At 30.7% G+C, this 72089-nt stretch overlaps 5 protein-coding genes across 5 annotated transcripts in view; 3 read left to right on the top strand and 2 right to left on the bottom strand.

The window, feature by feature from the left end:
- Window positions 1-3691, bottom strand: part of LOC136970596 (cytosolic Fe-S cluster assembly factor nubp1-like) — a 7484-nt gene extending 3793 nt beyond the window's left edge. The window contains exons 1-3 of the mRNA XM_067265042.1: window positions 3643-3691; window positions 3260-3364; window positions 1121-1254 (exon numbers count right to left, since the gene is read on the bottom strand). Of these exons, the coding sequence (XP_067121143.1) occupies window positions 1121-1254; window positions 3260-3364; window positions 3643-3673 (270 nt within the window). The 5' untranslated portion in view covers window positions 3674-3691. The remainder of the gene's footprint in view (window positions 1-1120; window positions 1255-3259; window positions 3365-3642) is intronic.
- Window positions 3692-3874: 183 nt separating this feature from the next.
- On the top strand, window positions 3875-5890 carry MED9 (mediator complex subunit 9). Its single transcript, XM_067265047.1, has 2 exons — window positions 3875-3955; window positions 5513-5890. The coding sequence occupies exons 1-2, from the start codon at window positions 3897-3899 to the stop codon at window positions 5757-5759; spliced, it is 306 nt and encodes a 101-aa protein (XP_067121148.1). The 5' UTR covers window positions 3875-3896; the 3' UTR covers window positions 5760-5890.
- LOC136970598 (FAST kinase domain-containing protein 5, mitochondrial-like) lies at window positions 5814-7691 on the top strand. Its single transcript, XM_067265046.1, has one exon. The coding sequence runs from the start codon at window positions 5814-5816 to the stop codon at window positions 7653-7655; it is 1842 nt and encodes a 613-aa protein (XP_067121147.1). The 3' UTR covers window positions 7656-7691.
- Window positions 7692-21773: 14082 nt separating this feature from the next.
- Window positions 21774-39725, bottom strand: Sirt7 (sirtuin 7). The gene is made up of 9 exons (XM_067265048.1): window positions 39570-39725; window positions 28481-28618; window positions 27003-27107; window positions 26860-26930; window positions 25105-25276; window positions 24753-24989; window positions 24529-24649; window positions 23207-23273; window positions 21774-23127 (listed from the first exon to the last, which is right to left on the bottom strand). Exons 1-9 carry the CDS (start codon window positions 39657-39659, stop codon window positions 22671-22673), a joined length of 1458 nt encoding a protein of 485 aa, XP_067121149.1. The 5' UTR covers window positions 39660-39725; the 3' UTR covers window positions 21774-22670.
- A 233-nt stretch (window positions 39726-39958) lies between these two features.
- Window positions 39959-61623, top strand: LOC136970601 (histone-arginine methyltransferase METTL23-like). Its single transcript, XM_067265049.1, has 6 exons — window positions 39959-40255; window positions 40342-40446; window positions 44980-45226; window positions 53675-53759; window positions 53833-54002; window positions 61150-61623. The coding sequence occupies exons 1-5, from the start codon at window positions 40175-40177 to the stop codon at window positions 53999-54001; spliced, it is 687 nt and encodes a 228-aa protein (XP_067121150.1). The 5' UTR covers window positions 39959-40174; the 3' UTR covers window position 54002; window positions 61150-61623.
- The last annotated feature ends 10466 nt before the right edge of the window (window positions 61624-72089 follow it).

Below are 72089 nucleotides of genomic sequence, written 5' to 3'. Positions count from 1 at the left end.
TAATCACAGACTGTTATCAAAACATAAAAGCATTCATAGGAAAACTCAAACTTTATGAAAGTCAGTTAAAATCAAAAAATACAGTATTAGACAATGACCCCCAGTACAGGATACAACACAATTTAGTCAACTAACAATGCTTGCACTTGCAGAGTGCAGCATGTCTAGATGGATGGATTTTACCTCATGGTGAATAGCATTTGTCAATTTCAACAATGTGAAGACCTGATTGAAACACTTGGAAATTTAAACATCCCCGCAATCAGAAATCACATTGAAAGTCATTTTCATTTCCATTTGCATATCTATTGAATCATTAGAATAAAATGCAAACTGCATTTCATTCTGATGATTCTTCCATTTTTTATGAATGTTTAAAGTTTTTAGACTTTTGCCCACACTTTATATTACTTTCCTGTTAGAATTATTACATTAAGGAAATTAAATAAATGGAATTAATACAAGTCATAAATAATTAAATTATTACTGAATGTGTTAATACAGCATTCCTGTTATGACTAGAACATTGCACAACTTTGTCATATTGCACTAGAACTATGGTGAAGCCAGAAAGAAAGAAGCAATTCATGCATCTATTAGACATAGAAGAGGCAAGCAACCTTTGTACCTGACGGACGTGGATAAGTAAACTTTGCAGTTGCTGCCACAAAAGAGGCTATCCTTATACCTGCTGGCCACAGGAGACACAATCCTCGAAGCAATCCAAGAACAAAGCAATTGATGGCAATTGCTTTCTTCTTCTCTTTTGTTCATTTTTTGCACCTATTTTCTGTTAGGTGCACACAATGCTGTTTTTATTTTTGACTCCTAGGCTAAATTCTGTTAGGCACAGCTTAGTAACATTAGAGAGCATTGTATTCTTTAATACCTCTGTATATTGAAAAAAATCACAAACCTTATTTTTTACATTTAAATGGACCTTCATTACATTTTGGACTCCTCGCAATTAAAAGAAAATGGCAAAGTTTAATCAAAATCAATCAAACAGATTTTCAGAACAAACACAATTCTATAAGCCACATAAAAAGAGGCTTCACTAACACTCTGCCTCAATTATTTTCAAATGTTAATTTTTGAATTAATGTATTTATATATTTACATTTTTTGTTTCATCTTCAGCTAATAAAGATGCAAGTATTGCTGCAGTAGTACTTTTTCCAACACCACCTTTTCCAGACATAACTAATATAATGTGTTTGACAGCACTAAGATGCTTTGTAATGAGTTCAATATCTGAAAGAAGAACAATTTTGTTATAATGTATACTGTAAATAATACTTGGAATTTTTCTTGGTCTATTTCTACATAGCCTATCTGTATATAAAGATATAATTCAATAAATCTATTTAAGCTATACACCAAATTATGGTTAAAACTGCCATTCATACAACATTTTATCAAATTATTTTTATAATACTCATTTTAATTAAAACCCTCTTTATGGATCTTTTCCAAACCAATAATGGGTATGGAAAAGTTATCCTTAAAGCCTTTTTTCTACACCCATTGTGAGTTTGACCAGGACTACAAAGGAGTCAGCTGGATGCTGAGGGATGGACCAACTACCTGTGAAACATTACTGAATTTGCCCTCCTGAATTTAATTCAGGTCCTCAGAACCAATTGCTTTGGCCATCCAGCCATCATTTATCTAGGTCTAGAAAATATAGTTACTAGTATTTAAATTAAAGTATATTAGTTCAAATAATTATGTTTAAAAAATATATAAGAAATAAAACTAATGCATAACATATTTATGTATCAAAAATTTAGTAAAATATGATAAAATGTAACTGTTTAAAATGCAAATAAGAAGTAGAATGTAAAATGTGTCATATATTTTTTCCTGTTAAAAACACTAACTTTTACATTAAAGTTTTTTATTAGTAATTTGGTATCAGCATTGAAAAATGCTTCAAAATCATATAAACAAATTATAATATGAGAATAAAAATATAATAAATTAATGTTGGCATATCTGAAATATCAATATTAAATATCAAAGTGTCATAGTATTAAATATTTCCAATTATTTAATCATCCTAAAAAGTATAACACGTTCTATTTGCATTTATCATTAGTTGGTTATAAATGCTTATGTGAACCTCCCGGATATACTTTTAGAAACCGATGTAGCCAGTTACTTTCTGTTTCTTAATACATAACATTTACTAAATTCTTGACAATTTTTAAATATTTCAAATGATATAGCTGCACACATATATATTTATTAATTAAATTCAAAATTGTTTATATCGTTTATCATTAAAATTTTCATGAAAATTTTAATGAAATAATGAATGAAAATGAGATTTTAATGAATGATCTTCTTTTAATGAAAATGAAAATTTTAATGAAAAATTTAATGTCATCATTAAAATTTTAATGAAATTTTAATGATGACACACATAAATAGACTTTTCATTAAAATTTTAATGAAAAGTCTATTTATGTGTGTCATAAGTATAAAGTATTAGTTAATGTTACCTATGGTAGCCAACATGGCGGCTCGTCTCTGAAACAGTGAGGACACATGTTCTAACTTAACCTAACCTATTTTAATAAATTACCATAATTATTGCCAACAAAATTATTAGAATAGGTTAAGTTAGGTTAGAACGTGCGTCCCCACTGTTTCAGAGATGAGATGCCATGTTCGCTACCATAGGTAACATTAACCAAAGTGTATAAAGTATTTTATATTAAAATAAATAACTTTTTTCTTAATGTTCTTGGTAAGACATGAACTCTGAATGAGGGGTTTTCCACCCCCAAAATTGGTTACCTCCCATATGAACAAAAATGTCAAAGGAATCGTACCTGTACATACATGTGACCCTTCATGAGATATTTGCAAGAAAAGATCAGTATTTACCATGTACCAGTACTATTCTGCATGCTCCACATCAGTTAAGGAAGCAATAGCAAGCCTTGACCAACACACTATACATAGTCATGTGCTTTGATGTGAGTGATAGCGAGCACCTGTGTCCACGTGGGGGCGAGCCCCACACCCCTCTAAAACTATATAACCTATAACATCAAGTGAGCTAAATATTCAAATGGGATAGTCTTAGTGAAGCGATGTGACTCCGGATTGCACATGACCCGGCCGATTTCGGGAGTCATATTTCAACAAGGATCAGGTGTAGAGGAATGCTTTCTTTGACATTTTTGCTTCTATGGGTATGGTCCCAACTGTCTCATTCAGATGTGTAATTGCACCACGTTCTTTGTACCAGGATCTGGTCCTTGTAATTTCCCCGAAGCGCAGATTTTTTGATTTGGGCATCCTTGACATCCAGATGCTTTTCCGGCTTCTTGACTCGACACTCCTGGGCATGCTGAAAATATTTATCTTAATTATTTTAGATTAAAAAAATAAAAAAATCTCTATAATTCTATTTTATTTTCCGTAAATTTAACATTAATTACTTTAATTTAACTTAACATTCGTACTCATTCATGATGCAACAACTACGTTACGTTCATTTAATAATTAATAACATTAAGAAACAAACTTTTGAGAATTATAAAATAACGAATACATTTTTCTGTTTACATTTAAACCATTTTAATTATAATGTATAGAATTATCTAAGATTTACGTAAACGTGCGTACACTCAGGAGCATCAGAAGGTTTATCTTCCATGTTTGTGTGCAACACGTGTTTATCACGTGACTATTTATTTATTAAAAGATTAAATTCACTTATAAAAATAAAAATAATAATAAATTATTATAGCGAAATAAATAAAATTTCACATTTAAAACGTAAAATTTATATATATATATATATTTTAGAAAATTATATTTTTTACTGTTAAATTGAGCTGGCAACACTTAAGAAGCTTGCATGTGTTCAAAGGAAGGAGATGAGTCAAGAGGAATTTAATGTTGATTTTTTACCTCTAATCTATGATATTATAAGAAGGTATATTATTATTAAATGTAATCTATTTAAACAGCAAAATGAAATTAATAAAAACGCTTTTAGTGTTGAATGAGAGATGAAATAGCTTTTAGAATTGATTTTCATGTTGATCCTTTGTCCTTTAATTGATAAATTGATCTTTATTTATTGATAACTATCACTTTTGTTTAGTTTTTTAAGCAGAAACTGAGTGAAGATAAACTTGATCAGTAAGAGAAACTAGAAAAAGCTACTGTCAAGCAAGAAAAAGCCCAAAAATGCTTCCCAGCAGTGTTTTTTCGCCTACTTTTCTGCCTTGAAAAAAGTGTTTCTTAGCTAATGTCATGTTATGTAAAGATCACGAAGTTTTCAAAAAAATGAAATAGTAAACTGTTAAAGTGTATTTATCAATCATCTACTCGATAAGAATGAACTGGTCACTGGTTACTCTGCTGAATTAATCAATGCACCTTTAACAGTGGGTGAAGTTTGAACAAAGGCTGCATTCGGCACACTCAACAGTTGTAACTGATCAAATTGGTAGCTGTTACATAGTAACCTGGATCTGCTGAATGATGTGTGATGTATGCGTTGGAACAAAAAGCAGCCATCATTGGTTAGTTTCAGGTAGCAATAGGTAGTGTAAATGAAAGACGCTACTAAATGTGACATCAAAATACCAAAGATGTTCCAAAACAGTGCTACCGTAAAGGGCGTTTGGGAGAAAAGTACTCGGCAGCTCCAGAACTGTTGAGTCTGTTGAACACAGCCATTGTTAACTTTTTGATTCAAGTAACAGGCTGTCTTTGGGCTTTGAAAACATTGGCATTCTTTAAACTTTACCCATTAGTTAATTTGGCATCTGATCAATTGCTGAAATTATTTTTAACATTTTAAATTTGTAATTGAAAAATTTATTATGTCAGAAAGTGATTTTAAACAAATTATTAAACTTTGTAAATTTAGAATTGTTTTCTATTGAAAATATAGGAATACTGATCGTCATCAAATACTGATCTGGGTAATTTCTGTGAAATTCAAAACTAGTTGGCAGAAAATTAATGAATGTGTGAGGTTAATTACATTAGATTTTATAATATTGAACCAATTCTTAACTCAAAAAAATTTCAATTTTAATGTTTCTAAAAATTACTTTGTTATGATTTTCTCTTCAGAATTTTTCATTAGTTGGAATGATAAAATTTATGTATAATTTAATTGAGTTGTTTACAAAATTTTTGACAAGACTATGTCTCGTCTAAAATCACGTTGTTGTCAATGTCAAAATAAACCAGACTTGGTAGATAGTCAGGGGACTGAGAACCAGGTCAAAATAAAATACAAAATGCTGAGACTGTTTCTACAAACAGGCGCAAGTGCGAGATTTGCGTATGCATTGCTCGCACTCTCTGAGACATATATTGTGTATGCATTGCTCGCACTCTCTGAGACATAGTCTTGTCCCAAGAATGGCTTTGCCATTGTACACTCTCTGAGACATAGTCTTGTCCCAAGAATGGCTTTGCCATTGTACTTGTTAATTGTTAAATTAATTAATTAAAATTATTTTCATTTTAGCATTGAACGTGATACACATGAATCCATTCAGAAACCTAGAGAGAATTTTGACAGCGGGCAAAAAATACAAGAATTGAAAAATAAACTTCAGCAGTGTCGAGAACATATACAAAAATTACCGGGTATCGATTATACGAAAGAAGAACAGTTACGTCGTCTGGATGCTTTACACAAACAACTTATTATGAAACGAGAATTACTTGCAAAGTATAAGAATATGTGTAATTTTGATATTCCGAAGATATGATCGTCGTAAAATATAATTTATAAATCAAAACTTTACTATTAAAGGAAGTATATAATGGAAATTGTCAGAAAATGTATCCTTCTAAAGTTATTTCCTAGATTCAATAAGATAAAGCATTTAACACCTATAAATATTTTGTGTTATTCTTATAAAAATATAAATACATCAAACTTAAACAGATATAATGTAAATACTATGAAGTGTGCTGTCTTTAATACTGATAAAAATGTAAAATTCCGTAAATTTGATAGCAAATACTTTGATTTTCTTCATCAAAATGATTTGTATAAAGATACAACAGTTCGTAATATAAATCCAGTACGATCTGATACCGAATTATTAAATACAATTAGTTTAAAAAATAAATTAAAATTAAGTGATGATGAAGTAAAGGAATCTCTGGTTGAACTTATATATAAAAGAGAGAATAAAAATAAAATTTTACCATATTTTGATGAAGAGTGTGTTTCACGTGTGGTAAAATGGAAAGTTGCTACATCTCTATATTTTCTTGACATCTGGATGTTAATTGATGAACAGTTTACTCTCCGTGGCAAGTTTTTTAATGTCTTGAAAAATCTGTGGTGTACACAAATACATTTTTGTACAAAGGAAAATTTAGTACAAATGATTTATTATTTAGGAAGATCAAAGACTCTTCCTCCCACATCATTAATTAAGCAACTCGAAAGTGCTCTGATTAAGAATTCTGCAAGTATTAATTTTGAAGAATGGGGAATTGTATGCACTGCATTTTTCAAGATGAAAATAAAGATAAAATCCGAACAGTTGCTGCATAAAATTATCAATTTTATAAAAAACAATATTTGGATTATGGATCGATTTGATTTAATTTCAATGCTAAAAGTAATTCGTCAGAGTTGTCACTATGATGAAGATTTCTTCAATTTGCTTAAAGATTATGTTAAAAAAGAATGTTGGAATTTTACTCTTGCAGAATGTGTACATATTCTTGCAGCATTTGCAAATGTCAGATGGTATGACAATGAAACTTTTAAATATTTAGAAGCCCACGTTATGAAGTATTTAAAAGAGGATTCGACCGATATAAGATTGAAAGATATAAGTAAATTTTTGTGGGCTGTATCGCATGTCAGTCACACATGCCAGTCTGATAATTTTTTCTTCATTATAATCAAAACGATCAATAAGTTTAACAAAATTACTTATAAAAATTATCATCAGTTGGTTGATTGTGTTCATTCTTTGATTATACTTAATTATTATGACAACAATATTATTAGTAAAGTGCTAAGTAATTTTTTAGTAACCAATGATAGGGATAAGCCAATGTATCAATTACATTTTATAGATTATTCAATCAAAATAGAAAATCCTCAACTAGAATGTATTTGGCTTCCAGAAATTTATGATAAAGTCTGTAACCTGCCATTAAAAACTATATATAAAGATATTAATGAACGGTGTGGCTATGAAGATTTATTACAAATTCTTCAAAGTTATTGTAATGGGACAAAACCATTTCAAAGTTTGTTTATCTTGCCACACATTCTTTTATCGAGCATCTGTCTAGAAGTCAAAATTGTTGATAATTACATTAGATTGCTTGAATGTAAAATACCTCTAAAAGAAAATCTGGTAGCAAAAAATAATAAGGAAAATGATAGAATTGAAGCTCGGATACGTATATGTTTTGAATTATTAGACGAATCAGTCACTCTGAGGTCTAGAAATGATGTAATCGGCTTGATGAAGACCAAAATACGTCAGTTAAACAAATTGGATTACAGAGTTATAACTATCACACCAGAAGCAATTGTAAGAATGAAATCCATGTCTAAAGATGATTTAAAATCTTATTTAGACCACATAATTTTGGAAGTGTCAAAAGATTCAGTACTTCATGTAACTTGAAATTATTTTCATAAATAAATTACAATTTTATATTAATCTCAGGTTTTAAAAGTTTATAATTTTGAAATTATATATATTCTGAATTATTGTAAACAAAATGAATTTAGCTAAATGTGCATTTTTTTTAGGAGAAACAAGCTCACATATATGCAAATGACCCATATATGGTCCAAAAGTTAATTGGTTTTTAATTGTTATACTGTTAAAAACCAATTTAAAACAGCATGTTGTTAGACTTAAAAATCTCTGTTAACTTATTTTTGGTCACCTTATATACAAATAAATTAGTGGTTATTAGCATATTAATACTTTATCAAAGCATGTTGCCAAAATATACCATCAATATTTTTCATTCATTTTTTGCTTTCATTTGCAGAACAAACTGTACTTGCTGTCACTTGTTACATTTGATCCTACAAATAATGAAAAATAATTCAATGAATGTGTGTACTATGTGTTCTATTTCCAAAATAAGTTAACAATTTCATGAATTATTTTTGATTGTTAACTCTCTAGTTGGATATAATTATTTGATAAAGAGCTAAAAATATTAAGTAAGCAATGAAACTTATATCAAATTATTAATTATAATATATAATGGTATATATGTGTTTTTTTCATTCCTCTGTTTCTTTTTAACTATACCCCTCATTGGTTGAACCAATGGAGTTTAAAATCAAATTTTATATTTTTTATGGAGAAAGAAGCTTAACAAAACAATAACATTATTTATTGTTTTGTTAAGTAACAACAAAAGAAAAACAATACAAATTCCACAAAACAGCTCTATATGTTGATGTACAAGATTTTTACAATGCCAAGCTGGGCTGATTATGGAAGTGCCCTTCACCTTTCCATTACAATTTGACACTCTTAAATTTCATGCAACACAAAATCAGTAATTATGATGAGAAAACAATATGCACATGTAAAGAATAGTTAGCCACTAACTGAGTCAAGGCACATAGTATCTTGTCTTTATTCCTATTTGGCAGCAGGGTTGGAAGGTGATGAGTGCATTGGAGTAAGAAAAGGAAACTGACGGTAGTACTGGTGCTGAATGTCAAGGTTGAGCCACACTATAGCCACCTTTCCTGGCTTAGGGTCTTTCAAAAGTTGCTCCTTTGTATTTCCAATTAATTTACAGAAATTATTGGTATCTTCTAACTAGGAGAAAATTACAAACTGGCCAGGACATCTGGCAAAGCCTTCTTCATCATTTCTGCATATGTAATAACAGCACATTTGAATGCTGAAATGTAATGTCATCATTGAAGAATTTTAAATATTAAAAAAGAGTTTAAATTAAACACTACCAGCAAAGTTAATTTCAACTAATGTGACCATGGAGTGGTATAGTTGAAAACATATTGTTCTGTAGCCCACACAGTACATGACATTTGATTGTTTTGGTTTATGAATGTAAGACTCCATCAATTCTAAGATTTACCTCTATTTTGGACAAACAAAAATAGGTAAAGTGCACCTTAGATTTCAGCCACCAGTTGCCTGGGTACATGGAGTTTTCCAGTTCATCTGTCTAACGTCTGAATAGGGACCAGTTTCTTTAAGTCCTGTTGGGAGTTACTCCCCTTGGCAGATCGCCCATTGCATTGTACTGTACCATCTATCCATCAATCCAATCCATCATTTTTTTTATTAGAATGAGTACCCCACTCCTATCGGAGTATAACTAAGAACACAAAAACCAAAATACATGATACAAAGTAAACATAAAATTAGTATTTGGCTTTTAGTGAAAACTAAAATGTAAAACTAGAAATTATAAATTATAAATGGCCTTTTCTTTCATATTTTTTGAACATAATTGTAAAAGCATCAAACAATGGTTTCTGAACAAGCTTATTGAGTGGACATAGCCACCTGAGACCAAGCATAAAGATTTCTAATTTCAGAATAAGTCTATCTTGATCATAAATTGGACAATTATAGATCATATGGTTGATGGTGTCTAGATTTTCTGTAGAGCAAAAGCAAAAGGCAGTTTCTGTTTGCTTATACCTAGCCAGGTAGCTTCTAAAATTACAATGCTTGGTAAGTAGTTGAGCAGTAGCGAATGTTAATTCTCTAAGTGGAGTTTGATGGAATATGGTAGCCGTTGGTGGTTTCCAAGAATTTGTAGTAGTGGGACTGCACATATATATATATGCAATTATTATCATATGTATTAGAATTATATAACTTATGATAAATAAATTAATAAAAATTTAAGAATGACAATAATAAAACAGGAGCTTTTATACCATGGGCTGCAGCCCTTATGGACAAAGCACCACTGGTGATAGGTATGGTATATATATATTTATAAAGCCACCTTGGTGCCTACAGAATGTAGAGAGAAAATAAAAAGTAAATATTATTTCATTGAGATAACTCACTGGCTATTTGTGTTAAAGACAGTGAAAGTGTTGGTTATATCATGGAGGTTTACGTGCTAATTTTAAGTTATACTTCTGAATAACGAGCTCCTCAAACAACTTTTCCTTTGTCTAAAATCACTAAGATAGGGTGTCGAAAAACTAAGATAGGGTGACCAAATCTGGTCACCCTATCTTAGTTTTTCGACCCCTCCAGATTTTGAATCTGAAAAATCTGGGGTTTTCCAACCCCTCCAGATTCAAAATCTGGAGGGGTTGGAAAACCCCAGGAATTTTTCAGGTGGTGGTCTGTCTGGATATGTCGGGCCACATCCCTTACCACCCGACTTCATTGTGGGCCTGGCTGAACCCATAATGGGCTTGCTTAAGAAAGGCCCTCTTAGGTTCACAGGACGGAAAGTGTTTGAAAAAAGTGTGGTACTGTACGTACAGTACATATGCATGACTGATACCTAAACATTTTAATTTTGAATGAGCTTAGCTTCAAATCATTCTCCTCCAATAGGGTCTATAGCTATTTACTTTTGTCACTTTTGTCTGCGTTTTAAAATCTGGCTCCTTTTTGGCATTTCCTCAAAAGTTTGGTTACTTGGTTACGTCTAAAAAATTACCTGGCAACATGAAGACATTGGACACGTCCTCTGACAGAAAAACTGGCAACAACAATATTGTAGTAAGCACAAGTAAACGAAAAAGCACGGACAGAGGGTCAAAACGGACGGTCCCCGGAAGTCGGGGACAGATGGTCACTCTAAGAACATCTTTCGAAAATGAAATACTTGTGTCCTTGAAGACGTTTATCTCCATCACAAGGTCTTTTGGTGGACATTTCATCTGTCATAAGTGTCTAGTGGTTTTGGTAAAATCATCAAAGACACACATACGTACTGTACGTACATGTAGTACATCAATTTTAGTTCTCCAAAATATTTTCTTTACGTTCAATCCATTTTTTAAGTGATATTATTGGACATATCTATTTGAATTTGTATCTGAAAAAACCAATAAATTTCCAGCAATTATTCCTTATTTACTTATTGAAATCATTTCAGAGAACTTTGATGGTTAAGACAAATGATCCAACAATTGTCATCCTAATGAGCTGCAAACTCGTCGGTATTTTCAGTACTACAAAGTGAATTTTGAGAACTAAAAATAATTACTATATATACATTTAAAATAACTATAACAAAGAAAAAGTCGTTGGTATCAGACACCATCTTGTTTTAAGTGTTGCTGTTGCACGATTGTTCATGCTGTTTTGATTTTGTGAAATGGCAGCGGGAATCAAATTTACTATGCAAAAATCGTCTTTTTTTGCATTCCTCTTTTAATTCAAATGTCTATTTAAACTGAGCATTGTTGTTTATTATTATATTATTATTTGATAAATAAAGCAATATGCCAGTGAGTTTTACGCTTTCAACTACTGTAGCAGAGGTGTGGATCAAGTGAAGGTTCTGTTTCTATTCTAGTTTTCTGTGGGTTATCTGCACGAAGTTATGGTAATTAAATTCAGTTCTGTTTCCCGTTGAAATGTTGAACAAAAATATTGAATAATACGTTAAAAAATAAAACTACTGTAAATCAAATGCAACTGAAACTATTAGAATTAGAAAAAAAAAACAATGGTGTGATGTTTAGAAAGAATCATAGCCGTTATCAAGTTTTTATCTCGTCAATGTCTGGCTTTTCGGGGCTCGTCAAAAACATGATATGAGCATGATAATGGTAATTTTCTAAAAGCAATCAAAATGATAGCATCCTTTGATTTAGTCATGCGGGAACACATTCACAGAACTCAATCCTCGAAATCTGATTCAAGTCGTATGACTCACTATTTAGGAGATAAAATTCAGAATGAAATCATTGATTTACTCGGCACAACTATAAAAATTATATACTGGAGAAAGTCAGAGAATCAAAATATTTCTCCATCATATTAGATTGCACGCCAGATGTAAGTCACACAGAAGAAATTACAGTTGTACTCAGGCATGTTCTTTTAAACAACGACACTAAAAATGTTGCGATGTGAGAAAATTTCGTTGATTTCTGTCCGATCACCAGTTCCACAGGTGAACATCTATTAAATTTTGTTTTGGATTTAATATTTGTATTGGATTTAAATTATATTTGGATTAATTAAATCTCAACATTCAAAACTCGTTCAATGTTACGATAATGGTTGTAATATGCGTGGAAAACACAATGGATTGCAAAAAAAATTTTGGAAATCAATAATCGCGCATTTTACGTTCCATGCTCGGCTCATAGTCTCAATTTAGTAGTCAATCATGCAGCAAATATTACGCACGAAACTGAATTTTTTAAAATATAATTCAAGAAATTACGTTTTCTTTTCATTGTCTACAAAAAGGTGGTCGATAATTAGCAAACATTTACCAGATTTCATATTAAAAGCTTTAAGTGCCACGCGATGGTCTAGCAGAATCGATGCAGTCAAACCATTACGGTATCACCTCAAAAAATATTTGATGCTTTCCTGGAAATATCTGATAATTCGTCGGAATGGGATTGTACTATATGCAATGGCGTCGACGAACAGTTCACATACGGTAAGTAACCCCACAATTTCTTGTTTATTGCATAGTTTATATGGATTATTTTGAAAAAATTATGCGTGAATTGGAAATGTTGAGTCAAATTAGTCTAGAATCGATTAATTTTATGGAAGAAAAAATTTCAAACAGCCGTTATTCGTAAACTGCACACGTGCTGGGCTGTGATTGGCTCATGTATTTGAGTGACACGTACTGTACAACACGAATGTATATAACACGGAACCTATCTACCGAGTTATAGAAAAGTCTACTGTAATTTTAATGGCCGCCGCCATCTTGTAATAGAAAGTTTGCAACGAATCAAAGGATATTTTATTTTTATATCGATGTTTCTTGTATACATTTAATTAGCGAAACATTGCGTAGCGCAAAAAATGAAATATTCTTAATCGTAACGTTCGACAGATAAGAATTTGTTATAATTTTAATTGCCGTTTCCGTTTTAAAATGAAAAGACCGCTATAAATTGAAAGTTAGTTTTTACGTTATTTTTTTATTTCTTGTAGAAATTTCTGTAGCGTAACGTAAGAAACGAAACATTTTTAACTCTAACGTTCGACATATAAGAATATGTTTTATTTTTCATTGCCGCCGCCATTTTAAAATGAATAGCTCGTTAGAAATTGAAAGTTGATTTTTTTATTTTGATATTTTTTAGCGTAACATTGCCTCACGTAAGGAACAAAATATTTTTAATCGTAACGTTCGACAGATTAGAATTTGTTATACTTTTAATAGCTGCCGCCATTTCATAATGGAAGTTTTGTAGAATATTTTTATTATAAAATAATATTATAAATAAAGTTGAAATAGATATTTCTATTGTTTGCTTTCTGTTTAATATATTTTTATAAATTGATTTATTAATTTTTATATGGTAATAAATAAAATTGTTACATGTGCAAGAGAAAGTTTTTGAATAAATTAAGTTGTTATCTCCTGCAAGTACTTTAAAGAGTTTACTTTATATAGAGGGGGTGCACGTGACGTCATATGACTCCACTCACATATACAGGCTCCATATTGGTTGCTGATTTCACGTTACCCTGCTTGATCACTTTGTTACGTCAACGTGGAAGAAAGGAATTTTACTGGCTTTGCAGCCGATTTAAAAGTTAATGATTTGATAAAATATAAAGGGAAAACTTCTTTTATTGAGTTGGATCCATAAGAAATGAAACAAACGGATATTTCATCCAACGATTTAACCACGTGGCCAACTATAGAACATGGAGACAAGTAAATTATTTGGAAACTCCTTTACATAAAAACTCCTGATTAGCCAATTCCAAAATATATTAGTCTGGAATTGCTATTTACGTTATGATGGTCTTGATAGATATTTGTGTTTATACTGTATGGGTGTATGTGGGCTGAGTTTTTATGCCCGAAATGCATTCTACTAAAAATTTGATTGTGGTTAATTGAAGGCTAATTTTTATAAAAATTTAGTCTATTTTGTTCCAGTCAGTCCCTGATGTGATAAGCCCTCCAATTTATTAGGTTAATTCATTTAATCTTAATAACAGGTTGTTAGAGACTTGCGCAACACAAAACCATAGGGACAAAAATAAATTTAATGGTAATTATAAATACAATTTAACTTAAAATGTGACTAAATATAAAATTACATTCATCTTTATATTAACGCAGTTATGTTATGAGTAATGGAAAGTCTCGCATGAAGATACGTACCTTTCCTACAAGCAAATTTAGATCATTACGAATAAAATATCACGATGAACAAATCCGCTTCAACTAATTATGAGCATCGAGTGATTTGTATGCCTTCATCTGATCCAGTGTGACAGGTTGTTAAAACCAAATAATTTACTTGTCTCCATGTTCTATAGTTGGCCACGTGGTTAAATCGTTGGATGAAATATCCGTTTGTTTCATTTCTTATGGATCCAACTCAATAAAAGAAGTTTTCCCTTTATATTTTATCAAATCATTATCTTTTAAATCGGCTGCAAAGCCATTAAAATTCCTTTCTTCCACGTTGATGTAATAAAGTGATCAAGCGGGGTAACGTGAAATCATCAACCAATATGGCGGACGATTGTTTTGTTGGGCGGAGCGATGACGTTATATCACGTGACTGCACCCCCTCTATAGCATGTAAAAAGCTTTTTCCTAATTGTTCCGACATTGCAGAATAAGCTTTAAAAAATAAAAATCATTAAAACGAAAATAAATGAAAAATATGCATTGAATTAAAAATAATCAGGTATTTTTTACCAAATCTACTTGACGTCCGCAAAACGTAACAATATCGGCAACAATACATTTTTCCATTGTTTCACTTTCTTTGTTGTAAGTGGGCGATTTTTGACTGAGAAAGAAACTTTTGCGATTTTTTTCTTTAATTCGTGACAATAATTGCTTCAGATATAAATGTAAGTAATATTTTGGAATATTACACAACATATCGTACAAATATTATGACAACAATAGAATGTTTTATAAAAATAGAAATATTATTCATCGAAACGTTCCACAGATTAGAATTTTTTATAATTCCATTGGCCTCCGCCAGTTTAAAATTCAATGTTCGCTAGCAAATAATAGTTATTTTTTTCGGTATTTTCATGCTTCTTGTAAAAATATTTGTAGCGTAACGTAAAGAACGAAATATTCTTAACCATTTCTTGCCATTTTTAGATGAAAAGTTCGCTAAATATTGAAAGTTATTTTTTCGTTATTTTTTTTTCTTGTTTAAATTTCTGTAGCGTAACGTAAAAAACAAAATATTTTTAATCGTAACGTTTGACAGATTAAAATTTGAAATATTTGCAATGGCCGCAGTTATCTTGAAATGAAAAGTTCGCTAGAAATTAAAAATCATTTTTACGCTATTTCGATATTCGTTGAATTAAAAATAATCAGGTATTTTTACTAAATCGGCTACGATTTAGATTTACTAAGATCGTCACGCGAAACGCGACACAATCGGCAAGAATACATTTTTTCATTGTTTCACTTTCTTTGTTGTAAGTGGGCGATTTTCGAATGAGAAAGAAACTTTTGCAATTTTTCGCTTCATTTCTTGAGAATAATTGCTTCGGATATAAATGTGAGTAATATTTTGGCAGATTACACAATATACAGTAAAAATATTTTGATAAAAATAGAATTTCCGATGTAGAAATTTATTATTAAGTAATCATAAGGTTCTTCCAGTTGAGTAAGAGCACAGAATTAGAATAAAAATATTCATTTATATATGAATTTTAATATTTTAACTCACAAAGCTCATTCGCTTGCTTTGAACATTCAAAATTAGATTCATTTGCTCGGTTGTAATTCGGTTCGATATTTTAAACGAAATTAATGCTCTGAGCAAAATGATGCAAAATCCCACAATAAATACTCAAATCTGCATAAATTTTTTAAATAAGCTGGTTGATAAGTTCAAAGAATATCGCACGGATGAACACTTTGAAAGAGTGTTAGAAGAAGCTACCAATGTGGCTCACGACTCAACGTAGAAACATTTCCCACCAATAAAAGCAAAGCGTCCAAGAAGAAAACCAACACAAACTCAATATGAACATAGTGATGGTTTTCTAGACCCCAAAATCAAATACAACGTAGGTTTTTTTTTTTTTTTAGAATCCTAGATCAGACATTAACCTCTTTAAAGAGTAGATTCGAAGAGTTAAAAACATTTACCGACGTATTTGGCATTTCCAGCGATAACTTATTTAATTACTCCAATGATGAATTAATAAAACATTGTAAAAATTTAAATCTGAAGCTTAAAGACGATTAAGTAGTGAAACAGACATTGACGGTATCGACATGTTTAATGAAATCAATGCTTTAAAGTTGCATTTTCCAGAAAACCAGTCTAATGATCCACAAACCCTATTACAATATCTTTTTACTAATGACTTAATTTCAACACTAAGAATATTACATTGCCGGTTTCAGCTGCATTTGGTGAAAGGTCCTTTTCAAAGTTAAAAATTATTAAAAAAAACTATTTAAGATCAACAATGCACCAGCAAAGACTAAGTAATTTAGCTATAGTTTCAATTGAACATGAAATGTTAGACAGCTTGGATACAAGAAAATTGATAGCAGATTTCGCAAACATAAAGGCAAGAAGAGTTTAATTTTGGTAGATAAGTGTAAAACCATATAAATATTTAAGTAAACAAAAATAACCGAGTAATAAAAATAAATAGTTTTTCTTTGTAAAGTATTTCGTTTTTTTCACACCCTTATGAGACAGCACTAAAGAGCCTTTGCCTAGGTAGTCGTAGTTAAACAGGGATGGCATAATCGGTATTGCACACGGGCGTTCAAACAGTTAGCGGCGCTTCTGGGCACTCATTAAGTTTTGCGTCGGTTTTTATTTTCGAAAGGTGAGAATATTATAGCAAAGGTAGAATGGGCAGAAAATGTCCGGTGTTGCTGGGCAGTATGGCTCGAACAGGTCTACAGTAGGCCGCGAGTTCAATCTTATCTAAGAAAGATACAGTATAATCAAGAAGACTCAAGCAGCTAAAGGAGTAACAAAAATTACATCCGAGAAATAAAGAACATTGAAGAGCTCATAATGGAGCCTGAAACGGATCAGACGACAGAAGAACGCCAAGAACTCTTAAATGAAGAATACCAAGAAACTCGGCGAGATATATTTTCTTCTGAAAAAAAGGATTAATGCCGATATCTGCTATTAAAGATCTTTTGAAGAAGTAAGAAGATATCAGAACGACGGTCTTAGAACGGCATCCAAACCAGGTTGAGGATCCAATAGGCTTAGAAGTCTCTACAATTACAATGTTATTAATTACTTCTGAAAAATCCTTAAGAAGAGAGAAAAGCAATGGACATTAGAGAGATTCTTTAACCACACAAACGAAAAAAACATGACTAATAAAAATACAAGATTGTGCATATATGTATTTTTATTATTACATATAAATAAACGGAGTAAGAAAGTATATATTTTTTATTTTTTGGGGTCTCCAGAACGAATTAATCAAATTCCCATAAAAACCTATGGTAAATCGATAATCGGTTAACGAACAATTCGGATAGCGAACAAAGTCTTGGAACGGATTATGTTCGTTAACCGATCACCACTGTACCCTTAGCATAATACTGAGTATTATACAAGTGGAGATTATTAAAACCATGAGCTTATAAATAATTTTTATCCTTAAATATTTTTATAAGTTAATATTAATTAGTAACTTAAATTGAGGCCGGATGGTCTAGCGGTCAAGGTGGCAGCCTACCGCTCTGGAGGACCCGGGTTCGAATCCCGACGGGTCGAATAATCCCCAGGAATTTTTCGGGGGGTGGTCCGTCCGAATATGTTGGGCCCCGTCCCTCACCACCCGGTCGCCCCATTGTGGGCCTGGCCGAACCCATAATGGGCTTGCAAAAAGAGACCCTCTTAGTGCCCACAGGGCGGAAAGAGTTTAAAGAAAAAGAAAGTAACTTAAATTTATTAAAGCGACATTAAAATGCATTACACGAGATCTTAACTTTAACGTTTACTAAACGTATATTTAAAACTAAAACGCAGGAAATGGCCAGTCAAATACATATACAGTAGATCAGAAGCGAGCCGTATCATTATTATTCGGTAAACAATACAAAGGCCCTTTACGATTTAGGGTGCGTTCGTTAATAGCGGTCGCTCTGCGTCTCCGCTACTACGGGAGTGCGCTGCTGTTTGTAGGCATTTAGAAACGACGGTGAAAAGAAAGATAGCGGCGCACAGTGGAGCCGATTCCCAAAATGCTGGCCAAAAGTCGAAAAATAGAGTTTAATTGCCGGTAATTTCTAGTAGTGGGTTATGTTGGGTAAGAGTCCGAAGGTCGAATTCTAGACTTTATCGCCTTCTATCCCTTATACCTGATATTGTAGTTCAGTTGAAAGTGGACCCTCAATCGAGCTAGACGCGTCGTGCAGTAAGCAAAGATTTCTACGCTATATTCAAGAGGGCGCCAAATCTCTAAAAATCAATCGATTTTAAATTTAAAAAATGTAATCTGCAGCTGCAAGTAAGTAGAATATCATTATGCAACACAAAATTAATAATAATAGTTTATGTGATAACAGTAAACAAATGATTTGTACGAAAATGAACGGAAGATTACAACGGTAAATTTTAAACACGTAGAGAAAAGTTCATAAATTCTGTAGAGTTCTGCGACTGGACAGATCGCATGTTGTGGATGGAACTATTATTGAATGAAAACAATTAAAACTAGCTGCAACTAGCTGCTATTGTCATTGGTGCGAGTTATTGCAATGTAAAACATAGCTTTCTGAATTTTGTACTTTAACGACGCGGAATGTTTTACTTCTTTTCTTAAACTTGTCTGCGGTCAGACGATCAAAAAACAAATGCTAGACTTGTTGTATGGAAAAATCCAAGGCCGTCATCTCGTTTTTGTAGACCAATTAGGATTTAATTTTTTCACGAGAGTCCTGAAGCCACTTGTGATGAAATGGAGTATATTAAACAGCAAGAGAACAATCTTGTCCCTTTCGAAAAAATCATAGATGGAAAAGAAATAAGAGTTTCTTTTCGACTTGCTTTCACCATGATAGACGGTAAAGTTTGTAATGCTATCACGCATAATATGTCTACTCAACGATGCTATTTATGCAAAGCAACTTCAAAAGACTAACAATATCGATGCAATTCTAGAAAAGGAAGTCTCTGAAGATCAATTACAGTTTGGATTATCAACTTTGCATGCATGGATACGATGTTTTAAATGTTGTTTGCATGTAGCATATAAGCTTAAAATCAAAAAGTGGCAAGCGTGATAAAGAAAAGGAACAAATAAGAATTCGAAAAACGAATATACAGAAGGGTTTCAGCGATTTCAAAGTTGAATTATCTGATTGTGAATCAAATTATTCTTCGGATGACGATGCATAAACTTTTAATAAACCGATTGTATGTTTTATCCTATTATACAATATAGGCCTATATACGTATTTTGTACTTTTTCTATAAAAGTGGTTCATGTTAAATCCGCCATTTTGTTTCTTTTTCAAATTTTGAGTTCGGATTCGTAATCAGCGACTCCGAAAACCCCGGAGTACTGATTTTCAGCCAAATTTATAACGCTTTTGACTTTTGGCCAGCTTTTTGGGATTTGGCCCCACTGTGCGGCGCCCGCACTATCGATAGTATCGAGATGGAGGAATCTATAATTCTACAATATGAGCTTTTACAGGCAAAAGAAGGGTCCCAATTGTAAAATTTAACCATAAAAAGGATTATTTGTTGAAAGAGCATTCAAAATAGCGACGAAAAAAATTAGAATGCCGGCTACCATTCGAAAAGACACATCACCGCGTGCACTAACTTGCGCTTTCACAACTTATAAATTTTCATTCATAAAACCACATAATGGACCCCGAAACGAAACTATCTGAGCCATGGTGGACGCCATGTTGCTTTCCATCGTAAACTACTGCTACAAGCGGCCGTTTTTGCCGTTCGACGGCGCGCACTCCGACCGGAATTTAGGAACGCGTTCCGCAGGAGTTTTTAAACCGATGTCGCTCGCGCGGAGGAATAAAATAACGCACCCTTACATAAACAGTTAACGTTTGAATTTTTTTGTTTTAATCCTCGCAAGATGTTAGAAACATTGATTTTTAGAAAAGCAATCATCGATGCCGCGGGCCAGATATGAAGACTATTAACGGACAGTACACGGCCCGCGGCTGCCAGTTTGCGACTCCTGATCTAGATATTCCAGTAGTTTAACAATGACCTTTTTAAAAGACAGATCTTGCTGTCTTGAGACCGTGGATTAATTTGTAGGCATGAATTTAGTTTCAATTGTGAACAATTGAAACTGAATCCATACCAGCAACGTGACGTTCGATCCGTCCACTTACGGTTGGAACTGTTTGCAAACTTTTGTCCTTTTCTACTGTAGCTATTGAGTACATTCTAGTAGGCATCAGTCTCAGCCACAATCGATGCATCTGTGAACGTTTTAATTAATATTTAGTCGTCATCATCAAAAGTTGTCGTTTCTCAATACTTATTTACCATTCGGATATGTCGGGCCTCGTCCCTCACCACCCAGTCGGCCCATTGTGGGCCTGGCCGAACCCAGAATGGGCCTACTAAAAGAGGCCCTCTTAGTGCCCACAGGGCGGAGAGAGTTAAAAAAAAAAATACTTATTTTATCGCAATCCATTGCCTTCCAATGCTGGCGAGAAATGAAAATGAAATCTGTTGACGTGTTTTAATAAACTCATAAACTTAAAAAATATTTCCTATGTTGATATTTTAAATAGATGGAATGTATATCAAATTTATTGCTGATATTGTAATCGTTTTTATATAGATTTTAAAGTCACGAAAAATTCTTTATATCACATGATACCTGTTGTTCAGTGTTGAAAAACACTAATTTGTTATAAATCTGAATGATTCTGGCATGACTTCTATTTACATATGGAGGCAGCCATATTGCTTTTTGTCACTAGATTGTGGATCAACATCATAACAGTTCCTAGCTGTCTTGTACTGTACCACATTATTAGTGCCTAGATTCTAAATATTTATAAGCAATGATCATCCACAACTTTCATCTAAGTATTAAAGTTGTGTTTATGTTCTGATACCATATCATCATCAGTAGAAACTATCAAAAAATTATTTGGAATTAAATGACGACAGATTAAAGATGAAACCAGAATGATAGCTCATAGAACAAAATCGTTAAAATCAATTTGAATGTAGTATTGTTTTTTAAACACTGTTCTATGGACACTAAGATGGTCTTTTTAGCAAGTCCATTACGAGTTTTGCCAGGCCCATGATGTGGCATATCCGAACAGCCCTGGGGATTTTCATTCCATCCAGATTCAATCCCGGGTTTCCAGAGCAACAGACCGCCATTTTAACTACTTGGCTATCTGGCCATCAGTATAGTGGATTTAAAAAATATAGCTTAATAATGCAAAAGCAATTCAATCCAGAATGAGTAATTTTCCTCTGAAATTTAGCAAAGAATTAAACTATGAATTACTGCAACTGTAAAAACAATGGTTTTTTTATAATGCATGTTCTCCATCAAATTCAAATAAAAATTGTGTGTAAAATTCAGAAAATACCAAATTAGACTGACTGGTTTTAAGACATTAAATTTTTATTCAAAATTTTCACATTTATGGTCCATGTGCAACAACATATAAATTCAACATGACCCGTTTAAAGAAGTGATACGAGGAAAAAAAAGTATTGACTAATTGAGCAAATTACTAACAACATATATCACTTCGTAAAAATCGTCCAATATTTCGATTTTCTAACAAAAATCACTATTTTTATGTTACAAAAAAACTTGCAACTTGACTCGTGCCTGTATGTTAATTTTCAAAAAAACACTTTTAATGTTCTACGGACAACTTTTTAAATATTTAAAGATTTTACAAAAGTTTATATAAGACTATGCCAGAAGGCCAAAAAGTTTTTTCTTTATATACAAAAAAAACCCCATTTTCACCTTGCATCAGTAGTTTGTGCTGGTTTGCCTTACATGCTCAGCAAAGTTTGGAATGGTTTACGGAAATAAAAAATACAAAAACTAGTGTAAAAAAAAAAATGGAAATGATTTTCTAAATTCCTTTTAAATTACATTAATTTTTATCTATCACATACACGTACTAAATTTTTTTTTCTTGAATTGACAAAGTTTAAACATTCTAATTTCACTTGTTACATCATCGTTTCATAAGTTTAAAAATATTTTAAAAATTATAGGGGAGGGAGAAAAATTATAAAAAAAGTAATTGGAATGTTTGAAAATATCTGTTTAAATAAATAAAAAACAACATGATTTTTTCCTCCTGTTATCATCAATGATTTTCAACAAAATGTATATGTCTTATATACATTTACGTAACCACATACACCCAAGCATAATAAAAATATATTAGGGTGGTGTAACAACCACAAAAATCGATGAGCTTTTTATGTTTGTACTCTTGTTGTAATTTAAATAAGCTATAAATACGTCACTGTATCATAATCTCTTCTTTTTCGACCTCCGCCACTTTCTCTGACCCTTACCGTACCATCCGCTAGTTCCAACTTTGGTCGTCGAGAGATCTTCTTTCTCTTCCACTTTCAGTTCTGAATCTTGATAATCCACGCATTTATCCGTGTTTAAATTATCACATAACTCCTTGTAATAATTGGATTTCAGTAACTTGGGATCGTCGTCGAGGTTATTTGGTGCGAGAGTTCGATCCGAGTCTAATAAATTTTTCTTTGTTATGTAGTACATACTGTCTCTTGCATAGCAATGGTCTAAGCATAATATTTCGATTGTTTGTTTTGACTCTGTGTCCATCTTGTTGAACAGATCTGAACGAAGAATTTTTTTATTTGGATCTGTTCGTACAAGTGGTTTTCTCGAAGTAATATTTTCTTCTCCCGGTAATAAATCTGTGGCAATACTAAATATGGGATCACAGTATCTATAATTTAAAAAATTTTTTTAAAAATTAGACTTGAACATCAAATTTTTAACTATCTAGAAGTATCGAGATCACATACTTGTCGTACTGTGGAACGGTTAATCCTAAATAACCCATAATCATCTTCATTACGTCATCACATTTTCCTATAATGTAAAATGAATATTTTAATTAAAAAATATAAAAGTTTTATTTTGTTAAAATTCAGAATTAAATCCTAAATTTAACTAAGCATATACATCAGTAATGTTTAATGTGAATGCTTATTTACTTACACAATTAATCTCAGTTTTACAGGTCTAAATGAAATAAATTCTGTCTGAGGATCATTACAGCAAAGTAAGCTTATATGCAGTATCTATTTACTTATTTAGATATTCATCTACATCAGATTTCTTATGTAAAAAAAGAAAGAAAAAAAATGCATTTTGGGATTTCCATAAACAAAATCACTGATCTACAAACACTGTACTAAAATTTGTCAAAGATTTATATTAATAGTATCACTCATGTATTGATGGCACTTGCCAGAGCTTGAAAATTGCAAAATCTTGCACATAGTTCAACATAGCCCCAAGTTGTACAAGTGACACAATTTTATGCATTTCTTAATCTAATTTTTTTACAATTAAATGTAAAAAATTTCAATAGTATGATGATGTTGCTGAAAACTTCTTAAGTGAATTCATTTTTGGTCACAGACAAGTATTTGTCTACGTAAGTGGAAAATTTTCTTAAATGGGAACATTTTACATACAGGAAAAATTGAAACTTGTTTATCAGACATTTTAGTTGGATAAAATAGAAGTCCCAATTTTTTCTCCCATATGACTATACAGTAGAGAGTCGTTAATCGGAATCAATTGGGGACTGGGGTTGTTCAGATTAGTGATTTGTTCAGATTACCGATTATGTACGAAAAAATATATTAACCTGTCCGATGTTCAAATTTTTCTCCGTTGCGTGTAGCTTCATGTTGAATTTTCGTCAATTTTAAGCCTAACGAAAATTTTTATAATAATCATCGAGGCTATTGTATCGTTAAAAATTATTTCTTCATTTTGTAGAAACAAAATAAATATATTGAAGAATATAAAAACATGAAAATTATACTTTAGAAGTAAATCTAGTATCAAAAATGTTCGATTCAGCACAACACAGTCCGACTGAAAATCATTCCGATTACCGGGGTTCAGATTAACGACTCTCTACTGTATTTTTATTTGTTGTTTAGATCAGCAGTGCCCAAACTATGGCCCCTGGACCAAATTGCAGACCAGAACATATTTGGCATCACTTATAAATTATATCTGTATAATTTATTGAAAAATTATGATGCAAACAGTATATAATAAAAGGAAATAAAAATCTTAACAATTCAAATAAGTAATACAATGTTACCATTAATTTTCAAAACTGCTTGATCATCTTTTGGAGTCCATTGTAAATTCACAATGAATAATTTTGGTCGAAGACTAGGTGGTCTGTCTTTAGCCCAAAGGCAGGGATAACGTCTTAATACCTAAAAAATACAACATACAGATAAGATCTAGAATTTTTTCTGTTACAAATCTATGAATAAAAATCAATTCTCTGATAAATGTATCACAATTTGCATACATTACCTTTAAACTAGTCCCTAGACAGAGTATAGCATCACATTTGTTTACGGCTTTGACGGCTCCTTCCCAATTTAGCGGCCAACGTAGTCGACCACGCTCTCCAAAGTGGACAATGGTATCCTGAAGTGGCTCCATGCATCTGTGACACCTCCGCGAGGTTTTATGCCGATGTAAACCTGTATGCTCAGTAACGTCAAATAACCGAACATACTGGCGCAAAGGTTTACACTTTGTACATACCTACATAACAGTTAATTGAGTTAAACAATGAAAGATGAAGAAGGGAAAACATTACGACAGTGAATTATTATTAATAGTTAATTACAATTAAAAATGGAATATGAGTATAAATTACCTCTATATACATATTTCCGTGGACTTCAGAAAGAACATTGCACGGTAGACCACTCCGAAGATGTAATCCATCGCAATTTTGAGATACAACATGCTTCAATAAGCCTTCCTGATAAAGTGTGGTAATTGCCATGTGCGTATATGTTGGATCTGCACTACTCAGATCTTGGACCCTTTTATTAAGAAGATTAAAATTTAGCAAGAATACAAAACAAAAATAACTAAATAATGATATTTTAAGTATTTTATAATGAAAGTAATATGATTAACCCATGATCACATGGTTTTTTAACATATATACATGCATAAAGTGGCGATTTTCCACTGACTTTTCACAATTACATTCCACATAATTGCAGTTTCTCGAACCCAATGATTCTGAAAGTCCTGTGATGTGTCTTCTCTGCACTTGCCAAATTTCAGCAACACATGCTATTTAGTTTATGAGATGTTTTGTTTACAGAAAAATGTCCTTCCTGTGGAAGTCCTTGAAACTTTGTGAACAGCTGAACTCTTTTGTCATTAGCCCATGCTAGTAGCTAATGAGAAACAAGTTTAGCTGGGAAAAAATAATAAGAAAGCTGAATGTTTCTCAAAAAGACCATAAAATGATTTCTCTGTATTTTTTTGGGCACAAATAAAGACAAGAAAACATCTTGTTGAAGGTCATAGCACCCCTGGCTTTATGGAGAGAGGCATTCAAGGTCACAGTGAAATCCATGATATGATAACTGCCTCTTGCAGCAATCATGAAAGAGCTCATGATGCCATTTTTGATGACATCAGACCACCAAAAATGATATAAGAGCAGACAATTGCTACATATGCAATCATGTGGAGGAAAAAGTTTATGCACAAGATGGCAAATTTACGCAGTGGTTTTTTGAGGGTCTATAGACAGAAAAAATTTTTTTGACCAAAACTTTTACACAGTTAGATGAGTGGCATGAGGATATAGAACCACAAATAAGTCCGTCAGTTGGGTGAAAAATGACCACAAAAAACTAGTATGTGCAGAAAATCGTCACTGTTGCATGTGATCTCGGGTTCAAATTCACATAACTGGTTTTGGTTTACTTTTTTGCTTTGGTCATTCCTTTCCAGTTGGTATTTATGACAATTCTGCTGTCCTATTCATATAAAAAGCAAGGCATTTTTATATAAAATCAGACTGTTAAAAAGTGTATAGAACAATTAGAAGTATTTTTATTGCTAAGGAAAACTGTATACAATAGGAAAAATAGGCATTATTTTGATCATGAGTAAATTGGCAAAGACCAGCTATAATCTAGAAACTATACAGATACGTGTAAAACACGATTTCAGGAAAATGTTTAATTCAAAATATCCATTAATTTCCATAAAATTTCTTTTCTTAAATAACTACTACACTGTATTGGAATTTTTAAATTAGATTTGAACTAATGCTTATTGTCATCTAGATCTAACTCATAATGGGTTACAAAGATGGATGAAGGATTTAATTAATTTTATTACTTATTTCATATTTGGAAGGTTTAGCATTCTAATTATATGATAAAACAAGTTATTAATTTATAATATAACTGCTTATTCCTGCTCCTGTATAAATTATTAATGACTGGGCTTGAGTTTATATTCAATAAGAGAGAGGAATTATCATTGTTTTTCCTTAGGAATTAATCATTATAAAACATTTTCTAAATGTTGAGAAAAAAATTTTTAATTAAAAAGTAAAAAGTATGCTTTTAAATATTCAAACAAGTAAAATTTCTACCTTATTGACTTTCCTTGCTGGAGTAATGTCCATACACCAGCTGGACCACGATAATCGGGAATTTCGGCAGCCTGATTTATAAAATATAAATTTGTTATATGATAATAAAAGTTAAAATAATAATGTAACCTTAACTAACTTACAGTGCTTATTCCTGCTCCTGTATAAATTATTAGTGACTGGGCTTCTTTGATTGCTTGAGCTAACTGCCAACATTTTTTAGATAATGTATCGGGCTTATCTTCTATCTGAGTTATGAAGTAAAGTATTTTAGATAATTTTATTATTATATGATAGGTCCCTTTTTAAACAGAACAATCAAATATCTTGAAAAGTAAGCAATATCAAAAGCATGTTTTAACAAAAGTTGTAGGAACCAGAAAGTGGAATGCCACTTTGTCAGTTGAGGTCACAAAGAGATCAAATTTTTGGAGATATAGCAAAAAAATCAAATAGTAAACTCAGAAGCAGGAGTTTCCATGTTAAAGTACACACACACACACACACACACACACACAAAAAAAATCAGGCTAAAATAAAAGCCATGCTAATATATTTTACATACTTTTAGCATCATTGTCCAATAATGTATTGTCAGAATGTCTAAATTTTTCTTTCAGCACAAGAATCAATTTAGGAACAGTAGGCATTTTTTCTTAACTGCATAAAATTTTTTTAATTACATAAAAAGACGCAGTCGCTTCTAAAAAGTTGGTTGATCACCATTTATTTCTTTTAAATTGTTCCAGAATAAAATCTTCAGATGACCCGACCTTTCTTTGTAGGCTACACAGCTGCCCAGGAAAAAAGTTCCTTAAAACAAAAATAATCCAATTAAAAATAAAGAATTTAAAAAAAAAAAAATCGGAATTGGTGACCTTAAGATGTCTTTGGCTATTCATAAAATTTGTAAATCTTGTAACTTAACATCAATACAAAAATTATCTAAGAGAGGTTTTCTTTCTCTGAAACTTTTCTAGGAAAATCAAATTTTAGCTTACATATTCACTTTTGATTCCCCCTATGAATTCTTTTAATAATAGATTCCTAAACATCCACATTTTCATTTGTACATCTGGGAAGTCTAAACAAGGAGACTTCTAATGATGCTTTTTTTTTGCAGAATATCAGACATTATGAAGTTTCTTTTTCCCCACAAGACCTGTTGAAAAGGTTTAACAGAAACACTTGTTGAAAGAACTAATGGATCTGCAATACAAATAAAAATAAGGAAAACTACAAAGTCAAACTATTTAATAAAAGAAAAGTCTAATAAAAGAAGCAAAAATGCAAAGTATAGTGAATGGAGAGAGCATTGATTTGTTTACATGTTACAATAACCACTAATGACAAAACCATTCTCCCCTTTGATGCAGAACTGACTTTTATTGGCACTCTGCCAACTGCAGTTCTCTCATTCACGGGTGGACAGCTAGGGTTTCCACTGAAAAATGAGAAACATTTTCTGCTATATTCCCAAATATTTGCACTCTTCATGACCTTGACTTCTTCTTTGGCCTATAAAACTTTTGCTAAAAACATTTCTCTTGCAATTGCTTAGTTTGAGATATTTGTTCCATTTAAAATGGGACTGCTTTTATACATTTTTCAACTTTCTTACTTCTTTTAATCTTTCAACCATACATAATCTTTTTTTCATTCTTGACTGAATTTCATCAACAATTTGCGAACATTGCTGAAGTTCATTTATTTCTTCAGGTGATCTTTCCCATAATTTTTTTTTGAGAATTTTTCTAATCTGTAAAGATCATAAAATCAATTATATATAAACTAAGTAATATATATTTTCTTGTAATTGCTGTAATTATGACATATGAGCCCAAACATAAAATACAGTTAGTGTAGAATTAACAAAACTTATATTATATTTCAGTTTTGTCAGAATTTAGGATACAACCACAATAATAAACATCAAAATTTAAGAAGAAAAAAGATAATTATATCATATCATGAGAGGAAAATTATAAATCTATTTACAGAGAAAACAATTATAAAGAAAGGAACATAAGGAAAAACATGAATAATAAAACAATTTTTTAAAATACTTCCTCAATAATTACAAAAATATAATTACTTTTTAACTATATTTACAGATAAATAAATTTTATTACTGTCTGTAATAACACAACAGACTAACATTTTTTTTTTTTCTTTTTACAATCTATTTAACATTTAAAATATAATACAGTCAAACTCCTGAACAATGGCCACCGACAGGAGGAACATAATAATAATAATAAAAAATGACTGTTGTTTGATGGTTATTATTATTTTATTTTTCCTTTTACAAACATGCATATAAAGTGGCTGCTATTTAGAGATGATGTTATTGAAGGTTTTGCTGTATACATACATCATCAAGCAAATACCATTAATACTTTTCTAGCAAACAGTTTATGAAAAAGAAATGAACGTTTCCAGCTTATTTAAGAAGCTTGTTTCAGGTTTTGCTGATGAATTTAAAATATTTTAGAATCTCACAAATATAAATTCAGCAGCTAAACCTGAAGCAAGCTTCTTAAATAAGCTGGAAATGTTCATTTCTTTTTCATAAATTGTTTGCTGGAAAAGTATTAATGGTGTTTGCTTTGTGATTCATCTCCATTCCTGATTTGACAATTAATTATAGTATATATAATCTTCAGTTTTAATTCATTCATCAGCAAGTTTACATTTATTTTAATGTAATTTTTTGTACATTGAAAATATCTAGTAAGAATAAAATTTCAATGCATAATTAATCAGAAAATACATTCGAGTCTATATTGAAATCTAATTTTAACTCGATTTTACTGAAATTAGAATTCTGATCATAAAGATTAATCTTTTTCCTTTTAGAATTACTGCAACTAAATTACATTTTACTATAATATTCATCATGTAAAAACTTAATTAAATTAATATTTAATAAGATAAAGATTATTAAAATTGTATGCATAATTTAATTAATTTCTTTTTTAACTAAAGCCAATTAGGCACACAACCAAAACAAAAACACATTTTTATTGCACAATCAAATATTTTACAACAGTAACTTTTATGAATTCTACATAATATATAATCACATGTGGAAGTTTTGATAGAGTTGCAATAATGATTTAATTATAACCATAAAAAAATTTTCCTTTGTATAATCTATATATTATCTCTCTTATTCAATTTCTAATTTATTTAAAAAAAGGCTTGAATTTAACTTAAATAGATTTAATATACCTTAGTATAGTATAAACTTTATAATAAAAATTACATTATCAAAATGAAGTTTCTTTGATGGGAAAATTTCATAATTTAAATTATAAAACAAAGAATATGACTAGCCTGTGATTACTCAGCTGAATTAATCAATGCACCTTGGGTTCTTTAAACTTAACCCACCGTTAAAGGTGTATTGATTAATTCAGCTCAGAGCTCTATCTTTAGATCTAGTTTTAAATAGCTCAGCTAATTAAATTGTTCATTTCAGATCACTGTTACTGTATTCTATTTAGAATGTTTATTCTCCATTACTATTAATTTCTGTATTTTTGTTTATTATTGCATATTGAATTTCTTTTTCGTGTAATGATGTAAGAAACAGGTTGTTTTTCTTTCAAATAATGTAAATAAAGTTCAAATTTCATTCAGGTATCTGTATCATATTTTTCAATTTTATGATTATTATATAGCATTTAAAAATCCATTCCACCATATATTATTTATTGCATTATATTAACTAAAATATAAGAGGTAATTTGAAACACATGCAACAACTGTAACAAACTTTAAAAAAACAACATAGATGTTATGTAATATTGCTTGATTGTATCAGCCATCAGCGAAGCATATCTGGAATTTAAAGCAACAAGTAGTTAATATTCATCATCATGATATTAACTGTAAAAAGAATAATACTAACATCTGCTTTAATGGAGACTTAAACAAAAAGTTCTACAGCTTGCAGACTTGCATTCATGTCACGAATGCTACAAAACAACTATCTTACTACAAGAACAAAAATAGAAATATTTTAAAATGTTTATAATGCCAGCTACAAAAGTATGGAACTTAAAGTTTAATAACGTTATAACTATTTTTTCCTGGAGTTTTCCTTTTATTTCATTAGGTTTTGTTTCTATAGTAGGATAGTCATAACATACTTCTGTAGTAGTAATATTCTATGATCCTCTGTGCATTCCTGATAATGAATACAGTTTCAAAACATCTAAAAGGAAACAAAAGAAAAAGTTCTCTTTTTAAATTCCATTCAAGTAAATATTTGTTCCCTTATGTTCAAAAGGGCATATGGAGTGAAAGAGGGAACAAGATCAAAAGTAGCATAGTGAGGGGGATTTTGAGAGTTGAGAAAATCTCTAATAAAATTAGAATCAAGATTGTGGTGGTTCGAGCATGTGGAAAAGTTCTTTGGATTAAGTCAGAAAATGTGTGATGAAGATTGGTTTTCCTGGGAGAAGAGGTAGACAAAGATGATGGTTTGACAGTGTATTTGAGGATATGGTGGGTCTTTGAATTGTTCATAACTTGGCAGAGGACATAGTGAGGTGGAAGAAAGTGATGTGCAACAGTGACCCCACAAGAATGGGACCAATAAGCTGAAGGAAAAGTAGGGATATTTCAGTTTTCATATTCAGTGTGTTAGTATTTACAGATTGTTTTAAAGTTGTAGCATTAATTAAAATGAAGATAAATATATATCAGATGTGTATTATATACAAAAGTAAAGTGCTCATTGATATATTAAAAGCTAATACATATAATTTGTTCAAGGCAAATCTCTCTAGGCTTTGGTTTCCTTGATAAGCAGTAATATAAAGTATATTTTCAAGACACTTTCACTTTATTTATATAAAAAAAATGCAATTCATATATTTTAAAATTCTATAATACAGCATGTGAAAAAATTCACACAGATACCTATTTCTTCATATATACACCTTAAGACAGATATTTATTACAGTGTCAGACAAGATTGATATCCTGGAAAAAAAAGATTATTATTGACATCCTGAATATATAGATTAGTTGTGTATCTACAATAGTATAGATGAATGATTCAGAAAGATATTATCTTGGTATATTCACATTTCAGAGCACTATGTCATCGACAAAGAATAAATTAAATTCAACTTTAAACTTACTTTTAAGCAACACTCAATAGAACCACTTTATGTGCATGAAATGGTTTTGTGTTTCTTACAAGTCAGTGTGACAATTTAAATAAATAATTTTATTGATTTTTCTGGAAAAACTTTGAAGTAGAAAGAAATATGTAATGGATTATTGCAATTCAACATATGCATATATATTATTGTACTCAACTAAAAACAATACCAAAAACCTACTTGCCGTTTGGTTTATCTTTGTAACCTGACTAAAGAATGAAGAATATTAAACACAGATATAGGATGATTTTTAATTCACACAAAACATTAAACTTTAATAACTTTTCAACTGAATGAGATAGAAATAAAATTCAAAAAGTACTGTATAGTACATTTTTGATATTGATGATTGATTAATGTTAACAGTTATTTTCAAAATGGTGGCACTCACTTTAGAACCTTTATTTATTGTAAAAAATTATCATCAAAATTCTAATTCTCAAATTGGTGTACTATCAGTGTACTAATTAGTGTGCTAGCAGTGCTAGTGGAGTTACCAGACCATTCTTCTTCAAAAAGAATGTTACTTCTGCTATGTATGTTGAATTATTGGAAAAGAAGTTTTATCCCAAAATGCTTGTTGGGCATACACATCGTTGTGCTTGGTTTATGCAAGATGGTGCAAGGTCCCATTGCACAAAACAAGTGTTCAAAAGCCTTTACAGCATGTTTGAGATGTATGTAATCAGATTAGATTATGAAAAATATGCTGGTGGTGGCATGGAGTGGCTGCCTTATAGTCTCAACTTACACCCATATGATTTCTTTTTATGATGATATCTTAAAGATATAGGAGCATTGTGATATACTCTAACTATTGAAGAGTTAATAGATATAATATAAAAAAAATAATGATGATTCCAGACAGACTTTTATTACTGTTATTGAATGTTTCAAAAATCAGTTAAAAACAATATTATGAGTGACGGTAGTCATTTTGAAAATCTAATTCATTAAATGGCAACAAATTTTATATAATATGCTTTTTGATTTTTCTTTTTATCTCATATAGTTGAAAAGTTATTAAAGTCTAAACTTTTGCATGAATTAAAAATCATCCTGTAGGACCAGGTTTTTAGTTAACAATGACATTCATGTCATATTCAGATGCCAGACAAATCTGAAAATACATGCAGATTTTCTATTTCAGATCAAACAAATATGTTTCTTATGATATTTTTCTACTTCAGATCATAGCTGACTGCCAAAACCTTAATGTGTGTCTACAAAGGAAAGTATACAGACAAGATAACATATTTCATCTTTTTACTGGATGATCTATTTAAATTCTTCTAAATAAAAATTATTATTATTATTAAAGATTAATGATATATGAACACTTTCAAAATAACATTCATAACATATAGCAATTTATTTTCTATTTTTACTTTATTATAAAGTTTAACATAATTTTATTATGTCATCATATAAATATGAGAACAAAACTGCATTCCTTAAAATCAACATTTTCAAATTTTAAATACATTTGCATAATATAAATTTTAAAACCTGGATAAATAAATAAATAAAACTCAAGTAGTAAAATATAGAAATATTTGTAAGAGAAAACATGCTGTTTATTTCTCACTATTGAAATATTTATTTCTTTGTGAAGGAGTTTGTTTTTATTTTGTGTAGTTTATTATGGCTAGTTTACATATGATATGATCACTGCCAATATTTTGTTATTCAAAACTGCAATATGAGTGGATCTACCTCATTTAAATGAACTTGTGACTTGGTGACCTTAGTTTAGCAAGTCACAACCATGTAGATGAAAGTTTAATCTGGCAAAGTAATCTCATCATCAAACTGATAAATGATGAGAGTGAAATCACACGTTAAATTGTTTCTTTCAAGATTGGTGAGAATGCAAACATTCTTCTGCATGCTCAGAAAGATATACAAGTTATATTCCAATAGATTGTATAAACACATGAATATAATCTGGTCCATGTGCTTTTAGGTGGAAGAAAACATCAGTGGTAGGGATAATTGTATTATCTAAACCAGCCTTTAGAAGTTTTCTCAAAATAAACAAGTTTAAAACTACATTCAATTGCTTAGACTAGCTCATTATGCATGCATACTGCCAAATATAATTAATAAAACAAATATAGCTGTGCATCAGTGGAGCTCATAAAGCATAACCTATTAACATAAGTTGCCTAAAATTTGCAAGTATAAATTCAACTTTTTTTCCTAAAAATTTTAAAATACCAGCCAGCACTTGTGAGATGGTGAGTCTATCTCCCAGTTTTTGGATTAAAAATAGGCAAAACAGCTTTAAATAGTGTGCAAAAGACAGGCAATATTTAGTTATTTGTTTGGCTGGTTGTTATAAATTCTAGGCTAATTTGATTTATATATTTAAGATGACCTTATATTTTTCAAAGAATAACTTTTGACAAAACAAATTTCTTTGAATGATAGATATTGTAAAATGGTCATACATTTGACATGACGTCTCATTTTGTGAAACAAACCTGACCTATTTTCTTAAGATCAATGTTTCTTTACCAGAATGTTTTTTCTCTCTTTAGACTTTCTAACAGATGTTTCAACAAACATTTATAATTACTGTCACTTGTGTTAGAAAAATCATTTTTCAAATATTTTATAACAACATAACTTAGAAATATGGATTATTCACCAATATATGGTAAAATTATTCGTGCATAATTTTCTCAAAACAGCAAACCTTCAGCAATTTTTAATATATAACTTCAACAGTATAGGGATTTAAATGGTCTTTCTTTAAATGTCATTTTGATACTGTTAGGACTGGAGCGCACAGAGGTATTTTAGCACAAAATTTGGTACTGAATTCTGAACCAGCAAGCACGCACACATTTATTGTGTGGAAATCAGAGGACTGAGCCACAATGTTTCATTCAGAAATGGATTCGGTGCCAAAGTTTCTTGTGCAGAGATCGCAAACTAGCCACATTCTGCAGAGAAATAATTCCATACAAAAAATATCAGTCTGTATGTTCCAGCCCTTAGATGTCATATTTGAATATGTGCTAACAACACCATAAAATTTTCATGCATTAAGTATGGAAAATTCTCAATATATAAATGTAATGTCATAAACACTAAATAATTATCCATTTTCAAAATAAGAATTTTCATAAACAAAAATAAGACTCGTTATTAAATCATTGTTACAAGTTTCACAACCAATTCATAGCATAACGGAAAATTATATTGGGATTACAAACAATAAAAAAATATTCAACACGTTAGTTAATTACAAATAACATTTTTCATTTACCTTATTTTTAAAATTCCAATCTATGTATTAAGAAATATTAAAAAATTATTTTTTAATTATAAAAGTTTTAGCTAATACTAAGTTTATTATATCACTCACCAAAAATAAACAAATTATATTATTATATACTATAAAAATCTTATTTCATGATTGACTATAAACTTTGCAAGTGATAAGATAGTGATAAGTTAAATTCATTGAGTAAAGATTATTTGAAGAAACATTTTCAACTTTATTTTAATCATCTTCAGCTTGCATATTTAACTAATTTTATAAGTTGAGTGAAAAAAATTCTGATCAAAATTACTTATATGGTGACCATCAACTTAGCAGTATCTTATTTTATGATGATAAATTGTGCCAAATTAGTCTTTAGTGACATTCAATTGATAATTACTTTTTGAGAATGAAATATTAAAACTTTGTTTGAATGCAGTATTAATTTCTTTAGTATCAAAAATACTTAATTTTTTAGTGATTAAACTTCAATAATTCAATTGTCATAAAAGTCAAACAGGGCTATCATTTTACTGCATATTTTATGAATCAGAAAATTGAAAAACCCAAAGGAAATTATGTTTCAAACATTAATAGAGAAATAGAAGTTTATATAATAATGTTGCAATTTTTGATACGTTAATAAAAATGCTTGAAAGATTAGAAAGAAAAAAATTCTTTTCCTTAAAAAGTGTAGTATAAATTGAATTTATATTTGAGGAGCTTCCTTAACAAGTGTGATGTTTTCTCAATTTAGAAACCTGTTCTGACAATACTATAAATAAATAAAATTATATCGCAAAACCTTGATGCATTCATCCTGGAAATATTTAACCTGTTTCGGTTGTCTCGAGAATACCATTTTTGGTTTCAAAAATTCTACAACTTATGCTAAAGTTATTTGCAAGCCAGCTTTTAATATTGATGATTGCTTAATAACCGTATTTCAAAATAAAACGACTGTACAGTAGGCCGACGAACAGAAATATTAATTTTAAATTAATGTAAGATTTATTATTTCAGTATTTATATTTTACTATAATTCATTCCTAAATGGTTGCATATAGGGTTTCTCAAACGGAATCCCAGTTGTTTTTTTAACCCGGGAAATATCCCAGGAAATATTTCTTATCCTGGGAAATCCTGCAAATTTCTTAAAAATTCACTTTTTTCTTATTTTGAGTTAAAGTTCAGGAAATTTTGCAAATAGAAAGTATAATTAACTCATAAACTGTCAGAATACATTTGTATTTATTAATTCTAAACCTACTTATTAGTTTTTTAAATTTTTGCTCGTTATGGCATGTCACAAATGGTCAATAATCAATGCGTAGTTTATTTGTGACAGGATTCTGAAAATTCTTTACTTGTCGCAACCTATAATATCTGAAATAATTGTGATTATGCTGTTTTAGTTTTTAACCATGCCCAGTAGCTTCAATAACTGCATAATGCCAGATTGCGTAGATTGGGCCAGGATACAAACGAGTACAAAGTCTGCAAGTACGAAGTTTTTCTTCATAAACCTAATTATTAAAGACAAACAAACTGTCGAATTATCGGGCTACAAGCTTAATACGCTATTAAAGCAGCCACAGTAGACAAATCAAGAATACTAGAGAGCAAAAGAAGTACTAAATCTCGAAAACGAACTAGAAATCTCCAGGCTACAGGCAAAAAAACACATAACATCTGTTTTCTCTTAAATGCATTAAACACAATTCCAATCACATCAATTGAATCGGAAAGGGCATTTTCAATAGCAAGACTTTTTATTACTAAATCAAGTATTAGATTGAGTGATCGGAGTATTGACCATCTTTGCTTTTTAAAGTCTTATAAAAATTTACAATAATATTTTATATTATGTTTTATTTAAAAAACAAAAATTACCTTCTAAGTTAGAAGTTTGATCTAAATTCATTTTTCCTTTAAATTTTCAACTCAATTCAAAGACATTTTTGTCGTTGCTGTATGCAGTTTCCAGCAAACTTTAATAAATTTTTTCTATTGGTGAACATTTCTACACAATTCAAAGATAATTTTTAATATATATCTTACACAGCGTTATTAATATGATTTTGGAGGTAGCAAACATATTAAATTACTTTAAAAAATGAAAAATAATTATATGATTTGATTTCAAGATATTTTGTATATCTTAAAATTTATTGTATATCTTAAAATTAATTCTATCCCGGGATCCCAGGAAACAGTTCACTTTTATCCCGGAATCCCAGGACAAGCAAAAGACCGGGAAACAAGAAACCCTAGTTGCATAGTTCATGTTTATTTGCAAAAATTATTTTGATAAACAGAACATACACTAAAAATGCTTTAGTTCAGGTCAAATATTCAATTTTTATCATAAAAATCAACAATAAACAGGTCTATCATTTCTACTGTTGCATTCTATTTCTATAAAATATTTGGCTCCCTGAAGTAAGTAATAGTTCAGGAAGCCAAATATTTTATTTGGAGAAACATTTCTATTCTCATTGCAGATTTGTGGATTAAATATCAAGTTTATATATTGTTCTGTTCCATAATAAACTATGGTAAATGTTTTTATTCACTTATTTTTGATAAAAAAATAAATAAAAACATTAGAATATCTCAGGAATACCTAAGTTAATTAATTTTTAAAATTATTGTAAATTATATAGCATAAACTTGTAAATATATGGTTTAAATTTATTCAACTCTGTTATTTAACATGACATCTACCAAAGGTACATGATTTTTTTAGTACTTTTGTTTATTACAATAATATTTTTAATCACATTGAAAAAATTGTTCCAATTCAAAAAATATTTAGAGCAGAATTCAAACCATTGTAATTTAAAACTTGATTCAGACTTTTGCAAAAACTTTTCCAAATATTTTAAATTCAATTTATATATATAAAATATTAAAAATATATCTTATTTAATATTCTACAATCAGAAAGCCAGAAGCAATTAATTTTTTTCCAGTTTTACATTATTAGTGTGAAGATTGATTTTACAATAATAATTAGAGTTCTATTTTGTTTTAACTGCTGTATACTTAGTGTAAAGCTGCTTAATCAAAACAACATGCAGAGGATTAAAACTAAGGTTCCTCACTTAACTTCAGTTACTATTTAGTCAATATATAAATTTAAATGTATTTATTAGTTATTCTTATATACAAATAGATAAATCTATATATAAAGCATCAAATTTGGTCTGCTGTCTACTAATAATGTGTTATATGTTTACATTAATGATCTTTATCTTTGTTTGTCAATGTAAGATGTGTAGTAATTTAGAAATTTTTAAACTAATTTAGATTTAATAGGTAATAAATAGGCTATAAAATTATATAAATTTGGTGCATAATTTTCATAAAAGTATAAATAATGAACTGTTATTAATTTTGTATCAGTAATATATTTTATTATTGTATTAAACACTGGGTAAATATACTTAAAAGAAAATTTATAGTAAAATGTAAAAATAGACTGTTGAAGTTTTCTACCAAGCTAACAAACAAAATTCAAATAATGAACATTTGTTAACCACCGATGCCGAGACGTATTGTCAAAGCTATTCAATGTAATTCAGGTTTATCCGAAGACGACCAGAAACCTGATTTTCAAGTATCAGAATCCCGATCGTGATACAATCTGATCTTTTGTACAGAAAAAACTTGCATAAATTATTACACAAACATATTTTAAAAATCATAGTTCACAGATATTGTAGATTAAGTATTAAACTTAATTTTTCTGTCATAAATTTAAAACTTACTTAATGTTTTTATTACAGAAAATCAGGATGCAGATACAAGTGTTTGCATCTTTAAACACATTAAGTTGCTTTAACTGCAATAAAAATTATAGCAGCTTTACATATAAAACTGAATAATAATAATAATAATATTGGAGAATTTATTCTACATTAACTTAAGTTTAAATGACTTTTTATTAAGGATTTTAAGTCAAAAGCAATGTAATTTATAATGCTTAATTAAGGATTTAATGTTAAAATCTTAAATTTAATAATAAATATTCATTCTGATGCACGAATTAAGTCTTAATTTCAATAAACTATCAAACTTAGACGTTAATTTTAAATATAAATCGAAATTTTGGTAAAGCATGGCATGAAACTAATTAAATTAACGATTTAATGTCAATTTCATACTTTTGCCATGAAATTGACATTAAATCGACACTTAATCACGTGGTACGATATTATTACGTCAAAAACTATTTATAACGAGTCCATTACCTGTTTAATCTTAGCTTTTTCTTGTTCTTTGTGTAAAATTCGATTCAATTCCGCCTTCTTCTTAGCTTGTCTCTTAGAAGGATCCGCCATCTTTAGACGTTTTAATATGTGAAGGAAGCCACTGCGTCATTGCCACTATTTACTAAATCATATTTTATGATTGGTTTACTTTATTGACGTCATAAAATATTTATTAAATTCTTACCATTAATTGGATAACTTCTTATCACGTGCCACATTTTGAAATTAGGAAATAGAGAAAGAAAAATAAAAAAAATTAAAAAAATAGTCCGTCGTAAATTAAACATTGATGCGGTATTATTTAAATATTTAATAATTTCGTTTGGATAAATATAATTTCGAATGTTGGCAGAATTTTTTTCCTTTTTATTAAAATGATTTTTATTAATTTTTGTGTTTTATGTTATTGTGACGTCGATTACGTAATGTGGTGACCCGTACTATGAAATGTAGGTGAATCACGTGGTCGGTCGAGGAACACGTTGTTGACATGATTCGCTGCACTTTTTTGGTTATTTAACGGCTCGATAAGGATAATAAACGCGAATGGCAAGGCTAGATGAAAAGGCTAATAAATAACACAAATGGACGTGAATAAATCTGTGAAAGCTTTTATCTTTGATGATGATAATACAGGTGAAACGCTTGTCATGACTGTTTACGAGGTAAAATTCTGCCCAAATTTTTCGTATTTGTATCCTGTTGTGATTTCAATCCTTCAATATATATATATATATATTTTTTTTTTCAGTACGTTGATCCTTCTTATGGGATGTATATTTGGCCGAGTTCACCTGTATTGGCACAATATGTATGGCATAACAGAAATTTCGTCAAAGATAAAACAGTTTTAGAGGTAAAATAATACGTCAAGTTTTAATGAAATTCTTCTGAAATATTTTTGGATTAGGACACAATACAGTGGCAGATTAAGAACTTCCAGGGCCCCCTCAGTGACAAGTTACCCTGTGGATAAAAAGGGCAATTGTCTGTTGGTAAGGGCCCCCAAACCAATCTGTTATAAGAAAATTCCCCTTGAGGAAAAAGTACATGGAGTCCCCAAATTAAAATTTTCCTGAACACCTGCGAAGCTATAATTCACCACTGGGCCCCCTACATAATTTTACTACATTATAAATTAATAATGTCTAATTGTAGCTATAGCCATGGGTGTAGCCAGGAAGGGGCATGGGTGGGCATTGCCCCTCCCCAGAAAATTACAGCCTCTACTAGGCCCCCATAATAAAACCCTGGCTACGCCAATGGCTATACCATTATTTATACAGACAGTAGTATAGAAGCAGTACAGCATTGCTTCCTCAGTTTTCTTAAGGGAAACGTATGGGTCGGCACCAAATAATTCTGTGTGTTTTGCAAATAACTATCATATATGTTGGTATATATGCCTTGCTTGCTAGTGGATAATCCATCACTGTGCTTATATATTATTATTTTACTTAGATTATATATTTATTACTCCTAGTAATGAAATATTATGCTTTTACTTTAGATATTATGTAACTAAGTTGTTGTATGTCTACTAACATAATAATTTTAAAAGAATTATAAAAATACTTTTCAAAACTGAAAATTTATTTGAAGAGGTATTACATAATTTTAAGATAATCTTGACAATTCCAATAAAGATAAAATAAATTTATTATGTGACATTGGGGAGGCCACTTACTTACAGCTCATCACTTTGCCTGTAAGTAATTTTTGAATAAAGAATAAATTTTTATGCTTTATTGTTTAGTCAGTTGATAAATCAACATTATATAAATGTTATATAATAGACAATATTTTAAAATCCATCTGGAGATGATTTTATCTCTGCCAAGCATCTTTGGTACCTTGCTGAAGTTGTAAGCTATTCATATATGAGCAACAAAAAAAGGAGAATGATCTTCTATAAAATATTTGCTTTAAAGTTTTCTTTACATCTCTTATAGTAACAGACACATCAAAACTTGGTCGTAGGTTTTTAAAGATTCAAGTATTTTCTAGGAGGACATAATCTGTGTATTGCATAAACACAAGACACAATACTTACAGTTTTTAAGAAGTAAGTTAATTACCTGATAAAAATGTTTTATCAGTCGGATCCAAACTTAGTAATTACAACATTAAAATCAAACATAAAAATATGTAGAACAAATATATTACACATATTAAGTAAGTATTTAATTTTAGAATTACTCACAAAAGCTGGATAAATTGTTCCTCAATGCATACAGTTGTTAACCTTAATTTTAAAACCAGTAAGTTTTAATTCAATTTGACAAATATTTTTGATCTAATAATAAATCTTCTTTAGGTCTATATACATTAACATTTAATTTTGGAATGTATATTTGATTGTTATAATATTTAAAATTTAGGAATAAATTATGAGATTGAAAACATTTGTTAAAATTGAATTAAACCTTTCTAATTTTAAAATTAAAAGGTTAATAGTTGTATATATATTTTAATTTTATTATGTTTGAGATAAGCCCAGTGATACTGTATATATAAACTTCTGTTCCAATAGAGAATGTATATCTTGTATATTTCCAATAGGCCGTGTATGGCTCTTATTGTGATGAGGTTTGGCCACACGTTATAAAATATTGAGAAAACATGCACAAATATGAATATATGTGAATATTTATAAGACACTTAATTTTTCGTAAATTGTTTCATTTATCGTAATGATAAATAAAAGTATTGTTTTTAGATAGTTTCATTTATTAAAAGATTATTTATTTAAGACATATTTCCTATAAAATGTTCGTCAAACGCATCAAAATAAACATTTTTGATTGCTTAAGGTAATCAAAAATGTTTATTTTGCATTTAATTTCCATTTTCAAACTGGAGTTTTGTGTTTAGCAGATGTTTTATATTATAATCCAGTTTCTAAGCATGTTACATGGCATATCTCATGTACACTATTACTTTGTAAATTACAAAAATTAATATATTTGAAAGATAAATGAATATAGAATTGTATATTATTGTAACTATAAACAATGATAACATAAAACAATGTAAAATACAATGACAGTGTATAGAATGACAGTCTTTTGTTTTCAGTTTGTAATACGAACAGTTCTTTTTGAATGTTGAGTGTAACTTCTCTACTTGGACTTTCTTTTTAACTAGAACTTGTTATATTGAAGGGAGGGATCCATGCAAATTTGTATTAAAAGTCCTAGTTAAAAAGAAAGACAAGTTACACTTAACATAAAAAATAAAAGACAAGAAGCGAGTGTCTTAAAGTTCTTTTTGAAATTAGGAAATGAAAAAAAGAAAACTAAATTTAGTTAATTATAAATTAAAAGCAAATAATATTAGTTAAATGAGTGTAGTTGTTTCAAAATAACACAACCAGAGCTTTTGTTTACTCACATTTTTACATGTCAAATTTAATATTTCTGCAACTTTGACTCGCAGCATTTTTACTGGCGAGTCAGTTTGTGACTCACTGAAATTTGATGTTGTAACTATCAGTATTCCATCTGGTATGCAAGAGTATGGGATCAAGAATGCAAATACTATACGACGTAGCAGCCAACAATCTAACCAACGTTGGGCTGCCCTTCACTGGGTAAAGATTAAAATGTGCATGACTTGAATGAATATAGGCTTACCACAGTAGCTATACAAAGTTGTAACCTGGGCAGGCTTGAAGGACACGAGTCTTATCAGGACTGCCAAATGGCCATGTAGATGCCTAGATTTCTAAATTGTAGGTAAAAATGACAAACTTGGGCACTCAAACCTGTTTTTGTGCGATTTGTTTTGTGTAATGTTTTTTTGTGCAGTATACCAATTTGATTGAAATTCATATACCGCACAAAAAAAATCGCACAAAGAAAGACCGCACAAAAACAGGTTTGAGTGTACACAAATTTTTTTTGGGCAATTGTAGACAAATTCTGGGCAAATTTTCACTTTGCTGAAAAAAATGGCAAAAATTAACACATAAATGTGGGAATTTTCCCAAAACTTTTCCAAAATTTACTGCAAAATAGGCTTGAAACAATTATTTTTGAGTATAGGACAATAAAAAATCTGGCTACCCTGAGTCTTATTTATAAATATGTTCTGTTGTTGTATTTCTTAACAGTTATAATATCTGCAATATGTTTCAGCTTGTTATGTACAAAGTACACAATAAACATGTTTAAAAATGAATAACGAACCTGCTGGAACTGGTATAATAAAGAGAAAACAACACCTTTCTTAAATTCCAGCAAAAGTTTAACTATATAAGAACGTTTTCAACTGATTTCATCAGTCTTCTTCAGTTACTCGAACAAAAAAACAAAAAGAAGAAAGAACCAAATTCAAATTTACAAAATCACGAGAATGGAAAGACAGTTTCAATAAACATGTTTATTGAAACTGGCTGATGTGACTCGTGGATTACTTAAGTTGACTCACATTTACAAACCTAATGAGTCACTGTGACTCACAAAGACTAGCACATGCTTTGATAACCATATGTTTTTGTATGAATTTGTATTTAAAAATCTTATTTACCACTTGAAAGCTGTGTATTAATAATATAACAAAATTAGGTTAAATGTAATTGTCATGATGGGTAATTTTCTGATTTAAATTTATATATTTAAATTACTCCAAAATCCAGTCTTTTGTTAATCTTTTGTTTTTATAATTTTTTAAGGGTTTCACAATAACTTTTGGCATTTATCGTTGTTCTAGAGCAGGCCTGGCCAACCCGCGGCCTGTCACGTTAAATTGTGTGGCCCGCTAAGCGATATTATATATCTATTAAAACTTTTGTTTCCTGTTATGTGTATACCAAAACATTTAAATAAATGAAAATTTGCATGTGTCATTGTTACAATGTGCAAGTGCAAGTATGAACTCTTGGTATAACAATAAAATCTTATTCATTTTGTATTTGTTTTACTTTTTTAAAAACATGTTTGCCTAAATTGTGGCCCACCCGTAATGTTACACGTGATCAAAGTGGCCCACGAAACAATTTGGGTTGGCCAGGCCTGCTCTAGAGTCTAGAGCAATGAAGAACTGCAGACAACTAAACCATGTTGGATCTGTTAGTGGAAGACTTCTTTGACAAGGTTTGCAAAGCTTATCTATTGCCATGGTCATTGAGAGTGGAAGCTGGGGATATTTTTCCTGGCTTTTTATTAATAAAGAAACATTCTATATATTTTATTTGTTCAAAAAAAGGGCTTTCTAAGAGGCAAAAGAGCTTGTTTTACTTCTAAGCCCCGTAGAAGCTTTCTCATAACACTTAAGGATTGAATCAAGAATGAAAATTATCATCACTTAATCAATAAAAATGCATACAAATTTTAATGTGTAACTGCTAAAATTAATTTTATATTAATTAATGCTTTTATATTTGTAGATAGGTGCTGGCACAGCACTTCCAGGACTTACAGCTGCCAAGTGTGGTGCATGTGTATACTTGACTGATAGTGCTTTTTCACCAAAATGCTTTGAACTGTGCAGAGATAATATTCAAGCAAATGATTTGAAAGAGAATGATAATCTTAAAATATTCAGTTTAACGTGGGGAATGTTCTGTCCAAATGTTTTAACTTTGAAGCCTGTTGATATTATCTTGGGATCAGATTGCTTTTATGATCCAGATGGTAAGAAACGTTATTATAAATATTACTTCTTAAAGAAAATCAAAAGAATCATAAATATGAATGCTGTTAACTTTTAAACAATTCTTCAAATATTTATGAGACTATATAGCATTTTTAAAACATAAATCCTCATTAATTTGAACTCAGAAAGTTTGAAATCCTGTTAGTTTGTAACTGTACTTTTGTCCTGGCCAGGAGTATAGAGATTTAAAGGAATTTGTTTAGTTGGAAATACAGCTATTTTGAAATTTGAAGTGAAAATTCTATCCAGACTGTCATATGCATATATTAATGCATTTGTTTACATTAAAGTATCTCTATGTTATAATAGAACAATAGACCAAGAACAATTCCAATCTGGTCAACATGACTTTGCTTTTACACTAACACATTTTTGGATGTCATGGAACACCATTTTTTCTCTTATCTTATAAAATACGACTGGGTTTCGGGATTGCAAGATTGGGCTACAAGTAGTAGATTAAGATATTACTAGGCTCTAGGCTACTAAATTTGGATAAATTATTATATTTTGGGCCACTTTAAAAATAATTCAAGCTACATTTTGAGAAATTCCTCATTACTTCTTATGAAACCTATCTGGAAACTGTGATGTTTGTACTGGACACATGCTGTTTACCTGAAGTTTATTTATATTATTATTAATTATTAATTAATGAAAATAGCATTCTGTATATGTTGCCATATTCCATTTCCTTAATAAATTATGTCAGTAACATGGCATTTGGCATATTGTACAGAAATATGTAAATCTAGGATAATTCGATAATTCAAAGTTGCAATTATTTCGTTCCTTGAATTTCAAACTAATGAGGATTTTCTGTATTAAATATTGTTATTGTTAATGTATATTATAAACATTCTGCAATATTTCATATGGGGCTGTCCATAAATGACATACATCCACACTAGAAGAGAGGGAGGGAGCTATGATATGTAGGACAAGCTGAGAGAGGTTGAACTTCAATGAATGTCCATTTTATTTCATTCAATTTTATACAGTTTATGCATTTTAATATTCATAAAGTGATAAAGGTTTTCAGGGGTATTGAGTTTTGTTGGATGTCTGAAGAGGGGAGGGGTTATGGAAACTTGGAAAAACTGGGACAATGAGGGAGAGGGAATAAAAATTTCAAGAAAACTCCAGATGTAACTTAGAGACAGCCATTACATCATGCAGAATAAATAATTACCATTATGCACAGTCAACATTAAATAAATCAAAATGATATGACATGAATGATTCTCCCTATTCTAAAAGAAGAAAGTGTGATTGTGGTGAACCCCTAAAATAAAAAAGAAACTTTCACAAAAAGGCATTAAATACGTTTAAAATAACGTTTTATTGCTGCTAGCGCTTTCGATGTATTATAAGGTGTTGTCTTCAGGCAAGTATAAATTTGAATAAACCTTTCAAACAAGCTTTTTTAAAATTAAGAGCAAATGGCATTAACCATTAGAACAAATTACATTTAATATAAAAGAAAATAAAGAATTTAAATTAAAGTGCATGAGATGACTAATTTTAACATTTTAATTTAAATTCTTTGTTTGCTTATATTAAATGTAATTTGTTCTATGAGAGAATTTTTGTCATACAGGCATTAGATTACAAACAAATGTTGCTATAATGTTTGTAATCTAACGCCTGTATGACAAGAATTCTCTCGTATTAAACAATCGGCGTGCTGTCCAATCTTGGTTTACGATTAATTTGTTCTAAACCAGTGATTCCCAAAGTGGTCTATATCAGGGGTGGCCAACTTTTGTGTACATAAGATCTACTTTTTATCTTAAAAATGTGTCGCGATCGACTTGTTGTCGTAGGCATAGTCTAAGTGGGGGGACATGTGAAATACATACTATGTTTATACGCTGTTTCAGTACGAGGTGCACTGCTTATAAATCGAGTCATAACTGCATACATACTGTTGCGTTCAGTTACAAAATATGTAATACATTAAGTCAAGACATCGCAAGCGATCGACCAAAATTGGCTTGGCGATTGACCGGTCGATCGCAATTGACTTGTTAGTCACCCCTGGTCTATATTGATCCCTAGGGGTCGTCTCCAAAAGGGGTCAATATGCACCCCCACAAAGGGTCCATGTCAACAAAAACGAAAATTGGGGGTGCATGAGATGTAAATGGGGAGTCTATGAGAATGGATCCCATTTAAGCAGATTGTGACCGAAATTTTGGCTTTCCATAAATGGAATAATTCATATAACACAGATAGTACCTATGTACTGTACTTACATAATACTTTTTTATAATAGACATATAAATTAGCTTTGAAGTAAAAATTTTTAAATCATAAATGTTTATGAAACATGAAGATTTGGAGCTAGATTTGGGAAACTTTATGACTCCATGCTTTAATCATGGGAAAATTTGAGATCGATGATGGGATCATTCTCTGTCTACAGGTCAAACCAACAACTTAATTGCTTTGAATTTTAATTAGTGCTAATTGTTAGAATATTCTTTTGAGTTCAATCAACCTATTTTGTTTTACTTATGAAATTATTGTTATACTTTTGTTATTGAAATGTAAGTTATTATTTTCTTATATATCAAACTGTTTAAGAATTATTATAAATTTCATAATAAACAATTATTTTATTTGCTACAGTCAATTACATATTAATTAAGTATATTTCATAATATTGTGCAAGTAAGCTATTTGCTTTGTGGTCACAACACTTGTATCTTGTAAAAACTTGCACATTTGATACTAGTATCAGCGCACATACGTGAAGTAGCAACACTTGTCCAGGCTTGTACCGGAGCTTTGCAAGGACGGCACAGACTTGTACCAATTGTACTTGTACAGACATTTTAATTCGTCAGTTATAAATACAAATGTCAGAGACAAACACTGTTCATTTGATTTTGGAATTTTGAAAAGTGTTAAGCAAATATTTTTAAAAATATAAATAGGTAGTTAGGTACATACAAGTTAAAGTGAATCAATGCATCTTGTTTCGGAGTGCCAGAGAAAAGTAAGCAAATTATTTTTTATAATTTTTGTTTTTTTTTAAGTTCTTCCAATTGCATAGATATGCCGATCATAACTTGAGGTAAAAGTAGTTCAATATTCATGTCAACATCAATTACACGAGTATTCCTTAATAGTTTTTTTTCCAAAGTTTTATTAATTGGTATTATATATTTCTTTATCTTTATAAACAAGATTCTATGGTATATGATTCCTCTCCATATACATACAAAAGATATCTAAAGATTAAATTAAAATAAGGTTTTACACTAAGAATCAATTTTGAATGCTATGTCTTATCATACAGGATGTTTCACAATGTTTTGACAATTTTAAAGTTGAATAATTCGGTTTAAACCGAGATACAGCGTTTTTGGTGCCCTCTATTAGTAGTGCGGACTATCAACTTTCATCTTATATAGGTCACTACGTAGTATCATGGAGTACTGGTCAAAGCAACATTGTGCGTTTGCGGTAGAGTGCTATTTTCACGTCGGCGAATCTGTCATGCACATGCAATGTGAATTTCGTAAACATTTTAAGATTCAGCCGTGATATCCAATTCCTGCTCGTGGAACAATATTGAATTGGGTAAAAAAACTTCCGTGAAACTGCCAGTGCATCATTGAAGTTCTCTGTGAAGTTTTTGGCAACCACATAATTTCCAAACGCGCTCGTTTTGAATGGCCACCTTGCTCACCTGATTTAACCCTGCCAGACTTTTACCTATGGGGTTATTTGAAGGCGAGAGTGTACTCCGACCGGCCAAGAAGCTTGGAACAATTAAGAGATTGAATTCGAGATGAAATTTCCAGAATTCCTCCAGCAGTTACGAAAAATGTGTTCAAAAGCTAGGTGAAATGCCTTAAGTCTTGTGTAGCCGCGAATGGTTGTCATTTGTCCAATGTAGTATTTCTTAAGTAAAATTGAATAAATTTTGTACCTTGTGTAGAATTTTCAACTTTTTTTAGCAATTAGTTTGTGAGTTATTCAACTTTGAAATTGTCAAAACATTGTGAAACACCCTGTATTTAAATAGCTTAATATTTGTCCACAGATAACTGATACTAAACATGGCCGAATCTAATAAGAAATGTAGACAGTACAGTGTTGATTATTTGAAATTTGAGTTCATTCCATCATTGTCGGACAAATGATTGCCTATGTGTCTTTTATGCAAGAAACTTTTGAGCAATGACACTATGAAACCATCCAAGCTAGAGGATCATCTGAGAAGGTGTCACCCTGATAAAACAGGCAAAGATTTGAAATATTTTCAAATACTTAAAGAAAAACTTCACAAGAGACCCATGATGGATAGTATTTTTGCTTCAACATCATAAGAAAGTCAATGATAGTTTGCGGCATCTTACAATATCTTGCTATTTATAGCAAAATCTGGAAAACCGCATACTATCGGGGAACAATTAATTTTGTCAGCTATCGAAGAGGTTTTAAGAACTGTTCTACACAAACCTGCATATGATATAATAAAAAAAAATTTCTTTGAGTAACAACATGGTTCAGACGTATTGATGAAATGAGTTATGATATTGAAAGCTTCTTGTGTAATTATCAGCAAATGATCCATTTCTCTATACAACTGGATGAGTCAACTTTACATAGTAATGAAGCATTACTATTGGCATATGTTCATTTTGTTATGGACCAAGAAATCCATGAAGAATTGCTCTTTGTGAGAACTTTCACAACAGACACTAAAGGCAAATCAATATGTAATGTTTTGAGAGATTATTTCATGGAAAAAGTAATTCCTTTATCAAATGTAATATCAGCGGCAGCAGATGGAGCACCAGCCATGTTTGGGTGCTATCGTGGATTTATAAGCCATTTAAAACAAAATGTACTCTGGGTGTTTGCAATACGCTGTGTCATCCATTGACAAAATTTAGTTGCTAAAACTCTGAGTGGTAGTTTGCATCAATCTCTTCAATTTGTTATTAATGTAGTAAACAAAATTTGAACTAACACATTGAATACTAAGTTATTTGTGCAGCTGTATGAAGAAAATGACAAGAACTTTCATCAGTTGTTGCTTCACACTGAAGTATGCTGGCTGTCAAAAGGCTTATGTTTGACATGATTTTTTTCACTCTTTGGCACAGTTTTAGAGTTTTTGGATGATAAAGATCCAATTTTAAAAGAAAATTTAATTAAGTGGAAACCAGACATTGCTTATTTAACAGATTTGTTCACTAAATTTAATGAGGTTAACTTGCAGTTACAAGATGACAGTCTAAATTTGATAAAAACAAAGTCCATCATTTCAGCTTTTCTTGTCAGAATTAAACTAATGAAGCAAAATATTGGTGTGAATTCTCCCAATTTCCCAATTTGTCACAGTCAAACTGCCAGGATGATGATGTTTCAACCTACGTTCAACATTTAAATATGCATCACAGAGACTTTGAAACTAGGTTTGGATGTTTTGACTATGAAAATACCACAGTGGATTATCGATCCATACGGTGACATTGAAAGAATGGATGTCATATTACAAGAAGAACTGATCAGAATAAGCACTAACGAAGAACTTAAGGTACAGTTCAGAAAGAGATGTCAGCAATTTTGGCTTCAGAGAGACATACCTATTACTTATCCTGCATTATCGACAATCGCGAGAAAGTTTTTGATAGCTTTTCCATCTTCATACCTCATGGAAAAGGGTTTCAGTGCAGTTGCCAATCTTCTCACAAAAAAAAAAAAGAAACGGATTAGAAATCACCGATCGAGGAGATTTAAGGTTAAACCTAACTAAATTGAAGCCAAATATTGAAAGTTTGCTATTAAAGCATCAGGCTCATCCCTCCCATTAAAAGCATTTATTTTTTTGTGTAGTTATTTTATGTTATAATTTTACTAGATTTGCATTTTGTGTCGTTTTAATTAATAAATGTAAAAAACTTAATATGTGTTTTTTTTTTAAGTTTTTTACTCTACAGTTAAACTTATCAAAGTGAGTAGCACTGTGTCAGCTGTCAAAAACACATTTGAAGTTAACAATTCAATGTTAGAAAGGCGGGGGTCTACCCAAACAGAAAAAAATTGGTATGTGGTCTTCAAGACAAAAAGTTTGGGGACCTCTGGTCTAAGCAGTTAATGCCATTTGCTTTTAATTTTAAAACAGCTTGTTTGAAAGGTTTATTCAAATTTATACTTGCCTGAGGACGATACCTTATAATACAACCTGTAATTTTTGGTTTATTTAAAGTTATTTGTACATAATGCTAATTATTTATTCTGTATATAATTGAAATAGTCTCTGATGTTTTATAAAACATTTATTAATAGTTTCTTAACTGATAAAGATATATTTTATTTAAGTGTTGAAGGTAGAAGGAAGGAAGAAAGTATTATCTTGTTTGTATAATTATGCTAGATTTATGTCTAATGTGGAATAAATTCTGCAATTTTTCTCAATATTCATAATCATAAAATTATATTATCAGTTCTTCAGTTAAGAAATTTTGTTTTTCTTTCTTGAAATAAGAGCCAAATCAATTAACTCTACTAGTAAACCTATAGTAAAATTGTTATTATTTTTACAATTTTTACATAATTAATTGCAAATATCATTACATACATACATAAAAATGCATTATACACTGTTTATTTAAATTTAAAGTTTAAGGAATTTAAAAAATAATGTATATTATCAATTTCTTAATTGTTTTGTAGAGTTAATTGATTTGGCAAGTGAGTGGCACATCTATACCTGTATTGTTTCTTTAAATGTAAGTTAGTTTAACCTCTAAATATCAATGGTTAAATTAGTAATGTACTGTACATGTGGTAATCTTTGTTCCCACATGTATATTAAAATACCATACATTTCTGCGGATAAGACAATAGTTGAATTATAAAAAAAGGCCCCCAAAATCCATGGTCATCTTACAGGACAAATACAAAAAAATGAGATTGAAATTTATATAAATTAAAACCATTATAAAATAAAACAAATCACTCCTCACCAATGTATTTAAAATCCTACAAAATCCTCACATTCATCATCTAAGACAAATAGCTCCTCAAGTACATGTGAGTTCGTGATTCGGCACGTGATTCGATAAGCAAAAACATAACAATGATGAAGGAGGCTTTTCCTTTATGCGTGCAACCACCGACTGCGACTGATCTTGAAAATTACTACAACTTATAGAAAAATCTATCATATTATTTAAATATGCTATATAAGTTATGTAACAATAAAAACAATACTAGAACAAAATAAATATTAAAAGTTATGTTTATTGAGCTACTGGGGAAAAATGAGCAAACTTAGGGTATGTTCACAAAATAGAATATCCCATATGACGTTTTTGTGAATAGTCAAGGTCATTACCCGAATGCCCAAATCAGTGCGAATGTTTGCAACAATTGTAAGGCAGTGCTGCCAGATTCAAGGAAATAAAATTAGTTCATTTAAAAAATTACAAATAGGACATAATTTCGTATACACTATACAGTATTATTATCCAGTTGATGATTGCTGATCTAAACTGAATTCATAGGCCGTTGATAGTTTGGGGGTCGTCTTATAGGACAGAAATACGCTAAATCTATAAAACTTTGACAAGAATTTATACCTCGTCTTATCTGAAGGCTGTCTCATCTGTGGAAGTATACGGTATATGATTCAATTATTTCATAAAAATTCTTTGTGAAACTGTTTTGTATTATAAACTCTAAATGTTTCATGCAGATCTTTAACTTCTGGACATTTGATATTTGAATAATACATATTCTCATGTATAATATAAATATGTCTGCTTAACAACAGATCCCATAAGATTACAATGGAAATGAAAAATTTATAGTTGCTTGTGCATTTTTCTATATTTAGGTACCAGTACATAAATTATTATTGTGTTACATACTACCTATATAATTAGTAGACTATACAATATAAGGTTTGTCTAAGTACACTCTGTGATGTTTATTTAATTACAGAGTTACTTAACAATGTATTTCTGGAATGTATCTTTGTCATTAAGCAGCACCCGTATTTTTTATATCCCTAAATTGCACTTTGTATGCCAACTTTCATACATTTTTAGTTTTTAACAAAGGACCATTTAATATTTTAGTCAGTTATTCCATAGATTCAAATTATTACATCCCCTTTCTTCTTGGCACCCCTTTACTTTGTTCTTGGGACATGTACTATGCCTGTCACCTGTTAAGGGTATGAAGTTCTTAAAAATAAAATTTTGAATGAGTTAATTTTAATTCTATCTGAATTTATTTAACAAACAAAGTGAAATTTGAATAACTTAAAATTAAAAAAAAGGTTTGAATTTAAAACATTTTTTAAATTTATGTATTTCTTGTCAATTTATTAGTTTAAAAATATAAAATTAAATATTTTTGTACTTTTAAACAGTTAAAGTTTTTTTAATTGTTAGTGTTTGAAGCCATCCTTGTCACGATTTCTTTTATCTTTACAAAATATCCAAAAGCAAGATTTTGGTGTACATATCAAGAAAGAAGGTAATGTAGATGTGTCCGATTTAAACTTTACAGATATAAATATTATATACTACTTATGATTCATTCTTTTTAGTGCTGACTGGACAATTAGACACTTATTGAAGAAATGGAATTTATCTTGTCGTGCTGTATCTTTAGAATCATTTGATGCGGAAGGAGGAAATATTGCTGGATCTAACATGCCAGGAAGACATGAAATTAGAATGTTTGAAATAGCAAAAGAACATCAAGAATCTGATTAAAGTAATTATTATTTATTATTTATGCATATTATTATGTATTATTGGTTGGTTTGATTGGATATGGCAATACAACATGTAGACAATTTGCCAAGGAGGAATGCCTCTTGAAAGGACTTTCTATAGCATCCAGTTTTCCTTATTTTCTAAATAGATGAAACTTGCACCTATTTAGGTACTAGACACTTGAAAAAAACTTGAAAAACTCCGTTGTTGGTCAGATCCAAACCTACAACCAGCTACTACTGTTCAGTGGTTTTATTACATTTATGTATATTTTATGTAGATTAATTTTAGTAAATTATAAGTACATTTTGAATATAAAAATAATAATTATGATATTTATAATGATTATTTTAAAAAGCCATGACATTTTTAGTTAAAATTACTCAAAAATACGAATTTGTAATATATTCTAAAATATTCTTCCCAGAAAAATATTCTAAGAAGTTGGCTTGTTTTGGTAGATGGCTGCTATGTAAATTTTTCACAAACCTCAGTTAATGACAACAAAACAATATTCATGTCCCAGCTGGATTGTTAATTTATCTGCTTTACAAAGCATCTAGCCGTTTGATTAAACGTCCCTGTTTTATAAGAAAGCTAACTAATGTTTAGTCACTTTACAAAGAGGCTAAACCAAATCCAGCTGGATTGAATGACATTTCAAGTTCTACAATATGATTGGTCAAACGATTAGCTGCTTTACAATGCAGCATTAGGTAAACTGCCAGAATGTCATATTTACTTCCAATTCTTACCACTTAAGGCTTCGAGACATTCACCAATTGGCCATTGTCTAGTATGTCTGTTCTGCTAGAAATATTGATTATAACAAATAGTGAAAGTCTGAATATGTCTGATATACGAGGTATATCAGTACAGCGGTTACAAACTTTCAGGAGAGATAGAGTACACCTATATGATGGGAAATCACATAACAATGCATGGTCAGAAACGCTTTACTGGTGTGATAGTGATGACACGAAACATAAGAAATGAAGGACACGAACAGGGTGAGAAAACATGTTTATTATTCTTAGTACAGCAGAAATCAAATAAGGTGTTCAAAATTACGACCCGGGCCATGATGCAGGCCTCACATCTCTGGCGCATTGAAGATCTAATGTCAAAAATATTGAACGTGTTCTGGATTTTCCCAGCCTCTGCCACAATGCATGCAACAAGTTCCTCAGCACTGTTAATGGGAGTTTCGTACACCATCCAAAGATATCCCAGCATTTTTGCTGTACTAGGAATAATAAACATGTTTTCTCACCCTGTTCATGTCCTTTCTTTCTTGTGTTTTGTGTCATCACTACCATGCCAGGAAAGCATTTCCGATCATGCATTGCTATGTGATTTCCCATCGTCTAGGTGTACTCTATCTCTTCTGAGAGTTTGTAACTACTGTACTGATACACCCTATATATGTGTGAAAGTTTAATATATCTGAGTACAGTGAGTTTAAAGATAATTTCAACAAACAAATAATGAGTTCTGTGCAAAACAACATGGAAATTTGAAGAAACCATGGATTAGAGACAGAATTTTAGAAGTTATTAGACAGCAAAAATGGTAAGATGGCCATAGAATTCACTATTGAAGAAATTTAAAGTGTTATCTTATTTTTATAATTTAATTTTGCACTATTTAGTATGTTAAACTATCTTATCTTTATTTATCTCATGATTTCACAATAGCAATTCTTAACTACAGTAAAATACTGTGCAGTACATAAACATTAAGAGTACAGTACATCAAAGTAATATATATTTTTAAAGATTTTAAATGATCAATGAACAGTTAATTAGTTGATTAATTATTATAAATAATTATATTATTTCCTAAAAGAAAGAAGAAGTGAAACACTGTACTCTGTTTTTTATTATAATTTTCAAGTTTATAATACATAAGTTAGATTATATAATGTATGTTTTTTGTACTTCTAACATTTTTGTTAGAAGTACAAAAAACTAATCCTTGTGTATAATTTGCATTTTAGTAAAGAGGCTGAGATTTCTGTTGCTTTACAATACAGCTAAACATAGCCAGCCTCATTGCAAAATGCAATGTAACGACAATCTGGTTGAACATTAGTTAGCTTTATAGTAAAATAGCATCATTTAATTAAATGGCTAGATGCTTTGTAAAGTGGCTAAATTAACAATCAGGCTATGACATTTATACTATAATAACTCAATAACATTCTAGTCTATAGTTCACGTATCTTTAAGAAAGAAAACTTTTCTAATTGCTCAGAGGAAATAATACAGTAAAACCTGTTTAAAATGGAATCTTAATAAAATGGAAACCTGCTCAACTGGGAAAAATTCTTAGAAACACAGCAGTTTTCTGTGCTAAAAAAAAATATTCAAAATGGAACTTACCAAATTGGAAAAAATATTCAATACTGTATATGTCTGGTTTACATAGGTCAGTCAGTGTTCCGCAACCGGTGTACCGCGGCACACTGATGTGCCATCACAAGGTGAAAGTGTGACGTGAACTTTTTACATATTCTGTTAATTGTCAAGTTTTATTTATATGTTTTATCACAGTTGCTGTGTTTCTTATGCTTGCATTTCATTCTTTGCTGCAGAACTGATGAAATAAGATGATGTTTGTTTATTTTTTATTACAAGCCATGCATTTTTATGTATGCTAAGAAACTAAATGTAAAATAAATGTGCTCACAGGTGTTTATGTCTGTTTAATAATAATAAGAAGAAAAAGAAGAAGAATAATAATAATAATAATAGGTTAGTGGCACTATGTAATTCTATTAATAGTATCATTTCATACGTATTTTAGGGTAATAACATTTTGGTGTGCCGTATTGAGTCATGGGTGTGCCGCAAGTAGAAAAAGGTTGCGGAACACTGACATAGATTACACTGTACTAAAATCAGCTAAAACAAGCTTGGGAAGAACACTGTTAATTATTACTATTACTGTTCTCTTAGTATGTCTTTAGTATTTAGGCAGTTGATTTCCACTCCCAGTACATAACAAGCCTAGAAGAACTTTAAAAATTACAAAAAGACAACAGAAAAACATGAACAAGCATGTTTTCTGGAAACTCACTAAATATATTAATATATAAGTATTAACTAATTATAAAATAAAGAGAATAGAAATGAACTAATTTTGTATAATAGTTGCTGCTCTTAATATGGCTTTTTAAGAGAGATTTTTTTTTTATGTGTATGTCTCTTTAATCCAGATAATAAATTCTTGTAGACTATCTTACAGCTTCAAGGTTAGGAACACTATTTACTGAGGTATCAGGTTACATATGCATTTCAGGCTTATTTTGTTTCTAAGCCCCTCTTCAGTGCTATATTGTAATAAAATTGAGAAATATTAGAAATGCAACATAATATAATTCGTTTAAATCTTATCTAATAACAAACTTTTTTAACTTACCCCAAAGGAGTGACCTAAGGCATGTTTACATAAGTCTTTCCTTCCATACATTTACATGGCACTTTTGTGTTATACATCAGGTAAACATTCCTTATTGAATAAACAATATAAATAACATCGAAAAAAACATGTAGTAAAAATTGGTGTAAATATATTTTTATAAAAAAATAAAAAATAAATTTTTTTACCATTTTAAATCACCAGCACAATTAATCTGCAGTAATGACAAATCAGTAATATCAAATGATTGACCGGACTTTTATCAGACTATATTAGTGTTAACCAACAATCTGAAACAAAGAAATTTGGCTGCTGGTAGGCAGTTAAGTCACCATATTATGATAAATTACATAATTATAAATAAATTTTTAAGTCTGACAATAAAAATTGGCAGATTTTTTGGTTTTATTAATGTGTAGGTTTATATATCTTATTATATATAGATAATGAATCATTTGAATGCATTGCTCCTTTCACTTTTTTTAAAAAAATTATTTATTTATTAAACAGTGTTCATTTTAAGTTTAAAGGGAAAAATGTTTTGATTTGTTAAAAAGCCTGTGTTGAAAGCAATGATTACAAAAGAAGATTATAGTATGTGGGATTCTATATATTATATATGGGGTATTGCTTGAGATAGTAGCAATATTTTCATGGTATAATAGAATGCTTTTTCACAGTATGTTCTAGAGGCCTAGGGATTCCAAAAATGTCCTATAAACTTAGTCTTTTAAACACATTGTGCCAGCAGTAGAAAGCATTAAAGTTTAGGCTAGCAGTCATTAAGATACTGCTCTGTACCATTATTAAGCATTGCAGGAAAGCCTCAATCTCACTGTCCTTCAGCTTCTGCATCAAGAAATGTAATCACATCATAAGTTTTTGCAGAAATGTCTGTATTACAGTAAGTCTAGTTTACATAAAATACTTACAGAAAGTTAATCACTTACCATTAACATATTTCTTTGGGTGTGATTGAAAGTATCTCTTAATCCAGGCCTGGCCAACCCGCGGCCCGTCACGTTAAATTCTGTGGCCTACTAAGCGATATTATATATCTATTAAAACTTTTGTTTCCTGTTATGTGTACACTAAAACAATTAAATAAATGAAAATTTGCATGTGTCATCATTATAATGCGCAAGTACAAGTACAAACTCTTGGTATAACAATAAAATCTTATTCATTTTGTATTTGCTTTACTTTTTTAAAAGCATGTTTGCCTAAATTGTGGCCCACCGTAATGTTACACGTGATCAAAGTGGCCCACGAAACAATTTGGGTTGGCCAGGTTTGTCTTAATCCATAAATATTCTACACGAATAATACATTTTGAATAAAAATACAAATGTTTCTAAATAATATTACTATAACACGCTTGTGTGAAACAAATAAAAATCTATTAAAAGATTTATATTAAAATTTATAATCATACGAATCTCAAAGTTTAATTTCAAATACAATTTAAAGGTAGATTAAATAAGTCCAAAAATATTTAATGAAACATAAATAATACTTTGTTCAGAATAAAGCAACTTGTACTATTTAACAGTACTGGAAAAAAATTATTGTAACAGGTGAGTTCATAGACATTTTGTTTCATACATATTATTATTCTATTTTTATTATTTGTAATAATAAAATATAAACAAAAATGTTTGATAGAACAGTTTGATAAAATATAAATAGTAATAAAATAAATACATAATATTACATTTATTAATAATATAATTAAAAGAAGTAATAAATCTAGAAATAAAGCTTTTCTTGTATTTAAAAATTTATTATTAAATTTTCTTAAATTTTATTTTTGACAATTATAAGGAAACTTATTTATTTATTTATTAAAGAAGCAAAGGATATTCTACAAAAATACTAAGATAAAATTGTTATTTTTAATTCAATTTAAGATGGCCAAGTAGTTAAAGTGTTAATTTAAATAAATTACATTAAAACAAAATGTGTATACAGAAACAATTATGCGTAATAAAAAATATGGTGGTATTTTATTAGAATGATACGGTTTGTCACTTCAATTATGTATCTTAAATTTGGCATTAATAAAATGCCCTTCTATTTCAATTGGATGCGCTATACACAAGTTACTGAATTAATATTTAAAGTATTAAGATGCAGCATTTATCTGAGTTAATGGTCTGCTTACCAAGTGCTTCAATTACATTTAATTGATATACTACATTAGTAATATGTCTAGATGTTATATATCTGCTTCTAACTGAATAGTTTTTGTTTGCAAATAAAAACATACATTACTGCTCTTAAGCAAAACTGTTTCAGTTTTTATAAATTTTATGATGACGTTATTCTTTTATTTACTTTATTAATTAAAATTTTAAAGACTCAAATTTAAGGACCTTTATTTTGTATAAATAACAAAATGTATTAAGAATATAAAGTAAGATTTATTGTTATTATGGATTCAAGAAGTGCTTACGTTTCTTGCATTTGTTGAGCTACAAACCAGTTTCAAACTTTGAACTTAGAATAGTAAATGTTTTATTAACTTCATCACAGTTCTTACATTAATAATAACTTGAAATTCACTTTCTCGGCACCTTTTAAGCCACTCTATTTATTAACTTTTACCGTATTATAAAGTTTTTTCATTCGACACATGGAGTAAGTAATTCAAAAAACTGCAAAATAATTTTGTGTTTACCCGAAACAAAAATATGAGATTGATATAAGTTGGCATATCACATTTATGTTTAATCATGTGTCTAATCTTAAAGTTATTTATCTCGCATAAAAAAACGTTTCTTTTAAATAATATATATATAACTCATGTTAACCATGGTGTCACCGTACAACAAGATGCATTTGGCAGATGTCAGTCATACTCTTTGTGCCAAGGAATATGACTGGCATCTGTCAAACGCATCTTGTATGAATGTATATTTACTTTCAGTATAATGTATCTGACAATATTTTGGAATTGTATTGCTTTGAAATATTTAAATACTATTTTAGATTGCATTTATGCTATTTATCAAAATTTTCATATGAATACATTTTTGAAACATTTGTTTTTATTTTAGTATAAGAAAACCATGAGATATTTAAATCTTGATACATTTCTAGATGGATTTAATTTTATTTCCTATACACAGTTTCTTGTAAGTCAAACCACAGGATTACATTAATATTTTATGGGTAAAACATGACACTGGGTAAGGAGGGGAAAATTCAAGTTGTCTTGATGGTATAGACCTGCAGTTGTCAAGAAATTGTTGAAGAGTTTGGTAAACTACATCCATACTTCTCACCAATTGCACATAGTAGTCTGGAGCAGCCTGTTAAACTCGGCAACTTTTTGCTGAATGCAAGGCCCTGCCATTACAATACCTTGAATTCTTTCCTCCTTACTGAATGCCATGCTTTATCCTAAAAGAATAAACAAAGATTAACATATGTCCTATGGTTCCAGCCTTATGGGACACCCCTGTATGTTACTTTATTATTTACATATTTAATTAGCCAAGTTATGGCCCAATGAATTTGGCATTAAGATTTGATAAATTTATAATTCAGGCTTAGTTTACTGTATAAATTTATTTGCTTACAGTAAATTTTTAACTCTGAGATCACTTTGAAATTTCAAAAGTTAAAGACATTAATAGTATGTTTTCATTGCTATTATTTTTGAATAAGCTATAATATTAAATATTGTTAATTTTAATGATATGTTTATATATTTACAGTTGTAAATTCGTTCCTATTGAAAAGAAATTCCAGATACACTTGTTAAGGAAGCTCTTCAAATGTCAATCCAATTCAAACTGCTTTTATTGGAGTGAAACTTTTTAGAAAACTTTATGCTTTCAGGCTATGTGCCCATCATCAGGAGTCAAAGCATCTTTTCCCTCTTGTTAATTCCTGATGAAGGTCCTTAGTCTGAATCATTTAAAATTTCAAAAAGATTTTTGTTTCATGTGAACTAAGTTTGACTTATAATCATTGCATCATTTAAAAAAAAAATTATATTAACTAAGGTGAGTGCATTATAGAAATATTGTTACGAGAAGTTTTTTATGTAGTCTAATGAATTGATCAATGCATCGTTAACAATGGGTGAAGTTTAAAGAATGCTAACGTTTTTGATATAGTGAATATGGTCTATTAATCAGGTCAAAACATTAGTGTTCTTTGCCTGCTGTTAAAGGTGCGTCGATCAATTCCTCCAAGTAACTACAGTGGGAGTTCATCCTTATTAATAGTATAATGGGATAAAAACTTGCCATTTACATTTTAAATATTTCACAATTTTGATGTGACCTTGTAAAATCTGTTTTAAATAATGTGTTCAAGGAATGTTTAATTGTTATTTCACTAATATCATCATCATCATCATCATATTATTATTATGTTGGGTTAAGTGAGATATACTCTGTTAACACTGGTGGCTGTGTACTATGCTGGACCAAAGTCAAGGCATAGTACACAGCCTTGTGTTTGTGTCTGTATTCAGGAATTTTCTCGCAATATGACATGTATTCAATATAGTGGCCTTCTGTAGTGTGATGTATGTGTTTCTATTCAATTCTAATGTGCCCAGGCTTTTGTGTAGTGTGTGTGGTATGACACCTGTAGAAGAGAGAACGACAGGTACAATAAGCAACCTATCCATCCTCCACAGATGCCTTATTTCCTGGGCGAGTTCTGTGTACTTGCTAATTTTTTCAGTGCATGCGCTTTGTATATTGTGAGTGTTTGGAATGGATATGTCTATAATGTATGTGATTTTATTGTGTTTGTCAATGAGTGTGATGTCTGGTCTGTTGTGGTAAATTGTTTTATCTGTGATTATGGCTCTGTTGTAGTACATTTTGTGCGTGTTGTTTTCCAATATTGTCTGTGGAATGTATTTGTAGTATGGCTCGTGGATGTCTACTAATTTGTGTTTCTTTACAAGCTCTTGGTGTATTATATTTGCTACTTGATTATGTATGTGTAGATAATCTGTCTGTGCCAAGAGCTTGCAACCAGAGGTGATGTGTTGTATAGTTTCTGGCATGATGTGACATGATGTGTTGAGTAATGTTCAAAATAACCCACTCAGTCGGTTTGACGAAAAACACAAATTTTATATTTACAGTAAATGTACAAAATAGTCCAAATTAGAGTTACAATTAATTATGCACAAACACTAGTCTGAACAACAACCGACTATTCCCGTACAAATTCGTCGAAATAACTCCTTACGAACAAACAGACTTGTAATTAACAAAACCTCCGAGTCAGGAACAAGTTCGTACACAACCACGTAACGCCCAACGAGAGAGTTAGTTAGAACGACGCTCCTTCTTGATCCGATCCGATCCGATCACCTCCGATACGATGCCAGCCAATCCCCATACGAACTTACGATACGAGCTTAAATAGTCGACGGCGTTCGAACCCTGCTCCAATCAAATTTGAATGTTCCTGCAACGGCCGCCAACGGTCACTTCCCGCCGGCCAATCGTCCGATGGTCGACGATTTGAAACTTAATGGTTCTTCCCACGGAAGTTCCTAACGGTCGTTTCTACCGGCCGATCCTAACGACTTTTCCGTTATGAAAGTTCGTTATAACAAACAGGTGGGAATCGCGCGTCTTGGCGATTCCATACCTTACATGTTGTATAGTTATTTATATACAATAATTACTTTTGTAAATATGATCTAAAATCTGAAATAAAAAGTTCTCATTCAACTGTAATTTTTACATATCTGATCTATTTAATGAATCAAAGAAATTGGAATTTTATAGAAAAAAACTGTTTTTGAATGACGTATAAATTCAGAGATGATATTTTGGGAAGAGATTTCAGAATGCTGGTGTTATTTAATAAATAAGTGTAGTGAGAAATGTTAAAGATACCATCTTAATTTGGTTTTGTACACATTTCTATAAAAATATATATTAATAATAAGATAATAAACACCGAGTAATCCAGAAGTATTTCAATATAGCAGTTATTTGTAAATAAACATATATATTAATAATTAATACATAGGAAAAATAAAACAACTCATGCTAAATTAAAGGAAAAAACTCTATTGCATAAAAAATCAATGCCATGGATGTAAAATTTGCTTTGAAGTTGGTTGCTATGTCTGAAGGACTTTTGGATCACTCAGTATAAAGATTTTGTTTTGTAATTTTAGTCAGATGGAATAGAAATATTTGTGAATGATTGATAGATTTACAAGGTCTAATATGTTAAAAAAAAGGATAGAAAAGTTATAAAATGCTATTACAAAATATTGTGAATCCTTTTTTCTTATGTATCTACATTTTAAATAAAATTCTGATTGGAAATGTAATAATGTAAATGGTATAATAAGGACATTTCGGATGCACGCGATTGAGTGAAACATGTAAACTATCTGAATTCATTTCTATACGAGTTATTTCAATTAATGAAATAGTTCATTAACCGAATATATACTCTACATGTACAAGAATACAGCTAAGTAATTAATTAAGCCTGTAAATAAATTTGTCTTGTTCAGATACTTGACATTACATTTACACGACCATAAAATTTAGTGTAATTATGAACATGGAATCAGCTTAAGATTTTTGTTATATATTTATCAGGAAAATTATGATATGAAGGCACTTTACAGGGATCTTTTAAAACAAATATTGTTTCATTTAATAATTTTTAAACTAATTATGCTAAATGAGTAATTAACAACTAAAAAAGCAATGGTTACTTTTCATAAATTGTCAATGGAACAGGGCACTTCAATCATTATGCTAGGTAGGCACGTGCTTAGGGCCTGAAAAACGGGGGTCCACTTTCATAGAATGGTTAATATGGTGTGTGCAGCTCATATAGGCTGAGAGAGAGATTATGGAGGCATGCGTCCAATTAGCCGGCCTTTTAGATGGAATGGCCATACGCATGAGGGGAAAATAATGCCTTCCGGGAGGTTTTTTTAAGGGAAACTGGTCCCTATTCAGGCGTTACAGACGTGGAGAAAACCCGGAGCGAGGCGCGAACCCACGACCGAACTCCCACTGTTCAGGGACGAAGAATGCATAGTCACTGGTGGGCTGCAGGGGTCCACCGCTGTAGAGATGTAAAAAAAAAAATAATAAGACATATGGTTTAAACAAAAATCATAAATATAAACGGTAAGTGAAACGTTTGTTACAACGTACATTTTAATTAAATTTATAATAATAATACCTCAGTCCAGCAGATAAACTAGAATTAATCCTTGCCACTATTTAAGCAAATAATTGTAGAAAATATTGTAAACTTTGCAAGAAATAGTTCACACTGCTATTAAGAAAAGCATTGCGAAAAGTTAATCCTTTGTGGCAACAATTATGGTAACTTAATGGAAAAATTTTAGCTACTGTATTACTTGTTGTGATGTAATGGAGCACATTTGCAAGTAAATGGAAGACGATTATAGATATTAATTTCAAAATTTTCAAATCTTTTCATTATCAGTTTGGTTTATTTGGTTGAGGAAAAGTGACATGTGGGCTATCTGCCGAGGGGTGCCTCCCGGGAGGACTTATGGAAGAATATCCCCTATTTAGGTGTTACGAAAGTGAAGAAAATCCGGTAAGCTTCACGTGGTCAACCCGTTGGTGAGTCGTGAACCCACGATCATAAACTGGTACGAAGTTCTTTACAGCTGTGAAACCTTTATTAGCAAAATTATTTTTTAATTTATCTACTGTATAAGTAATGGCTACTTAAGCTGCCGAATCCTCAGGGTCGTGTTCAGTAACTCAGAATGCCAAGTAAGTAATTAACTGGCTAGAAAAGCGGTGCTAGGAAGTGTTCTAAGTACAGTACCCTTGAACGATGTGCTGAGTTAGCAAGTTACACTAATCGTGTGTAAAAATTGTGAATGACGTAATCATAATTTTATCATAAATCATCTGACTGAACTAGTTGGAATTCTAGCACTGAGAGGAGTCAAGTTAGAAACGCGTTCAGCATAGCAGCATAACTAGACTTAGCGAAAATTCTGCGATACTGAACACAGCTCAGGATACCATAGATGGAGGCCGGATGGCCGAGCGGTTAAGGTGGCAGCCCACCGCTCTGGGGGACCCGGGTTCGAATCCCGACGGGTCGAAAAATCCCCAGGAATTTTTCGGGGGGGTGGTCCGTCCGGATATGTCGGGCCCCGTCCCTCACCACCCGGTCGCCCCATTGTGGGCCTGGCCGAACCCATAATGGCTTGCAAAAAGAGGCCCTCTTAGTGCCCATAGGGCGGAAAGAGTTAAAAAAAAAAAAAAAAAAAAAAAAAAAAAAATACCATAGATAATGAATAAGGAAATACATAAATTTCAATTTTGAATAGAATACAGTAGAACTCCACTTATCTGAATCACCATTTGTACAGGTACTCCTCTCTCTCCCACTGACATAATACACAGCAATTCTCTTACCACATTGATGAATAAATAAATGCAATATGTGTACCTGTACATTACTATGGCGTTATCCTGTGATTTCATATGTTAAAAACGTGAAGCAAACCCAGAAAACTCCACGTGGCTAGCCTGTTGCTGAGGGGAAAATCCGCGACCAACATAATTGATAATTAAAATAATGGTTAAACTGACCACGGCACATAGTTTGTGAACCACTGTTCTAATTAATCATTTACTTTAATATTTGTAATTATCAACCATGTTCATCAACTGTTTCGAATACCCTTTACAAGTCCGTACAAGGTAAAATGGAAGCACTGTGTTTCTTTTTTATTATTTTTACAACATTCCGATTCTTGTAAGTCTTCGATTCTACTCCTGATTAATTCTGACTATATTGATTTTTCTGTGTTTTCTTCGCGGGAATAACACGTAAGTAGCGGATCAGTTTCCAATACAAAGTCCTCCCGGTAAACACTCCCTTGGTAGATCAAGCACCTATAGCATTGCTGTATTCTATCAAATCCTGTGAGAATACGCAGAAGGTATTTTCGTAAAAAACTAGTACTAATACTTGTCACTACGGCACTTTTGATGCTGCAAGTAACAATATTTTATTTGTACAAAACGTTCATGCCATACTTTAGCGATACAGGGATGCTGTTCAATGTGCCTTCATTCTGAAGATGGTGAACAATATGTTCAAGAGCCAACCATAATTGATCTTCTGTGAAGTTTCTCACACACAGTGCAGTAATGTCTACGAAGGCTGTCAAATTTGCGACATGTTTTTGATAAATCAAACTTGAGCATTCCCACTACTTTATTTGCTTGCAGCTCAAAAATGCCACATTGGTGAGTTTTAGAACTAATTTGTTTTTTACAGAAATGTCTTCCGCACGTCCTGAAATGTCACCAAAACAATTTGATGGCATTTAAGCAGTTAACCATCTCTCTAGACGGCGTTAAATAGGGTGTTTTAATTACGATTACCTGATACTTGAAATTGCTCTATTCAACTAAAAATGTTTTTTGAGTACCCTAAAACACTACTTAATGTATAAAATTTCCATTATTATCTTGTTGGTGGTGATAATGTCTAATCACATGCGCTTAAAGGGATTCTCAAATTTCTCTTTAATTACTTATAATAATCCATTAGCTTTATCTTATATTTCGTTATATAATTCTCTTATATAATACAAATTAAATTTTAAAAAAATATATTATCATGAACATTATATATTTGTTTTCAATTAATTAATGGTTACTTCCAAGTATATAATTATTATTATAAACCATTATGCCGAATCGTTAGTTAAAATTTCTCTCTGAAGATAAATTACATAAACCATTACGTATCTGTATATAGACCGTAAAGCAACTTAACTGATGGAACCAATCACTTTAGTTAATACCGGAACGTAATAGTTTTAATACCAGGATTTAAAAGTTATAAAATTCGAAATTATCAGTACGTATCAAGTATTAGTAGCTAAAAATGAATATATTTTGCGTTAATGATTTCAAATTCTAAACCATTTCAGTCAAGATTTTTTTATTTTTTCGTATCACAATACGTAGTCGGTTGCGGGTTCGGCCTCGCCAATGGACTGGCACGTGAAGTACTTTGGTTTTACTTTTTGTGTATAAAATGGAAGCGATACCTAAATAGAAGCCAATTTTCCACAGAAAGTTCCCCAGGAGACACTCCTCTTGACAGCAGATCTCCCATTTGTTGGGCTGTATTATTCCATAAATACAATACAATCCTTTCATATCATGTATGTACCCATTTAAAATTGTTTACTTATGATTTTTTAACTTTGATCATCATCATCATTATCATCATCTTTAATTAATGGACCAACTCTCTTCATCTGTTTTTCAATTTAGTAGTGAACCGACATTAAGGGGTCCAAATTAGAACGTGCAAACCTACATTTATCCATGTACCACTGTGGGTGTATAAAGAGTGTGGGGTGCTTACCACGGCGCTGTGTATAAAGAGTAAATTCTTAGATATTGTTTGTACTGTACGGTGCATTTATCACGTTCAAATCCTTATTTGATTTATTTTCATTTATTCATTTCTAAAGGTAAAGTGGGCTCTGGGCCCATTTCTGGTTACATTGCAAAGAATTCAGCATGATTAAAGTCAGGGAGACTGAACTGATTTAACTCAAATATTCACTTTTGCTTACAAAATCATGAAAACACTTTTTAACGAAAATTTACAAATTCCTTCTTGTCAAAATGTAAAGTAAATTGTATTAATTACTTTTTTATATTATTATTATTTACCATTATGAATACGCTCTTAAAATTTAATTTGATAACAAGCACATCATGAACGGCCGGATGGTTAAGCGGTTAAGGCGTCAGTTTGCCGCTTTGGGGGATCCGGGATCGAATCCAAGCAGTCAAAAAAATCCCAGGAACTCTTCTGTCGCGAATATTTCGGGCCTCGTCCCTCACCCGGCCGACCAATTGTTGCCTGTATCGAACACGACGGGTATGATTAAAAGGGCCCTCTTAGTGCCTGCAAGGTGGAAAGAGTGAAAAAGTTAAATAACAAAACAAGTATTCAGTTATAACGATAAAGGGGTTGACTAAATTACGTAAGGCTATTTTTATACATTTAAACCCTCTTGTACGTTTCATAATGCTATTTCACATACCCACCTCCAAAATTACGTAATGCATATCCTCGATCAACTCCATTAATTGTAATATGGAATAAAACATAGCACAGTATATCGAACATTATTTTATTAATCATAACATACAAAGCAGTGACTTAAACAGTACAGTTCGCCTTGTAAAACTTCAGAAACAAAAATGAATCATTGTGCTATTCAACGGTTGAGACTCTAGCATCACGTAACGTTTTGTAAACAGCTCCCATTCCCTTGCAGGGCCGTTTAAACCATTAGGCATACTAGGCACATGCTTAGGGCATGGGAAATAAAGGCCCACGGCCGGAAAGGCGTAATAAAGGACTACAAAAGTAGGGCTATGTACCGGTACTTTGGTATAGTTCCTACGGTACAAGAGTCAGGATGTCCGCTGTAATGGGATGAAAGTTTGAAGTGCCGAAATACCAGAAACCCTAGGGGCTGGGTCACCCATTAATGTCTCCTTATATCGATTGTATCGGGTATGCAGGCAATCGTGCCTGCATAACCACCCACCCAAATTATATATACAATATATAATTAAGGTTGTTTTCTTGTATAATTCAAATTATACCATTGTTTGTTACACATCTTCGAGATTTCATAACGACAAGAAAGGAAATAAATGTTTTTTTTTTTTTTTTTCATTAAATCAATAAATTTAATCTATCGACAAAGGAAAGTCGATGGCTTGTAATAAGTATTGACAATTCTTTCAACACTTTTCTTAATTGTTTTGAAGACATTCATATTAATATATATATATTTTTTCATTAGCTACATCACCTTGATTTCAGAAATTAATGCTGCCCACCAGGCATGTTTAAGCAGCCATTATGTTCCAGATTTCATTCGTTTCTATTGTTTTAGAGCTTATATTGCTTTTATTATATAAAATATTTTAAAAAATAAATATTTTGGCAAAGTTTTCTAGAAGATAGCATCTTCATATACTTTAGTAGAGCAGTCGTTCCCCAAGAGTATTGCAGATGTTTACCTAGCTAATATCATGCATGATCTTTCAATATGTATAGAAAAAAAGGAAGATAACTTCCGAAAAATATTAGAAAACATTTATTTTACAAATAACCAAAAGACCATGACATGAGAAACGAGCATTTCTATTAATTAAACTGCGAAATTCAGCATAAATTACAAGTCGAACCTGTAAAAGACGGCCATTGAGGAGAACTTTAAAAAATGGCCAGTTTTGCAAGTTATTTTATATGCATTTTTGTTCAAAATAGTTCCAGAAATAATGGCCTCTATTTAGAAGTGTCCGTTGTTGGGCGGTTACTAAAGGTTCGACTGTATATATATTTTTAATTTACCAGAAAGCTTAAATATAAAAATAATCGAAATATTAAGCTTTCAGGTAACTCAAAAATGTATATAGTAGAGTCTCCAGTAATGGCCACCTCTAAACGGCGGCCATTATTTTCAGGAACGTTTCTTTTTGAAACGCATACAAAATAACTTGTAAATAACGACCACCTCCGAGTAACGTCCTTATTTTTGTTTCTTTCACTGGCTGTTGTTCGGAGGTTTGAATGCATTTTACTTAAACTTAAAAAAAAAAAATTATCATAGACTACAGCATAAATTAATTAGATTATTTATTACAATAAATACGAATAATAAAAATGGCGGAGTAGTTTACATTATTCGCTAACAGATGGAGCGATGATTCCCATTCAAAAATGTACGACAGTGACGTAAGAGGAGGTAAATCGGAGCGTTCATTAATTTTAATAATTTTGACAAGCTGTTCGAATATTCTTGTGGTAAAAACAGACAAAGACGAATCGAATGACAGTTTGGGAGAAGAGAAATAGAAAAAAAGAAAGAGAAAAATTAAGAATTTTACTATATCTGATCGACCGAAATGAATGCCTTCCGATATTAAGTCATTAATTTCGAAATTTATCTTCGTAGCAAGAATTATAATGAATTAATGGTCACTTCTGAGTAAATCATTGAGAATTAATTCGTAAATTCTCCATATTATTTAATATTTTTTCTGGTATTCCTCGATATAAAATTTATGCTGAAAATTTGAATGGGCATTAACCATGAAAATTTAGCATGAGAAATGTAATTTTTTTTATTGAAGAGCAACGTCACAATTGCTTCTTATTTTCCCACTAAGCAACGGTTTATTTGAGAAAGGAGGAAAACGTTGATCAATAATGCTGAGTTACCGAAGTAGTTCAATTCATATGTCTGCCGCTTTCTATGTTATGATTTAAGAAATGACATTGATTTTACCTTTCCATTTTGATAAATCTGTTGATTAAATCACGCAGGCCATCGAGTTAATTTGTATTTTGAGTATTTTCTAAGTAATTATTACGTAAAAGTTATAATTTTCCAGCAAATATGACTTTCAAACATGCATTAATGGTATAAATTTATCGTTTTACACTAAAATAAAGGTGTAAATATACATAAATGAAGCTGAGAATATATGAAAGAAATGAAACTAAAAAATATAAATAACGAAGCTTAAACGTAAGGAAAATACAGTCGTCTCGATTGAATTAATAGAGTAGAATTATATATATATATAATTATTGCTGTGGTATCCTTGCAGCAGCACCGTACAGATCTCTACTAGATGGACATGTCAAGTTAGTGGGCAACCCATTAACTTTTGTCACGTGTAGCCATTAAAGTCACCTATTTTTTCCACTCACTATGTCAAAGGAGTAGTCAAGAATCGAACTAGTTTGTCGCTAATGCAATGTCACAAGACCTGTGGCTCTGTACCTTGCACCATTAGTGTTCGGACACCTGTGATTGCTACTACAGTTAAGCTCAGCTCTCTCACTCTCCTGAGATTGGAATGTCCGATGGGACTAACGCACTTCTCTTTCTCTAGACTATGATCTATTACCTAAAATTGACCCTTAGGTAAGATGTACTTCATGTTTTTTATTTTTTTCACACTACTATTCATTAAATCGGAGTGTCTTTCTGTAACAAGTGAGAGTCGTAAAAAAAATTCTATCAAATTAATTATATGTATATATATATATTTAAAATGGGAGTAATTAAAGCTCGTACAGGGCTTTAAAAACACTGTATAGAATGGAAATTTCTGGCGATTTACTAAGTATTCAGTGCGGGTTATACAGGAAGTCTTCGATCTCTTTTGTAAATCTTGGTTGTAAAGATGGATCCCTTTCACTACGGGACTCCTATTTTATATCTCCATCTACTTTAACCTATCCGGAATATAGAATATGCGATAAATATAACATTTTTCTATATAATTTTCATGTAGAAAAGGTAAAAAAAAACACGTTAGCATGCGCCTAACACACTACTCCTTCCATCTAAACGCATACCCACAAAGAAAAAAAAAAATATATATATACATTATAATTTTATAAAAATACCCCAAAAAACCAAGTTTCCCTAAGGGAATTGGATAAGTTCAATAGGAACATAAAATATTTTAATAATAAATCTTATTACACCCAAAAATATCCACGAGATATTTAATAAAAATATATTTTAAATTTTTTAATATTTTAGCAATTTTTATTACAGAAAAATAAAAAAAAA

This window comes from Centruroides vittatus, unplaced genomic scaffold (genome assembly GCF_030686945.1).
Source record: "Centruroides vittatus isolate TY-2023 unplaced genomic scaffold, ASM3068694v2 contig_2054, whole genome shotgun sequence".
Taxonomy (NCBI): Eukaryota; Metazoa; Arthropoda; class Arachnida; order Scorpiones; family Buthidae; genus Centruroides; species Centruroides vittatus.
This window is presented reverse-complemented; position numbering and strand designations above follow the sequence as displayed.

Coding starts and splice junctions, on each gene's coding strand:
- MED9 (XM_067265047.1), top strand. CDS start 3,897: ATGAGTCAAGAGGAATTTAATGTTGATTTTTTACCTCTAATCTATGAT. Junction 3,956..5,512: donor ATCTATGATATTATAAGAAG/GTATATTATTAT, acceptor TTTTCATTTTAG/CATTGAACGTGATACACATG.
- LOC136970598 (XM_067265046.1), top strand. CDS start 5,814: ATGGAAATTGTCAGAAAATGTATCCTTCTAAAGTTATTTCCTAGATTC.
- Sirt7 (XM_067265048.1), bottom strand. CDS start 39,659: ATGGCGGATCCTTCTAAGAGACAAGCTAAGAAGAAGGCGGAATTGAAT. Junction 26,931..27,002: donor CAGGAGCAGGAATAAGCACT/GTAAGTTAGTTA, acceptor TTTATAAATCAG/GCTGCCGAAATTCCCGATTA. Junction 23,274..24,528: donor AGCAGTTTTGAAAATTAATG/GTAACATTGTAT, acceptor TTTACATTATAG/GAAAATGTGATGACGTAATG.
- LOC136970601 (XM_067265049.1), top strand. CDS start 40,175: ATGGACGTGAATAAATCTGTGAAAGCTTTTATCTTTGATGATGATAAT. Junction 40,447..44,979: donor AAGATAAAACAGTTTTAGAG/GTAAAATAATAC, acceptor TTATATTTGTAG/ATAGGTGCTGGCACAGCACT. Junction 53,760..53,832: donor TGTACATATCAAGAAAGAAG/GTAATGTAGATG, acceptor CATTCTTTTTAG/TGCTGACTGGACAATTAGAC.